This window comes from Pinus tabuliformis, chromosome 7, assembly GCF_031772625.1.
Source record: "Pinus tabuliformis cultivar Carrire ecotype Pingquan chromosome 7, CPIR1, whole genome shotgun sequence".
Classification (NCBI taxonomy): domain Eukaryota; kingdom Viridiplantae; phylum Streptophyta; class Pinopsida; order Pinales; family Pinaceae; genus Pinus; species Pinus tabuliformis.
In genome coordinates, this window is record NC_142293.1 from 1,918,550,001 (window position 1) to 1,918,622,089 (window position 72,089).

The following is a 72,089-nucleotide window of genomic DNA, read 5'->3' on the forward strand; positions in this document are numbered from 1 at the left end:
CAGTTAGATGCAGCGCAACACAAAGAGGAAGTGTTGAAGGCATGCTTGAATTGTCGGTTGGACGAAGCTTATTCGGTGACGGCCTCCGTTGAAGGGAAGCTTTCTAGTCTGCAAGTGACTCAATAGAAGCTTCAGGCTAACAGTTCAGGGCTAGCGACAAACAATTGGTTGAAGAAGTGAAGCAGGCGGCCGCACAGTGCATCGCCAAGCTTGTCGTCATACAGGTTGAGTTGGAAGGTTTCACACCAAGACCCCCATGCCCACAGAGTGACTCAAGGGCGAGTCACCATGTTTGTGTTGGGGGCCTATTGGGAACAGGTTCCCCCAAGGGAAGTTTTAGGGTTAAAAGCCCATCTTTTGGGACAATTTTGTAATAAAATTGTAAATTTTATGCATTTTGTGGTCACGGAGTGCGAAGGTGTCAAGAGTCATAAAGGGTTGTTTGCCCTTATTATGTAAAGTGTCAAGTCGGCTGTAAAGATCTACCTATGGTCCGCAAACCATGGGATTATATAAAAAAATCTAAATAAGCTCTAGGCATTTAGAAAAGAAAAAAGAAGGCATTGGGTTTTGGTAGAGAATTCTAAGTGTTTTTGGGTCTTAGCATAGGTAGTGGCTCTGCAGCTGAGTGCGTAGAGGCCTAGGGTGGAAGTCCTCAGTTGAGTGCGCAGACTCCTACAACTGTGTGCGTAGGGTGGATATAGTCTGTATTAAACGAGAAGATATTAATAAAGAGAAGTATTCTGACGTTACTGTGTATTTAGTCTCTATTAATGCATCTGATTATATTGCATTTTGGGTTTAATTTGTAATGTTTATTTGATGTGAAAATGTATGTAATTATATCTGTTAATTGAACACAAGTAAGGATATTAGTTTACGCGGTGCTAAATGTGAGTGATTAGTAAGATAAGTAAAATACTTGAGATAACTTTGGAACCTATACAATACATTGTCATTGTTGCGCGAAAATACCTGAACCACGGGTTAGGGCTGCACAAAGGTCAATCGTACACCTTCACAGAGGTACTGAAGGGTGGAATAAAGGGTAGATTGATAGATCCCTAAGGCTTAGTGACCTATGCAAAAGTAGGGGCAGTGGGTATAAACTGAAATCACAACCATCTCAGGGTGCAGAAACTTGGTTCCAGCATCCCCCCATACTACTTTGAGTGAGACTTCAGTTCACACTCCGCGGGCTGATGCCGAAAGGGCCAGTAGTGTAGGGATTTGTTTGGCTGACTAACACTAAACCTAGGTCAGGGCCAATAAATTCAAAAAGAGAATATTTTTAACATCTCAATATTCCCTTGCTCAGGGTTTCGATCTTCAGATTTGATCATGGTTCTATTTTAGTCAGCCCTCCGCTGCTCATCCTGGTCCCCTTAGAAAGTGAATGAGAATTTAAATAATATCATGGGAAGATAGTTTAAGGAAGGTGTTGTTTGGCCAATGGTCAAATATGGAAATTCATTTGAGGAGGGTCGGGGCTTAAATCCCCACCCACCCATACAAATAATTTTTTTTGTTACATACATTGGCGCACATGTATTTTAGACCTAGTGGTTACCATGTAGACCATCTGTCATAAATTTTAATTGGTGCATTTGTTGACTAAGACATTGGCGGTTTCAACACTTAACATTTTTGATAATATGGTTAAGTTTTTATGGAGTAGTAACCATTACAATTATTAACATTTATTGTGGGGCTAGACCACATGACATGGGAGGGTTCAAACCCTGGCAGCTTCATCATACCTTGTGATTTTCGTTGGGTAGTGGTCTTTATTTGGAGTTGGTCATTACAGGTGGTTCAACATTATGTTGTGATATATATGTTTGAATCATGGTATAACAGGGTTTGGTGGGTCGATCTAGGGTGGCCTGTTCACCCAACACTAATTTTTTGTTTCAATATATATAACGGTTGGCAGGGGTTGTGGGGGTGGCGGCTTGCCACCCAATTTGTAATTTTTTTTTCTATTTTATTAAAAATAATAGTTCAAATTTTCTCACCAAAAAATAAGGGTCACTGGACAAATTGAGGCAACAAATTCAACTGTTCCGATGGCAGGATTCTGTGCACTGAGATGTTGCCAAATTTTTTCATCTTTAAGAATGCCACTTGGTCAAGTTTGAACTGCACTTTGACCATCTATAAATAGAGCATACAAACTCAGATTTGATTGACATTCACACCATTGGAATCAGGGTGATGAGCACCACAATCTAGTACTGGTTTCACTTCAGTATTAGGTCTTTTAGTTTTTGAGCTTTTGCTAAGCCACTGTTGGATTTTGAGCATGTCTAGAGCTACCTAGATCATTCCTCCCCATTGATGAGATTTTCTTCCTCCAAAAGCATGAACATAACCTATAACTATTATGTTACATTGTCTACACCACAAGTGTCCTAACATGTCACACTTCCTTCTCCTTCACCCTTTTCCTTTGGAACCATAATTGATGAACCAACACCTCCATCATTTGCAAACCTATATTACAATCTTTCCAAGTTACATGCTCAATTACATGAACAATCATGACCTAATTATCCCCATACTTTACAAGATTTTATAAGTCACACTCTTTGGTAAAGTTTACATCATAATAGAAACAAATACCCCATCTATCGATAGAAGTCCATAACATCATTGTTGCTTTAATAAGCAACGGAAAACACATTATCACTTTTACATCTATATAGAAACACATGATTTACAAAACAGTGGCCATGAAAAGCTACCATATCTAGTAAAACCATCTTTTACTCAATAAAGTGGACCACCATGAATGTGGCAAATTCACTTGTCAAACATCTTTTCCAACTAGTTCCTGCACGGGCACTTTGTTTTTGAGACACTGCTCTCAATGGAGCCTCCAACATGTGGCTCTTTGATGACCACCTCTGTTGCAATGACTGCAAGAAGTATTCTTCCTCCACACCTGCTTAACCTTCTTCCTTCCCTGAAGTGGAGAAGGCCTTTCATGCCTCATCTTCCTTCTTGCTACCATTCTCTTCCAGCACTCAACAAACACATGGTTATGTAAACCACAAAAACCACACGATTTTCGAGTCCATGATTTTCATTCATAATTAACAACATGCTTGTAATCAAAATGAACTCTAGAGTACTGAGACTTGTTATACCTCTATTCACTGTCTTTGGTGTGATTCTGGCAATGAGAGCTTGCCTTATCTCTCCCTTTAAGATGTTCATTGCCATGGTAGAATGGTGATGTGTTCCCATCATCCTCTTTCCTCGACAGTTTCAACAATTCCTTGGAAGCTGCTAACACCTTTGAGCACTCGTCTTCAATGTATCCCAAACCTACAAAATGAGGTCTTTGTACAGCCTTGAATGGTTGAGATATTCCTTGTCCACTAAAATGAAGTCGTCCTCCCTTATACCCATTCTTGGGAAGGATTCTCATGCTAGTTCATGAAATGGGTACCTCCATGTTTCTAATAGAAATAGTGTCATGTGAACAAGAAAAGAAACTACGATCAAAGTTTTTACCTCAGCTGTCGATTCTGAAAAAGGTGATGATGAATACACTAAGACTATGTTGCACTTCAATTTTTCCAAGTCCTCTCTGGTGGCTCGTAGCTGAGGATGCAATCTCTTCTTCTCCTCTTGTTCTTCTTGTATAAGTCTCCTCAATTCAACATTCTCTTCTTGAAGGTTCTGATTGATTTCCTCATTTGTATGATGAGAAGATGATGAAGAAGATGAATGTAGACTCGAGGAGGTAGATGGCGCATCATCCTCGGATCTTTCTTTCTCCCATTCCTCTCTTTCCATCTTCTCCTTATAAGTTTCATACATTATGTCTACCATTTTTGACATCTTGTAGAAGGCCTCATACATATCTCTATCATCCTTCATTTTATTTCTTGTTGTGTGTTCAATTGTTCACGCTCGCAATTCACATCAATAAGAAGATCGCTCTGATACCAAACTTGATCTGGATCTCTTCATCTATTAGAATTAACCAAGATCTTTTACTTATATGATGTTAGGAAAATTGCATTCAAAAGAACATGAAAAGCCACATGTGCATGTTGTAAATAAGATGAAACATAATGATGACCCTCAAATCAATAACACAAAAACATTGATAACGAAGTTCACCTAGCGTGGGTTACATCTCCGGGCCCTGGTTTCAAGAGTGATGAAGTCACTTCATTGAATGTTGTAAAATGATGATGATGTACATGGCATATTATTTGTCATTACAAGGATGAATACCCTCAACCAGAGTGGCATGTCTCTCCATGAGATGTTCTCCTTATAGGAACTCTCACTCAAATGGGCACTCCTTCAACAGGACAAGCTAATAAAATCTCACAAGATGTGGCATACAAGTATCCCTCAAAATAATGGTAATGAGGGATCTCAACAACAAAATATCATCATACCAAATTAGAATTAAAACATGCCATACCTGCATCATTTACCTCCACTCTCGGAGATGGCCAGAAAATTCAAAGCTCAGTTTCTGAAACAGGCACTACCGCTGAATTTGTGGCATGAAATCGTGTCAAACTACTATAAAATTGGGCGCTTTTTTACACCATCTAATTCTAGGCCCTCGGGCATCTTGAAGATTCCCGCAAAGATTTATTTCAGAATATGGCCAAAAAATCCACTACTCTGATGAAAATTCTGAGCACGCCATTGTGCTCCCTATGAGATTCTGTGAAAAATGACTATAAAGTTGGAATCATTCTGCCTCGGTCAAAAATCAGCCTCCAAGGGAATCTTTTAGATTTCACAAGATTCTCCAAAGATTCCTTGTTGCTAGACACCTAAATTTATGTTGCTTAGATGGGAATTCTAACCACAAACATGTAAAAATAACAATAAGCATGACAAATTTTGACACTGACACCTTTCGCCCTCAAGAGAATATTTTCAACATCTCAAGATACCCTCGCTTAGGGTTCTTCTCATTATATTCCTTCATGGTTTTGTTTTGGTCCGCCCTCTACCATTCCTCTTGGTCCGTTGCACAAATGAATGAGTTTTTAAATAATATGGTGGCCGGATAGTTCAAGGGAGGGTTCGTTGGCCTAATGGTCAAGTTTGGGGATTCGTTGGAGTAGGGTCGGGGGTCAAATCCCCACCCACCCATACAAATAATTATGTTTGTTATATACGTTCAGCACATATGTATTTTAGACCTGGCCGTTACCACATAGACTAGAGGTGACAACTTTTAATTGGCGTGTTGGTTGACTAAGTTGGTGGTTTCAACGCTTAACATTTTTGGCATGACGATTAAGGTTTGATGGAGTGGTAACCGTTACAATGGTTCTGGCACATTTAGCATTGGCGTTTTATGGTTTTTTGTTAACTTTTATTGTAGTGCCACCTATTGGGGGCTTTCCCACATGGGTAAGGTAGGTTCAAACCCCATCGATCCCATCATCCCTTGCGATTTCCACTAGTCAATGATCTTTCTTTGGAGTTGGCCATTACATGCGGTTCAACATTATGTTGTGATATATGTGTTTGAATGGTGGTCTTACAGGGTTGGGCGGGTCCATCAACGGTGGTTCGCCTACCAAACACTCATTTTTTTCAATAAATATAATGGTTGGCGAGGGTGGCAGCCCACCACCCCTATTTGTAATTTTTTTTGTTTTATTAAGAACAATAGTTCAAAATTTCCCATTGAAAAATGAGGGTCATTGGAAAAATTAAGTAGTAAAAAAATTCAAATGTTCCAATGGCTATATTTTGTGCATCAAGATAGTGCCAAATTGTTGCCTCGTTAATGTTTCCAGTTGGAAAAGTTTGAACCGAACTTTGACTAGCTATAATTTGACATACAAACTCAAATTTGAGTGTCATTCACACCGTTGGAATCATGGTGACGAGACTACAATTTGGTCTTGGTTGCATTCTAATATGAGGACTTTTATTTTTTGAGCTTTGGCTAAGCCACTACTAGATTTTGAGCATGTCTAGAGCCACCTAGATAATGTAGTGACTTTTTTAATTAAAGGAAGTTGAAGATCAATGTGTTAGTGGAGGAAGAACCAGGAAGAATCTTGAGTTTACTTTAAAAAAAGATTGTTTTGGAGCCATCGGCCCTATCCCTTAGTCATATGGAAAGCATAGTTAATATAGGTGGATATTGGTGGCCAACCACCTATTGCACCTAGACATCCAGTCGGTTTCATTTGTTTCCTTGTTTATTTCATCATATACTATTTTTAGTAGTTTTTCAGGTCTCAAACTTCTGGAGCAATTTTGACCTTCTAAATTGGATTTTTTTTTGGTACACCCATAGAATTAGACCCATAGAATTATATAGGGGCTTGTAGTAAAATCTATAGTACTTGGAGAGACCTTTCCAACAAGGTATCGTACATGCCAAATGGAGATAATATGACCAAGTTATGACCCCAAGAAGTTGGGTGGCTAACTAACCCCAACAGATCCCACAAACTCTTGGTGTTACATCTCACAGGGTTAGGGTTTTAGTTGGTTTGGGTTTTCTCATTTTTTCAATAATAAATAGGCCCTTGAGCCTCATTGTAACAGAGTTCAAAGGCATTTAGCTACCATATTTATTCTCAGAGATTAGCTATCATCGCTCGAGCTAGTCTTATTTCCATTCTATTTGTAAGAATATTTTAGTATTTGATATTAATGAAATGAAGTGTTATTTCTACTGCATCTGTATATTTATGGTTATGTGTAATTTGTTGCATTCTTGTTTAAATCCAGATTAGTGGTATCAGAGTAGTAAACTCTTTCTCTGTTTTTTTTCCATGTCCCCAACGAGGTCAGGATATAAGGAGTTAGGGCTTGAACTAGTTGAACCTTTGCAAGAGAAGCCTTGCAAATCCTAATGGCCTCTAGTCCAGGTGGCTCGAGACACATGGAGAAGTCCTAGAGATCTTAGAAAGGGTCAAAATTTAAAGTGGTCAGATTTCTCCAAAAGAAGCAAGATATCGAAGTGCTCATTTCCCTTATTCCTATGGTGTGAATGACACTCAAATACGAGCTTGTATGTAGGAAATAGAGCCACTCAAAGTGGGGTTGTGGGCTAGGTTTAAGTGTCCTACAAATTCACCATCAACCACCATGGAAACTTAGCTCCCGAGAATGGGTGAAATTGTTGCCTCTTTAATTTGTCTAATAGCCCTTATATTATACAAAATCTGAAAGGGATCTATTATTAAAAAAAATATAAATGAGGTGGTGGGCCATGACCCCTGTCTCCCCCCCTCCAAAAATATGTGTTTAAAAACAAATTTTAATTGAAATGGGCCAACAGGGCATGACCCCCATTGGGACAACCTGCATATCACAACATTAACATTATATGTAATTATATGGAGGTGGGTGGGCCACCTCCAATAGACCCGGCCCATGCCCCCACCATTATGCCACATCTATGAATGGCTAGACAATACCCAATACAAAATGGTTATCACATCAATGCAAACCATGCCCCATTTAATGCATATAAAAAACCACACCATGTGTTAACGAATGTTTATAACCATCCCCAAAATGGTAACACACCAAAAATTAACCGTGTTCCATTGTGAGAAGGTTAGGATTTAATCCCTCGACCTTACCTCCAACAGTTTCCCGAGTTACGACTACACCAAACCACTCCATGTGGTAAAGCCTGCCCAACAGATTATATATAACCCTTCAAAACCATTCGACAGGGAAGGGAACGGGGAATGAAGAGTGGAATGGAGAAACGGATGAGTAGTGGAACCATGACACAATCCATAGAGGCAGAACCATGATGGCATGCTTTTGGAGACATAATTTTTGTAAAGAATATTAAGATGCTAAAAAGATTCCTTGGGAGGTAAAAATTCATTTTGTGATAATGTAACCAACATTATAGTCATTTTTCTCATATTTTCACAGGGAACGCAATGGAAAGATTGGATTCTCCTTTTGAGCAGCGAATTTGTTGATTCCTTACAGAGGAAAATCTTCGAGAATCTTGAGGGAATCCTTTAAATTCCTTGGAGGCTGAAATTTCTCAGATCCAGAATGCAGCGAGCTTTATACTCATTCTTCTCAGAATTTCACAAGGATATCTCAATGGCGTGATTTGTTTGTTGATTTGAGTTGCAGATCTCCAGTAAACCTAGAGGAGGGAATCTTTGGAGAATCGCAAGGGAATCTAAAAGATTCCTACAGGCCCAGATTTTGCTGGTGTTTGAATTCGACAAATGGATAGTCGATTTTATACCTCTTGATGACACAAATTTAGTGGTGTAGTCATTTTTTGCTATTGAACCTTCTATTTTTTGGCCATTTTCCAGACTGGAGTGACTGTCTTAGATTTTAGAGTGTGGACAGTCGATCTTATGCCATGCGGCGCCAAAATTTCGATGGTGCATTTAGATCTAGCAACTATGTATTCTATTCGTCAGTTAGCATCAGAATTGAAGTATATGAATTTTTGTTGTCATGTACTTCTTTGATCATTTGTTGTGATATGTACTATGTTGTTTTGATTCCTGCTTGATGTATGATGCAAAATATTTGTGTCTATTTCATGTGAGATGTATTCATCATGGATTTTTATGTATGTTTTTATTGATATCCCTTTGTTTCGATGATGGAGGGATACTCATTGTCATCATGGGTGTTTTGGTTGAGATCCCTTTGATGCCATGATGGCGGGATACTCATTGTCACCACGCGTAAGATTATGTCATGCTGATAGGAGGTCTATTGTGAGTGATAATTCTTGTAGCGGAATGTCTCGTGGAGAGACTTTGCCACTCATGTAGAGGGCACATGTCCTTGTACATAATTGATGTACATCTTCACCATTTCCAGCACTAAATGAAGTGGCCAACACCATCTTGACACCAGGCCCAAAGATGTAGTCCACAATAGAAAAACTCTGTTATCAATGTATCTTGTTTGTGATTTGTTGATCATCATTATGTTTCCATTTGCTTAAGCATGAATATATGTTCATTTAAGGTCTGTTAAAATGAAATTCTAACTAGATCATGAAAGAAAAAATATCTTGGTTAAATCTAGAAGTTGAGTCAACTCAGATCAAGTTTGGTATCAGAGCGGTCTTCGCATGGATGTGAATTGTGAGCGTAAACAATGGAACGTAAAGCAATGGAGGATGACAAAGCGATGTACGAGACCATGCTCAGAGTGTCCGAAAATATAGACATAATGTATGAAGCTCTACAAGAAGAGACAGAGGAAAGGAAATGATTGCAGCTTCAGTTGGGAGCCACGGAAGAGGCCTTGGAAGAACTGAAGTAAAACAACTAGAGTCTTGAAGAAGATAACGTTGAATTGAAGATGCTTCTACAAGAAGAGAAAGAGGAGAAACAGAGGTTGCTACGACAGCTGCAAGATAAGGATGAGTCCTTGGAAAAGCTGCAACATGACCCATATGAGGTAAAAAGTAATTCTCTGACTTCATGTAGTGTCCTGATGATGATTTTGTTGTTTTTGAAAATCATACCATAGGAATTGGCTCCAAAATATTGAGGAAAATTGGGTATGAAGGAAAAGGCTTGGGCATTAATGGCCAAGGCATTGTTAACCCCATCAAAGTAGAGGAATTATCCCATCAGACAGGACTTGGGTATGTTGGGAAGGAAGTTGGGGAATGTGCCAAGACAGTTAGTGAACCACCAACAACATATGATGAGAAAACCTCATAAGTTCTTTCCAAATCTACAATGGAGGTGGAATATGTTGATTTCCCTTTAGTTTCATCTTCACATAGTATAATATATGTTGGAAGTGTGGAGATACCAATTATAGGGACAAATTTGAGGCTCCTTACCAGGATGAGATACAAGGAGGAAGAAGAATTTGGTGTTAATAGCCAAGGCATAACTCATCCATTGGAGGTTGTGCAAAGAGCTTGATTTACAGGCTTGAGATAAACTGAAGGAGAATGCTCGAAGGTGTCAGATGTTGTCAAGACATTGTTGAAAACGTCGAGGAAAGAGAATGATGGGAATGCATCACCATCATCCCATGGCAGTGCACATTGCAGGGGAAGAGCTAAGGCAAGCTCTCTTTGCCATAATTACACCAGAGACAACAAGGAAATGTATAACACGTCTCAAAATTCGAATGTTCATTTCAATTAAAATTATGTTGTTAATGATGAACATAAAACATGGCATCGAAAAACATGCACTTTTTATGGTTTACATAACAATATATTTGTTCAACGCTTGAAGAGAATGGCATAACAAAAAAGGATGAGGCATGAAAGAACTTCTCCACAACAAGGGAATAAGCATGTTAAGAAGATACAAATGAAGAGGACTTCTTGTAGTCATTGTAACAGAAGTGGTCATCAAAAGGCCACATGTTGGAGGCTCCATCTAGAGCAGTGTGGCAAGGACAAAGCATACAAGCATGAACCAAATGAAACGGTTGTTCGACCAGCAAATGCGCCACAAGGAAACGACTCATTCACTTCGATAAGTGAGAAATGGTTCTTCTAGGTGTGATAGAATGTCATGGTCTTATTTTTGCCAATCATGTGTTGCATTTTAAACTGTAAAAGTGATGATGTGTTTTCCATCACTTGTTAACAAAACAATAGTGTTTTGCTTATTTTTGTAAATCATGTGTTGCAGTGATGATGTGTTTTCCATCACTTGTTGAAGCAACAATGATATGTTGGCATTGTTTTGATAGTTGGGGCATTGTTTCCATTTTGATGTAAACTTGACCACCGAGTATGTGTTATAAACTCATGGCAAGTATGGGATGCTTGTGTCATTAGTTGTTCATGTGACTTAAGCATGTAGTTTGCAAAACAATGTACTACAGGTTTGCAGAGGTTGCAAGTATTAGCTCATGTCTTATGGCTCTGAAGGACAAAGGTGAAGGAGAAGGAATGATGAATTATAAGACACTCTTAAGTGAAGACAAGGTACAAAGAAGTTTCATATTATTTTCATGCTTTTGGAGGACCAAAAGCTCCTCAGTGGAGAGGATTAATCCAGGTGGCTCTAGACACATGTAGAAGTCCTAGAGGACTAAGAAAGAGCCAAAATTTAAAGTGGTCAAATTGCTCCCAAACTAGCACCAAATCGAAGTGCTCGTCGCCCTTCTTCCAACAATGTGAACAACACTCAAATTTGAGCTCATATGGAGGAAATAGAGCCAATCAAAGTTGCGGTGAAAGTTGGGTTGTGGGTCAGGTTTAAGTGTCCTACAAATTCATCGTCAACTGACATGGAAACATAGCTCCCGAGAGCGGGTGAAATTGTTGCCTCTTTAATTTGTCTAATAACCCTTATATTAGACAAAATTGGAAATGGGACCTATTACTAAAAAAAATGAAGTGGTGAGGCATGATCCTCACCACCCCCCCCAAACTATGTGTTAATTTCTTTTTTAATTAAAATGGGCTCATAGGCCAGGACCCCCATTGGCCCAACCCACATATCACAACATTAACATTATATGTAATTATATGGCAATGGGCAGGCCACCTTCAGTGGACCCGACCCTCTCCCCCACCATTATGCCACATCTATGAACACCATGGGTGGCAGGGCTTGAACCCGCTTGACCAAACTAGCCGGTCCACCTTCTGGGCTCCCACACAAAAATCACACCATAACGCCATTACACAACACCCAATACAAAATGATTAGCACATCAATGCAAATCGCACCCCATTTAACGCGTATAACAAACACTTCATGTGTTAACGAATGGTTATAACCATTTGCAAAATGGAAAGGTGCCAAAAATTAACTGTGCGCCATTTTGAGAGGGTCGGGATTTGATCCCCCAACCTTCCCTCCAATAGTTTCCTCGGTTACCACTACACCAAACCACTCCATGTGGTAACGTCTACCCAACAAATTATATATAACCTCGACGGGGAGGGGAATGGGAATGGAGAGTGGAATAGAGAAATGGATGAGCGCTGAAACCATGACATATTTTATATAGGTGGAACCATGATGGCATGCTTTCCAGACAATTTTTTTGCAGAGAATCTTAAGATGCTAAAAAGATTCCTTAGGAGGTAAAATTTCATTTTGTCAGAATGTAATCAAGTTCACTATAATTTTTATCAAATTTTCGTAGGGAATACAATGGCGAGGTTGGATTCACCTTTTGAGTAGTGGATTTGTATATTTCCAGCAAAGGAGAATCTTCAAGAATCTTGAGGGAATCTTCTAGATTCTTGGAGGCTAAAATTTATCAGATCTAGAATGAAACCAACTTTATACTTATTCTTCTCAAAATTTCACAAGGATATTAATGGCGAGTTCAGTTTTCTAATTTGAGTTGCAAATCTCCAGTCAACCCAGAGGAGGGAATATTTGGAGAATCACGAGGGAATCTAAAAGATTCCTACAGGCCAAGGTTTTTCAGATGTCAGAATTCAACTAATGGATATTCAATTTTACACCTCTCAACAATACAAATTCAATGGTGCAGTAAGTTTTTATAGCTGAGCCTTCTATGTTTTTTCCATTTTCCAGATTGGAGTGACGATGTCAGATTTCAGAGTGTGGACAGTCGATCTTATGCCATGTGACACCACAATTTTGATGGTTCATTCAAATCCAACGGCTGACTATTCTATTCGTCAGTCAACATTAGAGTTTAGGTATATGAAGTTTTGTTGTCATTTACTTCTTTGATCATTTTCTATCAGATTACTATGTTGTTTCAATTCCTACTTGATGTATGATGCAAAATATTTATGTCTATTTCATGTGAGATGTATTCATCATGGATTTTTATGTATGTTTTGATTGAGATCCCTTTGTTGCCATGATTGAGGGATACTCATTGTCACCATGGGTGTTTTGGTTGGCATCCCTTTGATGCCATGATGGTGAGATACTCATTGTCACCATGCATAAGATTATGTTATGTTGATAAGAGGTCTATTGTGAGTGATAGTTCCTATATCGAAACGTCTCATGGAGATACTTTGCCACTAATGTAGAGGGCACATGTCCTTGTATGAAAGAAAACATAGTCCATGTAAATCTTCACCATTTCCAGCACTAAATGAATCAGCCAACACCATCTTGACACCATACCCGGAAATGTAGTCCACACTTTACGAACTCCGTTATCAATGTCTCTTATTTATGATTTTCTAATCATCATTATGTTTCCATTTTCTTAAGCATGCATATATGTTCATTTATGCTTTGTTAAAATGCAATGCTAAATACATCACGAAAGCAAAATATCTTGGTTAAATCTAGAAGTTGAGTCAACTCGGATCAAGTTTGGTATCAGAGCGATCTTCGTGTGGATGTGAATTGCGAGTGTAAACAATGGAACATGTAACAATGGAGGATGAAAAAGTGATGTATGAGACCATTCTCATAGTTTCCAAAAGGATGGACATAATGTATGAAGCTCTACAAAAAGAGACAAAGGAAAAGAAAAAATTGTAGCTTCAGTTACGAGCCATAGAAGAGGCCCTGGAAGAACTGAAGCACAACAACCAAAGTCTTCAAGCAGATAACGTTGAATTGAAGATGCTTCTACAAGAAGATAAAGAGGAGAAACATAGGTTGTTATGAAAACTACAAGCTAAGGACGAGGCCTTGGAAAATCTACAGCGTGACCCATGTGAGGTAAAAAGTAATTCTCTGACTTCATGTATGTGTCTTAATGATGATTTCGTTGTTTTTGAAAATCATACCACAGGAATTGGTTCCAAAATGTCGAGAAAAATGGGGTATGAAGGAAATGGCTTAGGCATTAATGGACAAGGAATTGTCAACCCCATCAAAGTAGAGGAATTACCCTGTCAAACAAGGCTTGGGTATGTCGGGAAGGAAGTTGGGGAATGTGCCAATACAGCTAGCAAACCAAAAACAATAGATAATGAGAAACCCTCATAAGTTCTTTCCAAATCGATAGTGGAGGTAAGAGATGCTGATTTCCCTTCAGTTTCATCTTCACATAGTATAATTTCTATTAGAAATTTGGAGATACCAATTACAAGGACAAGCTTGATGCTCCTTACCAGGATGAGATACAAGGAGGAAGAAGAACCTGCTGTTAATAGCCAAGGCATAACTCATCCATTGGAGGTTGTGAAAGGACATCGATTTACAGGCTTGAGATACACTGAAGAAGAATGCTTGAAGGTGTTAGATGCTTCAGAAAATTGTTGAAATTTTCATGGAAAGAGAATGATGGGAACACATCACCATCATCCCATGGCAGTATCCATTACAGGGGAAGAGCTAAGGAAAGCTCTCATCACCATAATTAGACCAGAGACAACAAGGAAAGGTATAACACGTCTCAATATTTGAATGTTCCTTTCAATTACAATCATGTTGTTAATGATGAACATAAAACATGGCATCAAAAATCTGGTGTTGGTTCATTTCGATCCTTTCAAAATCCTTTTCGAAGAAGCCCTTGATGACAGAGGAATGCGATGATGGAAAACTTTGCCCAAATCCTTCAGCAGCTACCCAAGGGCAACCCATCTACTTCCAACAGTTGCTCTGGAAGCACCACACCCTTTAAGGTACAAGTTAACTTTAACATTCCCATATTTCAGGGTTAGATAAATGTGGACACAGTAGATAAATGGTTAAATCTACTAGAAGGGTATTTTTTTATTCATAAGTTTTCTAGATGGAAAATATTAATTTTTCTATTCTCAAAGTCACACCCCACATCAAGGACTGTTGGAAAACCTACTGTGAGTAGAGAGATGAAAGTATGCCCTCACTATTTTCGGTTTCACTCACTTGGATTCATTCCAGGATGCCATCAAGGAGAAGTACTACCCTGTCGGGAGCTATGATGATAAATAAATAAATTGGACCATGCTGTGACAAGGAAGGGACCAGGATGTGCTGTAGTTTACCAATTTTTTCATACCCTTTACATGAAGTTGGGTATCAAGGATTCTGAGAAACATTTGGTACTCAATTACCAGAACTGCCTACACAAGTACATCTAGGATGAGATGGAGTTCCTCAACATCTCCTCACTTGGCACGATGTACCAATACATTGTTAATATCGAGAATAAGCTTAAATAGAAAAAGTGAGACTTTGGATCTACAAATCTGAAGCAAGGGAAAGGCACCCCCAAACTGCAAAGAAAAGTGCAAAGCCGAGGTGAGGCAAACCGGGATAACCCGTCGAAGCCATAAGCAAAGAACAACACTATGAAGGAAAAGAAGGATACAGGAAAGTTGTGTCAGAACTCAACAAGGGGAATGACAAAGGGAAGAAGGTCATTAATGCGGAGCCCATTGCCACTGTGGCCACCACCAAGATCCAGAAGATTTATCCTGAAGATCAAGAAGAGGTGAAGCTCCTATTTCACTCACAGATGTGGGTGAAGGGTTCTCCATTGTAGTTCATTGTCGACAGCAAGAGCCAAAAGAACCTCATTTCAGCAGAGGTCATGAAGCGGCTGACCCTACCAACTACAACACATCCACAACCATATACCATCAGGTGGCTTCATGAAGGATGAGATCTCTGCGTCAACCAGCAGTGTCACATTCATTACAACGTCAAGCCCTTCACAGATGAGGTATTGTGTGATATCGCCCCTCTTAAAGTTTGTGATGTATTATTAGGACAACCATACTTATGGAAATAGCATGTTGTATATGAGTCTAGACCTCACTCTTTTGTTATTTCTTTAGGTACTAAGTTATACAGGATACTAGAGGTAGTTCCACCTACCGCCATCTCTTTGATATTTGCTAACCAATGTAGTATGGTCATCTCTGAGACTGGGAAATTTATTTTCTTTCTAATTCACTCTCAAAGTAAGGGCAAGGTTGTAGCCACATCCATGGGCGCTGGGATAGGTTCCTCCAAGCAGCAGAAGTAGGTGGATACAGTCATGGAAGAATACAGGGACATCTTCTTCTCACCCATAGGGGTACCCTTGTATTGTCAGGTCAAGGATTCAATCAATCTGACTCCCAGAGCACCTCTACCCAATGGGCTGATATATAGTTACTCCATTATGGAAAATGAAGAGATCGAGCAGAAAATCTAGGAGTTTCTGCAAAAAGGGCACACCCGACCAAGTTCCTCACCTTATGGGAGCCCGATTGTACTTGTATAGAATAAGGATGGAAGGCTCTGCTTTGATTATCGAGGACTGAACAAAATCATTGTTAAGAATAGGCATTCAATCCCACAGATTAATGACATACTGGATTGACTCAAGGGGGCCAAGTATTAAGCAAGATCGATCTGAAGTCTGGTTATCACTAGGTTCCAACAGAGCCCACCGATGTATGGAATACCACCTTTAAATCCAAGGAAGGCATTTTTGAATGGTTGGTTATGCCCTTTGGGTTGAAAAATGCCCCTGCTATTTTTATGAGGCTAATGGACAACATCTTGCGATCCTTCACTAACTCGTTGGTGGTGGTTTATCTAGACGACACCCTCATCTTCAATAAGAGTTGGTAAGAACATTTGCAAGATATTCGACAGGTCCTTCAAACCCTTAGGCATCACAAAATGTGTTCCAACTTGTAGAAATGCACCTTTGGCCTAAGTTAGGTCCAATACTTGGGACACATCATAGATGAGCATGGCATGCATGCGGACCCAATCAAGATCCAAGTCATTTGGGATTGGCCAGCTCCAACCACTCTAACAGAGCTTCACATTATTTTGGTCCTTGAAAATTTCTATCGGAGGTTCATGTTGGGATTCTCCCATATCACTTGGCCTTTGAGTCAGATTACTAAACAAGGGGCAAAAGCAAAGTTTTCTGGGTCCAAGTCCCAACATAAGGTGTTCATTGAGTTGAAGCACCACCTCTTCTCTACACCAGTACTCACACTTCCAAACCTGCAACAACCATTTGAAATCAAGACAAACACCTCAGACTATGCGATTGGTGCAGTCCTCACCCAGCACAGGAATGCAATGGCCTATCATAGTGAGACATTTTCCAATACAATTAAGAAGTACCCCACCTATGATAAAGAGATTTATTCCATCGTGCAATCTTGCTGACAACGGAAGCACTGCATTCTAGGGAAGGAGATGCTCATCCACACCAATCACTGACCTCTGCAGTTTATATAGACACAGGGGAAGTTGTAGAACGATCGCCGTCAAAAGTGGTCTACATATATGTAACAATTACCCTTGAACATTAAATACAAAAAGAGAAGCACCAAACATGTTGCAGACTGCCTTAGCCAACCCCCAATTATAGCACTGACTACTGTTCTCAACTCTTGTGGTCATGATACCTCTAGATGGCCGCAACTATTCAAAAATGATCCAGAGTTCGCCTAAACATACCAGATGCTAGTAGCTGGCAAGAAGTTCTTGATTTCCACCTTTAGGACACATTATTATACTCCCAAGGCCACCTTTTTGTTCCTTCAAATGAGCGTGCCAAGCTGATTTGGAAGGCGCACTATAGTCAGGTCGCATGACACTTTGGTGTGGAGAAAATTGTTGCTATACTACAAAAAAACTTTTATTGGCCCAAACTCTCACTAGATGTTGGGAAATATATTAGATCCTGCACTGCCTGTGCCATCGCCAAGCCAACCATCAAGAAGCAAGGCATGTACACTCCTCTACCTACTCCCATCCAAACATCGGAATCCATCTCCATAAACTATCTGTCTCACCTCCCTTCTACCATGCATGGTAATGACTATGTATTTGTGGTCGTGTATAGATTTTCTAAGATGGCTACATTGGCGGCCTACAAGAAGAGTATCACATCAGAGGACACTACCAAACTCTTCTTTGACTAAGTATGGATACATTTTGGGATCCCGTAGACCATTATATCAAATTAGGATAGTAGGTTCCTAACCATAGTATGGTAAAGCCTCTGGACACTATTATACACCAAGCTCACCAAATTGACTACCTTCCATCCCTAGACTGATGGCCAGACAGAGGTTGTCAATAGGATGATACTGTACATACTCCACATGTACAACTACAAGCATCCTCAAACCTAGGATGAGAGTATTCCATATGTGCAACATAGTTATAATAGAGCTCTTCATAGCTTAATTGGTCGCAGCCCCTTTCAAGTGGGTATAGGATTCCGGTCATTGTGTCTGATTGATGTTTCCATGCCTCATGCGACTATGTAGATATAATCCAAACATGTATTGTGTGACGCTGATAAAGTGACTAGATTTGTTGATTGCATCCAACACATCCACCAGCAGGTTCACAACATCCTGGAGAAGTCAAATGCCAAGTACTAGCAACGACATGACCAACATCGAGTGCCACACAAGTTTCAGGTGGGTGACAAATTTTGGTTTCATTTGTAGAAAGAATGCCTTACCGGAGCCCATCGAAAGCTCAGAACACTCTGATATGGTCCTTACACCATTACCAAGGTTGTGGGAGATAATTCTTTTGAGCTCAACATTCCCCCATTCCTTGGCCTGCACCCAGTGTTCAACGTGGACCACCTTCAACCATACTTCCCACCATTTTTGGACACATAAGACATTACATAACAACTCACACCAACAAAGTTAAACCCAAACTACATGGAACATGCCACAACTGATCGAATTATGGACACAGATGTCAAGAACACTCACCAACGACAGATCCAACAATATCAGGTTGTCAAAGGTGGCCAATTCTTGCACCAATCCAAGTGGCTCCCCAAAGACTAGGTTCAATAGAAATTTCCTCACCTCATGGAGGCTCTGCACACAATGGCAACCATTCCTTCCTAAGGGGGGAGGAATGATCCAGGTGGATATTGGTGGCCGAATACCTATTCCACCTAGAACTCTAGTCGTTTTTATTTGTTTCCTTGTTTATTTCAGTATTTGCTATTTTTAGCATTTTTCCGGGTCTCGAACTTTCGAAGTAGCTTTGACCCCTGAAACGACGTTATTTTAAGGTTTGCTGCATGTCCAAAGTCATTGGGAGGGGTTTGTGGAAAAACATGTAGTACTTGGAGAGACCTTTCCAACAAGGTATCATACACGCCAAATGGATATAATATGACCAAGTTATGACCTTGGGAAGTTGGCTGCCCAACTAACCCCAACGGGGCCCACAAACTCTTGGCGTTACATCTCTTGGGGTTATGGTTTTGGTTGTTTAGGGTTTTCTCATGTTTTTCAATAATATATAGGCCCTTGAGCTTCATTGTAACATAGTTCAAAGGCGTGTAGCTACCACATTTCTTCTCATAGATAAGATACCAATGCCCGAGCTAACCTTATTTGCATTTTGTTTGTAAGCATATTTCAGTATTTGATATTATTTTTGTTGCATCTCTGTATTTATGGTTATATGTATAGCTTGTTGCGTTCCTATTTAAATTCATATCAACAATGGAAAAGGTTGATATACCATGGCCCCTCATGATGGATTGTTAGATGATGACCTTATGTCTATTTACTAGGCTTGTGAGCTAATGAAATTGGTGTATTGGAGTAATTGGAGTATCAAAGCAATAGAATATTTGAGGGATAACATCATGATGATGTTATATGATGATGTGGTGATGCCATGTGTAGGAAATGTGTAACCCAAGATTGACTCTATTGAGTATGCCATTCGTACAAATATGAGTGAGTGATCCTAATCTTGGGGGGAGGCCCCCAAGATGTAAAAAATTGAAATGGATCTTGGGGGGCGAGGCCCCCAAGATACGAAAAATGAAAATGCTAGAAGAAAAGAGGAGAACACACAAAAATAAAACCACAAAGAAACTTTTCTATTAAAACAAATAATAACGGTAAATGCTACATTGTGGTGGACAATCTCTCCTTTTACAGAATGTGACTTGTTACTTATAGCCCTTTTTCATTACAATACCACAGGTAAATTCCATGGGTGAGTAAATACCATGGGTGAATGAGTACCATGAGTGGATGTCACAATACCATGGACAAATACCATGGGTGAATGAATATCATGGGTTGATCCGAATTTAAATAGGAACGCAACAAATTACAAAGATAACCATAAAGAAAAAGATGCAGCGAAAATAATACTTCATTTCATTAATGTAAAATACTGAAATATGCTTACAGAGAAAATGGAAATAAACAGCTAGGGCGATGGTAGCTTATCTCTGAGAAGAGATGTGGTGGCTACATGCCTCTCAACTATGTTAAAATGAGGCTCGAGGCCTATTTATTGTTAAGAAATAATGGAAAAGCCTAAACATCCAAAAACCTAACCCTAGAAGATGAAACACCAAACTGTGGGCCCCATTTGGGTAAATTGGTACATCAACTTCCCGGGGTCATAACTTTGGCATACGATCTCCGTTTGACGCGTACAATATCTCGTTAGAAACATCTATCCAAGAAATACAACTTTGGGAAGAGAAATATCAGTCCATGGACCCATGTTGCTCCTAGTTTTCCCAAAAAAATGTCGTTTAGGGCCTCAAAATAGTTCCGGAAGTTTAGGACCCGAAAAACTGCTAAAAATAGTAAACTGTGCTACAATTAAGGAAACTGAAAAGTTGAAAGAAACAATGGTGGCTGGCCATCAATATCCACCTGGATCATTCCTCCCCCCTTAGGAAGCAATGGTCCCCATTGCACTGAGTTCCTCCATGAGATGAGGAAACTTTTGCTAAACTTGGTCCCTCGTGAGCCACTTGCCCTGGTGAAGGAGTTGGCCTGCTTTAACAACTCGATACAGTTGGATGTTCTGTTGGCGAGTGTGCTTGATCTGTGTGTCCATGATCCGATCAGTTTCAACTTGTTCCATGCAATCTGGATTTAACTCTCTGGGTGTGAGCTGTTCTATAATGCCAGATGTGTCTAGTAATGGTGAAAGTATGGCCGAAGGTAGTCCACATTAAACACTGGGTGCAGGGCAAGGAATGGGGGAATGTTGAGCTCAAATGCATTGTCTCCCATAACCTTGGTAATGGTGTAAGGACCATATCGGAGTGGTCTGAGTTTCCGCTAAGCTCCGGTAAGGTGTTCCTTTTGCAAATGCAACAAGAATTTGTCACCCACATGAAGCTTGTGTGGCACCCGATGTTGATCATATCACTGCTTGTACTTGGCATTTGATTTCTCCAGAATTTCATGGACTTGCTGGTGAATATGTTGGATGTGCTCAATGAAGTTATTTGCCTTATCTATTTCGGACTGGACATGAGCCGAATCTGCATGAGTAGCTGCAAATGGCATGGCCACATCAATGGGACATAGTGGCTGGAATCCCAAGCCCACCTAAAAAGGGCCATGGCCAGTCGAGTTGTGGAGAGCCCAATTGTAGATGTGCTGAACATAGGGGAGGCTCTCATCCCATGTGCATAGATTCTTTGAGTTGTACATGCGTAGAATGTGTACAATCATCTTGTTGACAACCTCTGTCTAGCCATCAATTTGAGGATGGAAGGTTGTGGACTTAGTGAGTTTGGTGACCAACACTGACCAGAGACTGGGCCAAAATGTACTGAGGAACTTGTTGTCCTGATCTAATATGATAGACTGTGGGATACCAAAGTGTACCCACACGCATTCAAAGAAGAGTTTAGCAGTGGCTTCTCTTGTGATATTCTTCTTGCAGGCCGCCATAATGGCCATCTTTGAGAACCTGTCAACAACCACAAAACCACAGTTGTTTCCATGCTTAGTGGAAGGAAATCCTGACATGTAATCCATGGAGATGGATTCCCAAGGTTGACTAGGGGTAGGAAGAGGGATATAGAGGCCTTGCTTCTTGACTATCGGTTTGGCAATGGTGCAGGCAGTGCATGATCTGATGTACTTCCTCACATCCTATTGAAGATTCCACCAATAGAAATACTTCTGCAGTACTGCCACCATTTTCTCAACCCCGAAATGCCTAACAGCCCGATTGTAGTGTGCTTCCCAAATCATCCTGGCACACTCACTTGAAGAAACACAAAGGTGACCCACGTGGCATAACAAGGCATCCTGGAGGTGAAAATCTGGAACATGTTGACCCTCCAAGAGTGTATGGTATGTGTGGCCAAATTCTGGGTCGCTTTTGTAGAGAAGTGGCCAATCAAAAGTCTCGTGCCCATAAGAGATGAGCACGGTGGTTAATGATGTGATCGGTGGTCGACTGAGGCAATCTGCAACATTATTGGTGCTGCCCTTCTTACACTTGATATTCAAATGGAACTATTGCAGGTATGTGGACCACCTCTGATGGTGATCATTCTGCAATCTCCCTTGGGTTTGTATGAACTGGAGGGGTCGGTGGTCTGTGTCGATGACCATTTCCTTCCCCAAAATGTAATGTTTCCATTGTCAGCAGGCCTGCACAATGAAATACATCACTTTGTCGTAAGTGGGATACCTCCGAACTGTGTATGAAAGTGTCTCACTATGATATGCCACTGGATGCCCATGTTGAATAAGGACTGCCCCAATAGCATAGTCAGAGGTATCTATCTTGAGCTCAAATGGTTGTTGCAAGTCTGGCAACATGAGCACTGGTGTTGAACAGAGGCGATCTTTCAACTCTGTGAATCCCTTCTGTTGACATTCAGACCAAAAGAATTTTTCTTTCGCTCCTCCCTTGGTGACTTGACTCACGGGCCAAGTGATATGAGAAAATCCCAACACGAACCTGCAGTAGAAGTTGGCAAGACCTAGAAAGCTGCAGAGCTCCATTAGAGTGGTTGGAGAGGGCCAATCCCGACTGACTTGGATCTTGGTTGGATCGACATGCAACCCCTATTCATCAATAACATATCCCAGATACTGAACCTGGGTCATGCCAAAAGTGCCTTTCTCCAAATTGGCACATAACTTGTGTTGCCGCAGTGTTTGGAGAACCTGTCGGATGTGGTGGAGGTGCTCTTCCCAACTCTAGTTGAAGATCAGGATGTCATCCAAGTATACCACTACAAATGAGTTGGTGAATGGCCACAAGATGTCATCCATTAGCCTCATGAAGGTTGCAGGAGCATTCGTCTATCCTAAAGGCATAACCAACCATTCCAAAAGGCCCTCCTTGGCTTTGAAGGTAGTCTTCCACACATCTGAGGGTTCGATTGGTACCTGGTGATAGATCCTGACTTCAAATCGATCTTGCTGAAATATTTTGCACCCTTCAGTTGGTCAAGGGGGTCATCAATCCATGGGATCGGGTACCTATTATGGACAGTGATCTTGTTCAGCGCCCAATAGTCAATATAGAGTCTCCAAGTCCCATCCTTCTTCTGTACCAACATGATTGCGCTCCCATAGGGCGATGAACTCGGACGGATGTGACCTTTCTATAGCAGCCCCTGAATTTCCCTCTTGATTTCATCGTTCTCCAGAACGGAGCATCTATAGATTGGTCCATTGGGCAGCGGCACACCTGGGGTCAGATGATGGACTGCTTGACCTGACAGTGTAGAGGAACCCCTGCAGGGGAGGTGAAGATGTCCTCGTACTCCTCCACGACCTTGTTCATCTGTAGTTGTCGTACGGAGGGGCCCTGTCTAGAGGTCGTGGCCACCATCTTCTTCTTTCCTTGAGGGCATATCATCAAGATAAAAAAATTCTCGATTTTGGAAATGAGCTTACTACATTGTTTTGCAGTAACCAAAGAGATAGCGGTAGGTGGTGCTACCTCTAGTATCTTGTACAACTTATTTCCCAAAGTAATAATAACAGCACGGGGCCTTGATTCATACACAGCATGTCGCTTCCACAAATATGGTTGTCCTAATAATACATCACAAACTTCAAGGGGAGCAATGTCACACAATTCCTCATCCATGAAGGGCTTGATGTTGTATGGAAGGCGACACTACTGGCTCACGCGAAGATCTTGTCCTTGGTGAAGCCACCCGATGGTGTATGGTTGTGGATGTGCTGTGGTCAGTAAGCCTAGCCGCTTCACAACCTCTGCCAAAATGAGGTTCTTTTGGCTCCTACTATCGACAATGAACTATAGCGGGGATCCCTTTACCCACATCTGGTAGTGGAAGAGATGCTCCTCCTCCTCTGGATCTTCAGGTTCCTCCTTCTGGATCTTCGTGGTGGCAACGGTGGCGTTGGGCTCCACATCGATAATCTGCTTCCCTTTGTCATTCCCCTTGTTGAGTTCTGACTCAGAGTCGGAACATGCATCTGATTCTAAAACCTTTAGCTCAACCACCAGTGACTGCTTGGCCCGACACTCACTTGTGTTGTAAGTGGAGCTCTTATCGAACTCACACCATTTTCCCGTTTCCTTTTTCGGCTTCGCAGCACTGTTCTTTGCTTGCAGCATTAGCGGGTTGTCTTAAGCCAACCTGCCTTGGCTTTGTACTTTGTTTTGTAGTTTGGGGGCACCTTTTCCTTGCTTTGGATTCGCAGATGCAAAGTCTCGCTTCTTCTATTCAAACTTTTTCTCGACCTTGACGGCATATTGGTATGCTGTGTCAAGCGAGGAGATGTTGATGAATTCTATTTCTTCCTGGATGTACTTATGCAGGTAGCTATGGTATTTGAGTATCAAATGCTACTCTGAATCCTTGATACCCAACTTTGTGCGAAGGGTATGGAAAATATTGGTAAACTCCGACATGTCTTGGTCCCTTCCCTGCCGCAAAGTGGTCCACTTTATGTATTGATCCTCATAGCTTCCAACAGGGTAGTACTACTCCTTGATGGCATCCCGGAATGAATTCTAGGTGGGTGAGCTGAAAATAGTGAGCCATTACTTTCATCCTTTTGCTCCCAGTAATGGGGGGCTGCTTTGGGAAGAGCGAAAATAGTCTTTTCCCGACTAGAAAAATCGTGAACAGAAAAATAACCCTCTAAGAGATTTAACCATTTATCGAGGGCATTTGCGTATATCTAACCCTCAAATATGGGGATTTCAAAATTAACTTGTACCTTAAACAGTGTGGCGTTTCCAGAGTAGCTGTGGGAAGCTGATGCGTCACCCTTGGGTAGCCGCTGAAAGATCTGGGAAAAGTTGTCCATCATCATGTTCCTTTGTCGCTCGAGGGCTTCTTCGAGCAAGATTTTGATAGGATCTCCTGCCCCTTCATCTTTCTTTTCATCCACCATGGGAGGCCGTCAAGTTTTGTGTGGCAAAGGTTCGACCAATTCAAGCCCTAACTCCTTATATCCCGACCTCGTTGGGGACACGCAAAGAAAAACAGAGAAAAAAAACAAACCGCTCTGATACCACTGATCCAGATTTAAACAGGAATGCAACAAATTACAAATATAACCATAAAGACAAAGATGCAGTGGAAATAATACTTCATTTCATTAATGTAAAATACTGAGATATGCTTACAGACAGAAAATGGAAATAAATAGCTAGGGTGATGGTAGCTTATCTCTAAGAAGAGATGTGGTGGCTACATGCCTCTAAACTGTGTTACAATGAGGCTCGAAGGCCTATTTATTATTGAGAAACAATGGAAAAGCCTAAACATCCAAAACCTAACCCTAGAAGATGAAACACCAAACCGTGGCACTCGTTTGGGTAAATTGGTACATCAACTTCCTGGGTTGTAACTTTGGCATATGATCTCCGTTTGACGTGTACAATATCTCATTAGAAATATCTATCCGAGAACTACAACTTTGGGAAGAGCAACTTCGGTCCATGGACCCACGTTGCTCCCAGTTTTCCCAAAAAAATTCATTTAAGGCCTCAAAACAGCTCCGGAAGTTCAGGACCCGAAAAACTGCTAAAAATAGTAAACTATGCTACAATTAAGGAAATCGAAAAGTTGACAAAAACAATGGTGGGGGTCCAAGTGGACTTGGTTGGTGGCCACCAATATCCACCTGGATCATGGGTGGATGTCACTTAAAAGACCATGGGTAGATGAATACCATGAGTGGATGCCACTTACAATACCATGGGTAAATTCCATAGGTGGATGAATAACATGGGTGGATTTCATTTTCCACTCAGATCATTCCTCCCTCCTTAAGAAGCAATGGTCCCCATTGCGTGAATTTCCCTTCTGAGAAGCCTGTGTTGAATATGAAAAGCCACTAATTGTGATGAACAAATATTCGAGGATAAAGATACCATGTAGACCAACTGTGATATTGACAGTGTGTGACCTAGAAAATGGACTTCGATGAAGTGTGGGTTTGTGGATGATCGATAACCATGACAAACGACGATACGAGGATAGAGACACCCTGTAATGCTTATGACCAACTGTGATACTGACAGTGTGCAGTCTAGCAAATGGACTTCAAAGAAGTGTGGATTTGTAGATGAACCATAACCATGAGAAACAAAGATCCAATGATAGATTTACCCTGTAATGCTTGTGACCAACTGTGATACTAACAATGTGTGGCCTAGCAAATGGACTTCGATGCCAAGGATTTTGCGCAGTTAACCCATAACTGTGATGTTGATTGTTGATGAAGTAGCAGATGCCTACATAGCCTAGGGTGGGACGGCATGTCTCCAAAGGGAACCAACTCTAAATGTTGTTCCATATTTAAAATAGACATAACTCAGTTAATATAAACTAGAATAAACCAGGATATTTATTATAACCTATTTTTGGTAATAAAATTATTGTTCTACATCTTCTCATGTATTTCAAATCCCTATTTGGGCACTCTGAAAAGTCAAATTCATGTTGCAACTATTCCATTATCATAAAAGTTTTGAAAAAATAGTTGATTTTAAATTAGCGATATCTCCCTCGTCTGAACTCCGATTTGACCAATTGGTTTTTTGAAATTGGATGATTTTGAAGAGGAGCTCAGATATGTAATGATGTTTATGAAATTATGCACAAAAACTGCAAAAATGATAGGAGATCCACTGTTCATGAATCGCCGTCAAAAAAATTTATGCAACAGAGTTGAATTTAAATCAACGATATATCCCTCGTTCGGACTTTGATTCGGACAATTTTTGTTTTTAATTTGGGTATTTTTTCACAAGGACTCAAAACATGTTATTTTTTCTCTAAATGTTTCAGCAAAAATTTCAGATGTGATCTCCAAACTCTCTACCCAAAAAAAATCCTGCAAAAAAATGGAGAAAATGAAAATTCTTCCCGCTTTTCCTAGGAAAGTGCTTTGTGGAGGTCGTAGCATGTGCATGAAGATTGTTGAATATTTCTGCAAAACTTTGAAACTGAAATATGATTCAAACCCTCATTCCCAAGGAGTTGTAACCTGAATATGATACCACTGATGTGGATCTTTGGGGGGGGCTCCCAAGATCTAAAAGATTGAAATGGCTCTTGGGGGGAGAGGCCCCCAAGAACTGACAAACTAAAATGCTAGAAGCCCTTAAGGGGTAAGCTTCAAAAGGGAATAACTTTGTGCTTGGAGCTCAGAATGAGATGAAATTTATATCATTGGAAACGTTTTGATGAGCAAAAGATGACGGTGGTATCAAAATTGTGATTTGACTTAATAAAAGAAAGAGAAAATTCGACAAGTCCATACTCATAATACAACTTAAAAATCATATCTAAATTATTCCCTCCAACCCTAATAAGGTATTAGGCGGTTAGGTGTGTTACAAAAATATACTGCAAATATTGTCTTTCTCTACCACATCTATTCATTAGTTCAAAACCATTAGAATATACCCCTTAGGTTTTGGAAACAAAAAATACGATAGAACACATTGTAAAGGCTCAACACCATGGAGATTAAACAATGCACCATCAAACAAACAAGATATGACCCACTACAAATTAGTTAAAAATATAAACATTTTCCAGAAATCATAGAGGTTCACCAAAGACTAGATAATATATGATGCACCACACGCAAAATAAAATTTATTACATAGGTTCACCACATACCAAATAATATGATACATGACACCATAGACCAAATAGCTTTTATTAAAATTGTTTAGTCTTTCAACATGTAAGGGGCTCTACATTTATAAAGTCTAAACCTTGTTTTCATTATAATGGTCTTACAACATCATATACTTTATTTGAAATTTAAAGTGATATGAATTATTTATTACTTTTCAATAACATTTGACATTAAAAGTGAAAATCAAGAATTCTCCATGGCCCAAAAGAGTGTATGAAACTCCCCACGAGTAATGCAAGAAAGGTGTCCTCTATATGAATTCTATTGCACTCTCTGCTTAAGCGAATCATGCAGACAAAACCCTGATCGTGGGAGCATTGGCTTCTTCATCTGTGACCACCATGATGGCATTGGGTTCAGTGCATATGTCAATGATTGCCTTTGACAACCCAACAATGCTCTACTCATTACACTAATAATGATGAGTGTCCCCACCATGTTCACCATTGCTGCTTATCGTGAAGCCAACATTGAGATATGTGATGCAGCCGCAGAGAGAATGTTGGATGCCAGCCACCAGGCCTTCGTAAAGAGCAGTATTGTTGGTTAGTGTGAAGAAATCAATAACATATGCACTGAACTTCTCCACAGCATGGCTGGTTATAGATAAAGGAAGCCAACTCTTCCATGAATCCATATGTTTATGTTATCATTTCTTTTATGTGAACAGACGGCTGAGCGTCTGTAGGATTTTGAGAATATCTCATAATTCGGTGGTGGAGAGCCGTTCAGGGATATTCTTGGCATTTATAATTAACATAAATTCAACACGAACTTTCTACACAATTTTGAAATAAAGTCGTGTTATTAATGTGTAACTCTAGGCAAGCTACAGTGGTCATGGGCAAAGCTATCAAAGTAGGGAAGGCCATTGATAAAAATACATCTCTTGTGAATTAAAATTTCTTAAATATTTCACTAAATATTTAAAATAATAATTAAGAATTAAAATTTATAGAACCAAAAATATTTTATTATAATATTTATTATGATTTTATTATAATAGTAAAATGAATTATTTTATTCAATTAAAATAAAAAATATGATAATTTCATTTTATTATACAATTATATAAATTGAATGCCTATTATATACAAATATGTATCAAATCGTAATAAGCATCAAAGCACTTATTTGATGATAATTTCAAATATAGATATTATTTAGTATTATGTAATGACCCTAGATCTATCTTAACCCTGAATTTATCAAGTGTCGAGAGGAATGAAATCTCTCAAGTTGCAAATAACTTTTTTGAGTTTAAAACTTGAGGAAAGATTTGCACCTCTAGAGATTTGATCTCTCTAGAGGCTTGATAGATCTAGGGTTAAGATGATCTAGGTTGGTTATATGATACTATATAATATCTATATTTGTATCTATGTGTCTCTTTCTTATTCCCTCCTTCTATCTCACCCCCAGACATACACTCTCTCTCTCCATATCTATCTGTATTTGTCCCTCACTTCCTCTTCCTCCCTCTCTCTCTCGCCCTTCTCTCTCTCTCTCTCTCTCTCTCTCTCTCTCTCTATTTATCCCTTATCACTCCCTCTCTCTTCACATTTTTCCTATGTGTCTTTTTTCTTCCCTCCCTCTCTCTCTCTTTCTTTCTATTGAGCACTCTCTCTCTCTTCCTTCCTCTTTGTGCCATTCTATCTTCCCTCTAACTCTTTCACTATCTCTATCCCTCTCTCCTTCTCTCTACCCCCTGCACCTATGTCTCCCTCTCTCTCTCTTTTCCTCTTCTCTCTTTATCTCTCTCCTCTTCTCTTCTCTCTCTTCCCTCCTCTCTCACGCATTCTCTCTCCATATCTCCCTTCTCACTCCCTCTCTTTCTCTATCTCTATCTCACTATGTCTTTGTTCTTTCTTCCCTGTCTCTCCCTCTCTTCTCTCTCTCCCCTCCTCTTTCTCTTCCTTCCTCTCTCCCACCTCCATCTCTCTCTATATTTCTCTTTTTCTTTTTTCCATATAGCTTTGTCACTATCTCTCTCTCTCCCTCTGTCTCCCCCCCTCTCTCCTAAATTAGATTCCATGATATTGTGTTTAAGAAAGTATCTAAATTATAAAAAACCCAGGTAGTTGTATACTACTAAACCTATATTTTGGATCAATCTTGTCAAAGAAAATACAACAATGAAAAACTTAAAACAACCATGCTTGCTTGCTCTCCTCGCTTGGATGCTTAGTTAAAATGGATCTATGCTCATTCTTAATAATATTATTCATATTATATATATTTCACATATTTATATCTAAAAGTATTCTCATTTTTACTTTGAAACTCTAAATTAATTTCTATGGGGATCCTTTCGTTTACCCATGGTATTGTAAAAAAGCCTATGTACATGTTAATAATAACCATGGTAAAGTGGGGGCGAATATCCATGATTAAGAATTCTGTCATATTGTTATAAAATATTTTGATTGTGAAATAAGTTATGGTTTTCAGGCATGTGGTATTGATAAGCCATGGTATTTGCCCATGGTATGGTAACAAAGCATGTTCAGAAGTTAATAACAAAATCAATCAAAATCTACCAAATTGATTTTAACTTTAACTTTTGATTATTATTTGAGTCCACCTTAAAATGTTTACGTTATTTTTAAATTTTTATTTATTACTTTAAATTTTTTTATTACTTTTAATGCTTTATATTATTTTTTTATTTAACTAATGTATAAATTTTAAATGTTAAACATTTACACTTACATCTACAAACCATAAGTCATTTCATGACACTTATTAGTCCCTGCCCGGACTATAGCGTTCGATCGAACGTTTGACCGCCTATTAATCCATCCGTTGACCGTTTTTTTTTATGTTTTCTTGTGTTTTAACCAAAGTTTAATCGTAGCAATTTTGTTCACTTAAATTTTATCCAAAGTTTTAACTCTGAAAGCGCATTGTACCTCTTATTGCAGGCTTCACGTGGCCCGATGCAAGAAAATTGTGGCAATACTATTTTAACCAAAGTTCTGTCATTTTATATACCATGTCATTTTATATACCATTTCCAATTTGTATTTTATCCAAAGTCTGGAAAATTATGGTGACAAACATGAAACTTAGGTGCATGCAAAGTTTATTATATAGCTGTCACCTCTCACGCAGCTGGCTACCACTGTCTGCCACCGTCTGCCACCTCTCAAGTAGCTCGCTACCACATTAAGGTACCTTCCTAATTTCTGAAGGAAAGGTGATTCTGTAAGCCAAATTGATCGACACAATTTCCATTGCTTATCTCTAGTTTCCACCGTCTTCAATCAAAACTTCATGCTCGAAATGAGTTTCCTTCCTTCCCACTTTCCCTCATCTCCATTTCCAGGATCTGCCCGAGAAATTAAGTAAACGACCGCAATATTTAACTGTAACTTGGAAGAATTCCCGCTTCTGCGACTATCTTGGTCCCAGCCACTTTCCGGGTTGTTTCGATCTGTTCCGTGAGCGCACTTGGCTTTAGGAAGCTTCATATGTGCCGGCTTTAGGTAAATTTGGTTGAATAAATCAACTCTTCGGTTTCAGATTGAGGAAACTTAGTTTTACACGCAAAAAACTCGCTATATTATCTTGTTATTTTAGTTGTAGAGGAAAGTTCCAGTTTACATCGCAAGGAAAGGAACCGTTGATATTTAAAGGAATTGTGAAAAATTTACTATGTTAGAGCGAGGAGTCATTCTTTTGTGAGCTTTTAAACTTTTCCGAACTGGTCTTATTCAAAATAGTGCTGATCGGACTTTCTTGTTTTCTGTTTTTAAAGTCTGAATGAAATTATATACATATGATAAAATTGTAAAGTTTGCGAAAAAAAATGTTGTTTGTGGGTCTTCCATGCCCTCCATGCCGTCAAATTTGAAGTTCATTGTAAGTTTCCTGAATTTTTCAAGATGGTAAACGTTTTCGGCGAGGGATTATTTTATGTTGTTTCCGAGCTCCTGTTGTCTTAGCCCTTTGTGAAGTGTATATCTGATGTAAATTGCATTATAGCGTGGATTCTTGATTTTGAAAGAGACTTTCTAAGGCATTGAACCGGGAATCATAACAGGAGCTTCACTGCAACTCCGCTTACTTTGTATATCAGTGGAAGGGTTTGGACGGAGAAAGTTCTCTTCCGCTGCCTTCAGAGCGTAATATTCTAGAAGGTAGGCTCTCAGAAGTTGCCTCGGTGGAATTTTCAATCTTGAGCAGGGTTATGTGCTTCTGTTTTGAGCGGATTTGCCTTCTGTGTATTTTTAAATATCGGAAATCCGAGGATTTGTTACAAAACATCATCCTGAACGCACGAGGCCTCTTGCATCGAGTGTTAATGGGATTTGCATGTTATCTGTAAATGTGCTGAGTTGTACTTACAACCTGGTATATATCACCGCATTTTGTTTTCCTAATTTTGTTTCTTTTTCATTGGTATGAGATCGGCGAGAAATGGTGGGATTTTCTGTTATCGATTTGTTTTTAGTAGCAAGGCCGGGTTTTGCAGCAAACTTTTGTCCTTTACTTCCGAAGCTTGATCCACTTCTTATTATATATATATATATATATATATATGTTTAAAAGCTACAATGTTTAGCTTGGCAAGTCTTAAAGATATTTTTTCTTCACAAGATCAAAAAGTTTCAAATAAGTTGTATTTAATTTAGTTAATGAACATGTCTAAAAACTATTTCTCCAGGAACCGTTTTCTTTATGTTGCAATTTTAATGTCAATATTCTAATTTATTATGTTGGTAATCCTTTTATAATGTTGCCATTTTTCAGATCCAATTTCCTGGGATTCTGTTTATGTTTTCTGAGGCAAGTTTATCTTCAATTCATTAGAGTTTGTGGAGAATATTATGTGCCATACCTGCGAAACCTTGCAAAAACTCAAAATCTAGGCAATGGGAGGCAGACATTCAAAAAGTATTCGCCCGAGGCGTTACAGTTCTTCTTCGTATGGCCCTTCACCAGCATGGGATTCTTCATCCTATGGTCCTTCACCAGCAGTTCCATCGGAAACTTATGCACAACCAGCACAACCAGCGACTAAACAGAAGTTGCAAAGGAGATACTCCCGAATCGCTGACAATTACAATTCACTTGATGAGGTATTCTTACTCTCCTCGGTTTTTGCATACCATATATGTTGTTAAAAATTAAGTGTTTACTACTTTGCACTTTGGTTTTTGGATGCCATACATGTTAAAAATTAAGGGTTTACTATGCATTTTCAGGATGGGTTGTTGTCATTTCTTTGTGATGGATTTGAAGTCATATGGTTTTTTCTTATTATTAATTAGATATGTGCCTTAGATTATATAACTTATTCGTTTCACCGGTTTTCATATTTCTTAAAGCTTAGTAAACATTTAAATCCAGTGGAATACTTAATTTGAATTGAAAAATAATGCTCATTGTTGAGATCATATTCAGTAGTATTAATTCAAGACAATTAAGTAATTTATTTAGGTCAACAAACAACGCAACAATTTTGGTCAAAGGTTTAGTCAGATTGTAATGCTCTAAAGAACTGGCTTTGCATGGGTTTCGATGTACCTGATTATGATATTTGAGTAATTAGCTTGTATTATCGCATGTATTTCAGTGTGAATTGGCTTGATAAGTTATGGTTATAAGCGCTATGGGGAGAATTCTCTGATTTGTTTCTATTTTTATCTTTTTTGTAGGTGACTGCAGCTCTTGCACAAGCTGGCCTCGAATCTTCCAATTTGATTGTAGGGATTGACTTCACTAAGAGCAATGAGTGGACAGGTAAGTTCTATTATCCATGATCCTGAAGTTTTTAATGTCATAATTTTCATGCAAGTTAAAATTTTAAAATAGCCAATCTGCCTCTATCTAAATGTGGCCCGCTATGTTTATTTGCTCAAGAACTGTTAGTGTGTTTCTGTAGGCAGCTCATATATATTGAATACAACTTCAATCAGTTTTTTAGTTTAAGTTGATAATTCTGCAGGCTTTTTACTTTTCAATCCAAATCAAATTAAAGTCACCACTTCAACATTTTGTTATGGATTTTAGGTGCAAGGTCTTTTAATCGCCGAAGCTTGCACCACATTGGAGACACTCCAAACCCTTATGAACAAGCGATTTCGATAATTGGGAGGACCTTATCTGTATTTGACGAAGACAACTTGATCCCTTGTTTTGGTTTTGGGGATGGCAAGTTTTGATCTCTATTTCGATTGAAAATCTTGTTTGAATTTGGCTCAATTTATTTTTCTTATGTTGGTTAACATGAATTCATAACATATGCAGCAATATGGTTATTGCTAATAACGTGTTGTTTCTTTCACAGCTTTGACACATGATCAAAGTGTGTTTAGTTTCTATCCAGATGATAGGTTATGCAATGGATTTGAAGAAGCGTTGAGATGCTACAGGGAGATAGTCCCACATCTTCGACTGGCTGGTTGGTTAATGAAACTTTGACATTCCACCTGAAGATATGAAGATTAATTACCTTTAGCATTATAAGCCTTAAGCTAGGAAAGAGTGTCTGACTGGTTTACTTGATATGTGTATATGTTGCGTATGTCCTGTGTTTTCTTATACATTTCTTGTATGTTCTTTTCTTATTTAGGGCCAACATCTTTTGCCCCAATTATTGAAGCAGCAATCCGTATTGTGGAACAGAGTGGTGGGCAGTACCATGTTCTCTTGATAATTGCAGATGGACAGGTTGCAAATCTTCTCTATATGGATTGGTTATTAAAATGAATTGTTAGTTTTGATGAAGGGACTGCCTTGTCTGTTGTCTGTTTAGTCAAAATTTTTAGCATTTCTTGATTTATTTATACCACATACCTTGAGAGCAATGGGTGTTATTATTGTTTTACAGGCATTGTTGTTGCATCTGTACAGTGAGCAAAGTTTTGATCCTTATTTTGAATCTTAATGAGAGTCTTCAAGTCCTCTTAGGCACAATTTTTTTTTATGGTCATTAGTATTGTTTTGGTTCTAAACATAAACTTTTGTGAATTGTCATTATGGCCTTTGTTGTTGTGTAAAGTTTTACATTTTCATCGTTGGTTGGATCTATACAAACTAGCAATCTTCAATTCCTCTTCGGTACAAGATTTCTGCACTATTTATAATATATATATTGAGCATGGTTGTTCATGTTGTTTGTGCATTAAGTGTGGTTTTCCTTAATCATGAATCATGATCATAACCTTCCTTGATGCTGCACAGTTTGTTGTTTTTTTTATCATGACAAAAAGTAGAATCTTCAAATCCTCTTGGGCACAAGCTTTCTGCACTTGATCATAATATGGCTGATAATTTTGTGTAGGTAACAAGAAGTGTTGACACTGACAATGGAAAACTGAGTACACAAGAACAGAATACAGTCAATGCAATAGTGGAAGCCAGGTAATCGTATTGATAAAATAGTGTAGTGTCATTGTTTAATTTGGAAGTTCACAATATTTAACATTGAACATATCGCTTTTGTTGCAGTGAATATCCACTGTCAATTGTCTTAGTTGGAGTGGGAGATGGGCCTTGGGACATGATGCGGCAGTTTGATGATAATATTCCAGCTCGAGCATTTGACAACTTCCAGGTTATCTGACATGTTTTTTTTTAAAAAATGGAGAGAAATGTTGTGTAATTTGTACTTCTGTACTTGCATTAATTTGCCAGCTTAATTTGTAATTTTTCTTTTGGTTTTGCAGTTTGTGAACTTTACAGAGATTATGTCAAAGAATGTTGCTCAATCTAGGAAGGAGACTGAGTTTGCCCTTGCATCACTTATGGAAATACCATCTCAGTACAAGGCCACACTGGATCTTCAAATACTGGGGTAGCTTGAATTTTCTTGACATCATTTTCTCCATCTAGATTATAATAGTGAGACTTCTTTAGAGAAAAATTGGTGTCAGTTCTTTTTCTTATCCGCTGATGCCAAGATATGGATAGTTATTGCTGTTTGCTCTTTGTAAGAATTGTTCAAGTATAATTGACAAATCCCACTATACTCTATTTGTTTAAGACTAGAAAATTTGGATGGTTTTTCATAGTAATAGCCCTGGTTCAGAACAACCTGCTACAACTAAGAGTGCATAATGGGATCTTTAAGGTTCATTTCCAGTCGATATGCTACTCTTGAAAACCTCTTTAAAACCTCTATTCCCAACTCAATATATAAAGCTTTCTCTGAGTAACCCCAAGGTTCCTATGCACTCTGACCATAGAATCCATCCATCATATTGTGTAATTACCTCAAATAATTCTTGCAACTTTGCCCTATAGGCTAAGATCTCACTATCCTAGTTCTAACTTGCTTTAATTTAACCACTACCAATGGGCTTGCAAAGAAGTGATAGGCGCAGGAACAAAAGCCATCTCCACAGCTGTTTTCACTATAGTTATATTTACAGATTGTTACAAGATTCCAAAATGGGGAAACCTGTGGAATGCGTGTGTGTCTAAGGACCGTTTTTCTTGAGTTAACTCAACGGTTGCTTCTATTGACCTCTGTATTGATTTGTATGGTTCAATATCCCCACTATACCCTTCATTTCTTCTCTTTCACCATCTGTTTGAAATCCCGATTGATTGAAACTCAACGAACAAACGCAAATTTGTGGGTTGATATTGCAGTCTCTGCTGATAGAGGGCCGAGGAAAATACAACTGCTCGGTAGAGAACAGTAAAACTTGGAATGCTACCAGCAGCCAATGTTCGCCCTACATTGAAACCTGGAAAGACATACCGCCTGCGGCTCGCCGGCGTAGCTTCTTTATCGGCCCTCAATTTTTTGATTGAGGTCAAATAACACATTCACAGATCCTAGATTGTTTAATCTTAACTAATGTCTAAATTGAAGATCTCACTATCACAAGCTAATCTCAAGTTATTGTGTTTTCAATTTCCGAATTTAATCCTGTACAAACTGGTCGGTCAGACATTAGCGGGCTGATTCTTACCTTTCTTGAAATGAAACGATGTTATCTGTGTTGTCCGGCATCGGCTGTTTTTTACTTTTCCTAAAATGAAATGATATTAACAGTGTAGTTGCCGCAGGAACAAATAGATTTAACAAAGATGCTTTTAATCAACGTTTCTATTGAATTATGCATTTAATTCAGCAATGAATTTTATTATAAAATACAAGTTAGTAATATTAACTTTTTATATGCATTTAATTCAGCAATGAATTTTATTAAAATACAAGTTAGTAATATTAATTTTTTAAATAATAGGTTGACAGGATATTTATTACTCAATAACACTTGGAAATTTGGAGTTAAGAAATTATTTTAAAATTTTCTATTATTTGAAATAATTTTTCCCTTTCACAAATATATTTTAAACTAATTAAAACTAATCAAATCAATATTATATTTCTAAAATCTTCAAATAATTTAATTTGTAATTTTGAAATATTTACCGCAACGCCCAGCTTTACCCGAAGCAACAACAAGAGAAAGAAACAAGGAAAGATCTGTGAGGGTTGCCATGCTGTGCAATTTCCACTCTCCATTATGAAATATACGAACTGTTGTACTGCCAAACCATACTTTGAATCTCTTTATAACATGTTTATGAGTGTTGTTCAGACTTTGAATGCTATTCATCTGCTTTCATACAAAAAAATCTATTTTTGCATGTCCCGGCTCTCTTTCTGGCTCAAATATCTCACCCAGAAGATAATTCTGCAATGAGGAACTATCGCAATTGTCGTACATTTTTCCTCTGCCTTCTATATATTTTTCCTCACTCGAAAATCAACACTTGTTCAACCACATTTCCGTCATGCATTGTAATTCTCTGTATTTAGCCACGTCTCTGAACTGTCCCAGTTGTCATACATTTTTCCTCGAGTTACCATACACATTTTTTCTTACTCGAGAATCGACACTTCTTCAACCACGTTTCCGTCATGCACAATGATTCTCTGTCTTTAGCCACATCTCCCTAAAATATTGCAATTATTTAAAAGATTATTATATTTTACACAAGCTTATGAGATTTGACTTCCTAATGTAATGTTTAGAATCTAAGTTGGAAATCAATGTGCTTAACTGAGTTGGAAATCGCTTAATCACTGCTTGTATCTATAACTAATTGATTCTACCTCCGCATTTCCAACCCTATTAGAACTAGAACACAAGGAACAACGGACCTGCAGATGGTTACACTTTTTAAAAAAACATTTGGTTCCATCTCTATTTCGTGGGTTAAATATTTAAATCATATGAGAGAAAGCGAGTAAGCATAAATCATATAATGTTTAAACCATAAGTTTGGCAATGCGCCTGATGAACATAATATTTATTGTATAATAATAATGTCACGACAAGCTTAAGCCTTAAAGTACGATTTTTCTTCTGCTTATACAATCGACAAATGACACCAACGACAAACAGTTAAGAAAGGTGAAACAACAGCTTGCTTGTTCTGAAACTGCTGGTTCTAGGCTTCTTTTCTACATGTCTTGATTATTCTATGTCTTGCTTATTCTAAGAGTTTGCATTGTGGTTGTGGCAGACCCCAACAGGGACTACCGCCACGGCAGTGGCTCTCTTGTTTACATAACACTTTCTTTTAAGTAATGAATTTAATGAAACTAGAAAAAAAACCATAACTATTTTGGAAATAACTCTTAGTTTTTGATTTGTGTATCCTAAAAATATTCTAGAATATTTTATTCAAGTTAAATCCCTACCATCCTCCTAATAATTATGGATAACTAAATTGAAATTTTGAAAGCCTTAGTCCAAAATAGATATACTTATTATCATAATAATAAACTAATAAAAAACAAAGTAAATATTATTATAAAGTCTTGATATTTTTATTAGAAATATATATCTATATATCTATCTATCAATAATAATAATAATAATAATAATAATAATAATAATAATAATAATAACAACAACATAAACATATATAGTAATATATATTTTGAGCACCTAGTTATAGGGTAATTAGTCCAAAATTCATGAGGGTTCAACATCATAAGTATAACAAAGCTATCTAAGAGAGCACTACAGAAACAAAATCTGAAAACAAGTATGAAGAATTAAGCATCAGATGAATCTATCATAATTTTGAAGGAGCATGCAACCTTATTTTGCATTAAAAATGAAGCTTTACGGGGGCAATCCTTTCCTCAATCCTCTCTAAATGGTATTTAGGGTTGTATTGATAGCCTTTAACGTCTTCCAAGACAAAAAAATGTCTTATATGTCTTTGTTCTATTGAGATTCTACAAAGTAAAGTCCCCATCTTCCAATAAATGGCTAGAGATTCATAATAGTCCATCTACCAAGTTCCTAGAGGGATCAAATCTCTTTTCTCTATAAAAGAGATTTGCAACTCAAGGAATTTGATCCCTCTTGGTGCTTGGTATATATGGAGTTAATGTCATCTAAGCTGGTTTAATTATTAATTACGAATATAAATATAATTATTAATTTTATATTTTATATATTTTTTGTTTTATTGTTAGGTTTGCAACTCAAGAAATTTGATCCCTCTTAGGGCTTGGTAGATATGGAGTTAAGATGAATATAATATGGTTTAGTTATTAATTATAAATATAAATATAATTATTAATTATTAGTTTTATATTTTTTTAGTTTTATTTTTATTTTATTTGCACTTATTCAAAATGTTGAACATTACAATGTATCTATTGTACTGGTATCAAATATTTGCATAGGAGTTAAGTTTACATATGAACCTTAAATATAAAGAATTTTTTTAATAATATATGGATTAGGTGAGAGGAAAACTTCTATAAAATAGAATATTCTAGCATTATATTTTACTCAATATGTATTACTACTCTGCAACTTAAATATTACATTTTAAGTAATATTTCCATAAAAGCGTTTTACAGGTTACATGATTCAACACTATTATCTTCTATAGCTAATTATGTATCTAAATATAACATCAAATTAAGATGAATCTAGGCTAGCTTAATTTCCCTCTTATCTATGATATATTCCACATAAATTCCATGCATCAATACCATGGGTCATTTTCATTTTTTTATTATTAATTTTTATAGAGCTATTTTAATTTTATTTTATTTACAACTAATTAATATGTTTACATTATATTACATTACATTAAATTACACATCTCTATCATATTTTACTTTTATTTTTACTAAGTCAAAACCTTTACATTAATGTTATACATCCCAACATACCCAATAAAAATGAATAATTTTATTAAAAAAAAAAAAATATTATATTATATTGTAAAATAAAAATATTAAATTAAAAATCTAAAATCCACCAATTTTAAATTAATTATTTTACTTTAATTATTTCACATTTTTTACCAACAAAATTTCATTCGTATGTATGGTCAAATGAAACCAATTCCACGTAGCTTGATATTTTACTTATACATAATAATACATTATAACCCATATTACCATCAGAACTACCATTTACTAATATCACATTAAAAAAAATATCCTCATTATATTGCAAAATAACTAACCACGAGAGATTGTTTGCAAGAATGTTAATAATTCTTCACATATCATTATATTTATGTGATATCTGTAAGTAGATATTTATTTGAGCGCATACCATTTATGAATTACTAGCATTTACTAATATTACATTAAAAAATATCTTAATTATATTGCAAAATAATTAACTACGAGAGATTGTCAACAAGAATGTATATCATTATATTTATCTAATATCTGTAAGTAGATATTTATTTGAGCGCATACCATTTATGAATTAGTGCCAAACTTGTACAAAAAACCACTTGATTCCAGGGTAACAAATGTCATTTACTAACTTATTTATGAATTACAATTGCATCTTTCCATAATTAAACTTTGCCATAGTTTAATTTATGCTATAGTTTAATGAGACTGTTTGTTTTGTTCTGAAAGTCATGGAAATTCCGGTCATATTTTGATATAAGGATTTTTATAAATATAAGTTACAGTTGTTAAACTTCAAAATTTTAGGTGTTATAAATGTTTTTGATGATTCTGAATCTATTTCCACCATAAAAAAACATGATTCAAACACTGTCTCTACAAGATTTTTTGATTTTTTTTATGCGGATTTTGGCCACTTTTCGCTGAATCTATTTCTACCATAAAAGCATGATTCAAACACGGCCTCTACAAAATTTTATGATTTTTTTTACCCAGATTCCGACCACTTTTAATCGTCCAAACAATTCCATTGCCTCACTCCTTAAAATTTGCTTACTATATTGTTATCCTCTCAAGGTTTACCAACCACGCTCCAAGTTAATAAATGCCATTTACTAACCTATTTATGAATTACAGCTACACCTTCGCATAATTAAACTTTGCTTACTATATTGTCATTCACTCAAGGTTTACCAAGAGCATTAGGTATTCTAAATTGTCATTATGAAATACAACTTATGAAATGTATTAACATGGGTTGTATGGCTCTCAAATCCCAAGGGACCCCTCCAGGTGTGGACACTGTAACTCAACCAGCTAGTGATGATCCTGCGGCTAGATCACAAGATTTTGATCCGACGCTTGTAATATTTCCACCAAGGTTTAGGGTAACGGTTTTGGTGGGACGACTGTCAACGATGGTCATTTTCTTTCACTGGAGGATGAAGGTTGCGCCGCAACCCATTTCTGAGTAACAATTCTCTACAATAGAATGGATTTCAAGAAGGTTTCCAACCTTACACTTGAAAGACCTTAATTCCTACCTTGGCCTACATTTTCTGAAAATTTCTGAGGCCATTCTTTCCCTAGCATTAAATCCTCACTGTTCTCAGCTTAGTCCTTGCAGTGTCAAAATATTCAGTTATTTTCCTAACTCCTCTCGGGTAATTGGTGATTCTTCATATTACTGAAGGTGGATAACGTTCTTCTCGCCTAGCTTGGTTGGAGTACGTTCAAAATCTGCTCAGCCTTGCAGTTTTCACTGTTCAGTAAATCAAGTAAAGGGTCTTCTACGCATTCAATTTTCAAAAAGGTTATCTTATGTTTTGTTTGGGACCCTAACAGATGGTGATTCTCTTATGTAGGCCGAACAATTCCATATAAGTTTCCTTTACCAGCAGAATGAAGGAACTTGCTCGTATGAACAACCCTTCCACTCTAGGTTGGAATTTGTAGTTATCTGAAGTCCCTCTTTTGTTTTTGGTACGTTTTTCCCTCTTGGGCATGTTTGGAGATTTACCAGCCCTCAAGGAAGTTTTCTTCCTGGTTATTCAATAATTGTTCTTTTTTTCTTACATGTTAAGGTTTTGGTACCTCAGTATTTAAGCCCTCAGAGGAATGAGCCACGACCTTCCTCGAATCGAGTCATCTTTACAGATACATTCATATGGTGTGCACAATGCATCACACATATGGTGTACACAATGCATCACACGATCTTACTATTGATTGTTAAGAGGTGGTTATAGGAGAGGGATTCCCTCAGATTTCAAATTCCCTATTTTTATAGAGCATATTTGATATAATTTTGTAACATTGTTTAATTTCCTCAAAATCATATGGAAGTCCTTATCATCATTTCCTTTTTCTTTCAACAACACTTATGCTACATTATAAATCGTTCTCCCTATTTAATGCTCCTACTGGTTTCCATACATTTTTTTAATGAAGTACTCAACCCAAGAATCCCTTTGGCTCTAGTTTCCAGTGTTTTTAATCTTCTTGCAATTTAGTTACAGGAAGACGATCTCTTTAATTAAGTTCCTTGTTACTTAATTAGCCATTGACTAGATGACCCCTCTCGAGGGTTTTGACATATTTGGCTTGGATGGGATATGTCTATCTTTGCTAGTTTCTGTTTAATGGAAAAAAATGTTTTAAAGGAAAGTTGTTCTTGTTCATTTTACTTATTTTTACATTCATTGTTCTGCCATGTTTCCTAGAAATAATATTTTCCCTCTTTCTTGCAGGTAGCCTATGATATTCCATCTATTACATTTATTGTTCTCAATTCAATTATGATTGTGAATTGCTTTGTGTTCCAATGCTATGGAATTACATGCTTGCTAGTTGGTATGGTTTTGGTTTTCCCAGTTATGCACATAATTTAGCCACTAATTATTCATGGGGTTTTCTATTCCCTACCTTCCTCAAGGTTACTTAGTTCTTTATTAATTGAATTTAAGTAGAAAGATTTAGAATCAACCTAGATTAAATGGGAAATTTGGCAGAATTTCCTTCTCCAAAACCCCCTCACTGTTGTCTTCCTAGATAAATTTTATTTCGACCACACACCCTTTTATTTATGAACTATACTTCTTGACAACATAGTAAATTTTCCTTCTTATATGTATAGTCTTTGCTCTAATTTATGCAAATATTATCTAGACTATCTATAATAAATGTACTCTACTAGTTAAACAAAAGTTTTCGTAACTAGTATTACTTCAATAATTCTAACAACATGATACTAATTCTTATCTACAATATGCATTCTAGTCACAATTTCATCAGTAATACTAATAGTAAGGAATTAATACTTATATGAAATGTGCACAACTAACTAAGAAGACGAAATAAGAATGGGATTGTTCCTCCCTTCCAATGGAACTAGAAATTACATCTGAGTTCCCCACCTATCTTTTCCTCTTGCTATACAGTTGATACATGACAACCTTTCCAAACTAATTATTTCTTAGAACTCTATACCTACCTAGTCCAATTTGGAATATCAGATCTCCCAAAATCTGATTAGAGGGTCTCCACTAGTTCCAACCATCTCAGGAAAACTCTTGCGGAAAAATAATGCTCAATCTCTCTTTCTTAAGCGGTTCTGCCTCCCCTTGGTGGCGAACCCCTACCTTGACCCTCCTGATATCTTTTATCTCTAGGGTTCAGGAAAGAAAGGAGATAACTGCCTCAACTGTATGGAAGTTATCAAACTTAGTTCATGAGTCCTAATTCGTCCTCCTTCTTGATCTCAACAATTTTATTTTATTAGAAAAATTAACTTAACAATTAACAACAGTTGTTAACAAGTCTTTTCTTAATCAATTGTTTGTCATAACTAGAATCAAAAGTAAATAGCAAAAGTAACTATAAATATTACCCCCAGATTTCAGGGTGTTACATCTTTCCCTCTTAGTGCAGAACACCGTCCTCTATGTTCAGTCATGTTCTTGAAACAAATTTGGATATGTTTGTCGCATGAAATCCTTGTCTTCTCAGGTGGCCTCTTCTGAGTTAAAGTGTTTCCATTGCACTTTAATTTGGGTAATGACTCGCTTCGACAATGTTGTTTCTCTACCAGCGCTTCTCCATCTGGATTGACCTGGTCATAACATGATTCACATTAATTATCTTTACCGATAAACTTAAAATGACATATGCATACATACAAAATAACCTTATTGGGTTACCTCTATGTCCTTTCAGTCAATGATATGCCTGGGGTCATATATGTATTTTTTTAATAATGACACATGGAACACATTATGAACTCTCATATGGTTGGGCAATGCCAGTTGGTATGCAACTGGCCCTATTCTTTCCAATACTTGGAAGGGTCCACAAAACTGGGGTGCTAGTTTTTCACAACTTCCCCATTTTATGGTATTTTCCTTGGTCTAATCTGCACATACACGTGGTCCCCAATCTGAAATTCTGTAAGAGTTTTCCTTTTATCATCATACGTTTTTTGTCGATCCTAGGAAACCTTCAAATTTTGGTGAACTTTTCTTACAGTTTTCTCCATTTCCGCTAACATGTCAGGTCCCAATATTAATTTATCTCTAGGGCTACTCCAGTTATAGGGTGTTCTACAATGTTTCCCATATAATACATCAAAATGGCTCATCTTCAGGGATTCATGATAATTGTTACTATAAGCGAACTCAACCAGGTGTAGGTACTCTTCCCACTTGGTAGGTTGTTGCATTACATACATCCGTAGCATATCCTCAAGTTCTTGATTTATGTGTTCCGTTTCTCCATCGATTTGCGGATGGTAAGGAATACTAAACTAGATTTGAGTACCCAGGCCTATAAATAGAGCTCTCCAAAATACGATGGTAAACTTCACGTCTCGATCCAAGATTATCACTTTTGACATACTGTGCAATCTGACTATTTTCGTCATAAAAATGTTAGTAATTTGAACAGTTTGATAGGTAGATTTTACAGGAATAAAATGGGTTGACTTACTCAATTTATCCACAACCACCATAATAGACTCATTTTGTTTCTTTGATTTAAGTAAAACAATTATAAAATCCATTGTTATAGTATCCTATTTCCACTCGGGAATGGGTAGCTTAGTGAATTAATCTTGCTAGATGCTGATGTTCGGATTTTACATGCTAGCATTTAAGAAATTTAGATAAGTATTGAGCAATATCTTTCCTCATACCCAGCCAAACATATCATTTCCTAATTGCTGAAAACAATTTCTGATAACCAATATGAGCTACATAGGGGCTTCAGTGAAACTCAACCAGTAAGATTTTCTTAATTACCATCTGGTTAGGTAAATAAACCCTTCCCTTGTAGCTCAATAAATTATTGTTATTAATGTTGTAATCTCCCATTTTTCCATCATTTAGAATTTGTTTTGTTTCTTTCAATAAGAACCTGCATTTTGGGTCCTTTTATGTAGCCTCTCTTATCTAATCGGAACAATTTGTCTACACTTGACTGTAGGAAATTTCTTATACACGATGTCGTTTTCTACTCAATGCATCAACAACACGATTTTCCTTACTTTTCAGGTGTTTGTTATCAAAATCAAACTCGCTTGGAAAAGATGTCCACTTGGCTTGTGGTGCATTTATGTTGGGTTGTTTGAAGAAACTTGTTAAACTACTATGATCAGTTAACAAAAAGAACCTTTTTCCTAACATGTAGTGTTGCCATATATTAAGAGAATGGACCACTATTGTTAGTTCCATATCATATGGAGAGTATTTATATTCATAATTTTTTAATTTACGATATTCGTGTGCTACCACCCTACCTTCTTGCATCAGCACTCCCCCGACTCCTTCCTTACATGCATCTATGCAAATAGTAAATTCCTTCTCAGGATCAACAATTTTTAACACTGGGGTTGTTGTTAATAAGTGCTTGAAATGATCAAAGCTTTCTTGATAGTCCACTGAAAACTTAAACAACTTCCCATTCCTCTGTAGAGAAATTATCGGGTAGGAAATTCAGGAAAAACCCTCAATAAAGTGTTGATAATAACCAGTCAATCCCATAAATGATCAAATGTCTGCCACTAAGTTGCAGGAAATGTTGGAGAAGGGTCCGTTTCCAGCCGAAAATGAAACAAAAACAAGGAAACTCATATCGTATAGCCTGGAAAGTCATTTCTAGCTATACTGGCCCGTTTCTCGAGGAGGAAACGTGGCCAGTACAACCGGAAACGAATTTCTAGACCGTACAACGGAGTTTCATCTTCTAACTTGAATTTTTCTTATATTTTGTTTTTATTTTTTCACTTCTAATTTTTTATTAGGTGACTAAAATATCTTATGGATGCTTCTAGATGCCTCTCAAGCTATAAAAAAGAGGATTTTTGTAAGTGGGGTAGCCTAATGTTCAAGCCTATGCCTCTAGTGTTGATATGCTATTTATGGTAATGTTAAATTCTTAAAGTAAAAGTGACATTCTCCATTATTTTTCATTTTCATCCTTTTACTTTTGAACATTACCATGAAATGACTTAAGATGTTTGAGAGTGGTTTCACCCTCATTGGATTTCATATGGAGAAATTAGGATTTTATATCTCACTCAAAATCCAGCAGACTTATCTGTTTTTCAGGATTTCGGGATTGTGGGGATTGCAATGTTTCCATTGGATTTTGTCATGTACTAGGGTATGGAACTTGTATTTAATCAAGAGAACCAACACCTCTTTGCAGGGGAGACTCCCAATAATCAAGAGCATGTAGGGTACTAGGGTATGGAATTTGCATTTAATCAAAAGAGCTAAGGTCATTCGACTATCTAGGAGGAGACTTCCAATCAAGCACGAGACAAGAAATTAGAAATTTCTCATGGCTGATTTTGAATATTGCTATTTTCTTTATGTGATCATTCATGAGTAAATGTGATGTAAATTTAGAGACTTATAGTTTATGCATTGACAATTGACAATTTAATCATAATGTAATAAATTAGAATTCATCATATATGCTTTATGATTGCACATTATTTCCTAAATGTCCTAATATATATATATATATATATATATATATTAGGACATTTAGGAAATAATGTGCAATCATAAAGCATATATGATGAATTCTAATTTATTACATTATGATATATATATTACGTTTCCCTATTTCCAAAATTTGGGGGGGTCACGTTTCGTACCCGTGCCCGTTTTGGAAACTCTTACCCATTTCCCCATTTCGTGCAACTTAGGTCTGCCACATTTTTTGGGACGGGCCATTGCATAATAGCGCTGATCATTTCTGGATCTACAATTATGCCTTCAATATAAATAACATGTCCCAAATACCAAATTTGGTCCTTATAGAAATCACATCTACTAAATTTCACATAGAGCTTATTCTCCCTTAATGTGTGCAATACTATCCGCAGAATCTCTTCATATTCCTCCATAATTTTTTGAATAAATTAATATGTTTTCAATAAAAATCAAAACCAATTTATCTAAATAAGGATGGAAGATTCCATGCATTAAGTTCATGAAAGTTGCACGAGCATTAGTGAGGTCAAAAGGTAAAACAACAAATTCATAGTGACTGTAGTGGGTTATGAAGGTTGTTTTGCAAATATCCTCATCTGATGATAACCTGACCTCAAGTCAATTTTAGAGAACACTGTGGCCCCCTTGACTTGATCAAACAAATCATTGATTCTTGGTAGCATGTATCTATTTTTAACAGTTAATTTATTCAACTATCGATAGTCAATACATAATCTCAAGGTACTGCCATTCTTTCTTACAAACAACACTGAGCTCGCCATGGTGACACACTCGGATGAATGTATCCTTTTTCAAGTAGTTCGTACAACTGCATCTTAAGTTTAGTTAATTCCAGAATATTCATTTGATAAGGCGTTTTTGAAACTAGAGTAGCTCCTGGAATTAATTCTATGGGAAAATCAATATCCATTTTTCGAGGTAAACAGAGAATTTCTTCCAGAAAGACATCAACGTACTCCTGAACTGCTGGTATGTTTTCCATTGTACTTAATTTATCTTTGTAATTGTTGCAACCCACCTGCATCGCATAAATATGACAACCCTTTCGGAGGCATTTTCTTAATAGGTTAGCGGTCATGGGTCACAACTTAATATTCCTCTTTATACCCTGAATCTCCTACCTGACACCTCTTTCGATGAGGAAGCTAATAGTTTTATCTCCGAAATTTACAAGAGACCAGTGGCTCTCTAACTAATCCATACCAATTAATACATCGTAGGATCCTAGGGGTAAAACATTTAGAGTCACTTTAATCTGTTGTCCTGCAATTTTGACAGGACAATCCTCTACTTTAGCAGTGACTTCCCTTCTCGCTCTTGTGGCTAGTTGTACCATCCATGGGCTGCTGAATTTAATGGTTTGTATACTAGATAGGTCTACAACTTTTAGACTCATGTAAATCAAACTTGCTCCTAGGTCTATCAAAATAGAAATAGAACAATCAACAATCCTACCTTCAAATTCCACCATTTTGGGTTGATATTTGGCCTGGTGATCATATAAAGTTGCATTAATCCTTGCAATGCTCCTTGCCACGTCACCCACTGTAGAAGTCTCTTGAATATGTGATGTTGTATCTGCACGAGCCCGATGGGGAAAGTTATTATAGTAGTGGGGTTCTTAATAGTGCCAAATTTGTAAGGGAGGCTTTTGTATTTGTATAGATTCAGGTTTACTGGGTGCTTCACCCTGTCTTTTTTCAATCGGTATTTTTTATTTTTGCTGACTTTTCCCAGGGCTGTTACTTTGCTTCTTCAAAAAAGTGTTTTTTCCACCAGCCACCTTCATGTTCCTACTCGAGAAATCTTTCTTTTCCTTCTTTTTCATCCAATTCTTGTCACTTTCCCCCCTTGACTTCATGTGCTGATAAGAAAATAGAGCTTTGTGGATAGCTTCATCCATAGTCCTCGAGTTGTCAAATTCCAACTTTTCTTTTATAAATGTAGGGAGGATGCTAACTAATCTTTTCACTTTTGCCTTCTCACCGTGAATGTATTGAACATGCCTTAGTAGAGATGTAAACTTTGTTATATATTTATCTATAGACTACTACCCAAGTTTCAAATCATGGAATTATTTTTCTTTTTCATTGTAGAACCTTTCTATTAAGTAGTTACCCTTGAAATTCTTATGAAAATTTTCCCATGTGGTATATTTTTCATCAATATTTCTCACATTATTTAGCTCTTCCCACCATAAGGTGGCCTTACTTTGCAACTGATAAACAGCCAGCCTCGATTTTACATTATCATCATACTCATAAATTTGAAAGTACTCGTTCATATTGATCAACAAAGCTTCTGTAGACTCTTCCATTTCCCCATTAAACAGAGATGGTTTAATTTTTTTGAATTCTCCCTATAATTCTGTCTTTTGCCTCTTGGTTCCCTTTATGCCAGAAGCATTCTCAGATCCATCTTCATGCTCAATTCGATCTCCCTCGGTCTCTTGGTGATTTTATTCTTGAGCATGTACTTTAGTTTTGTTCCCTCCATCAAGGCTAAGTGTGGGGTCTCTATGATTTTGTCTATCAGAGAGACTTTTTTGGATTATTTCCTATTCCAACCTCATCAACTCATTATCAGCACACAGATTAGCCATCTCTATATGCAACTATTGCACATTCTCGAACATTACAATGTTGGAATTGTTAGTCTCTCCAGCTAGCTAGACACACATCTCTATGTTTTCTTGAGAAATAGTACGGACCCTGAAACCACTGAGGGTCTTCCATGAGAAGGAATTTCAGCTCCTCTCCTCATGGTTCCTTAGTTATCGGTCACTGTGGAACAATTACAGTTTGTCATATTTAGGTGCCCAATCAGGTCATAACGTTGCAACCTGTGCTCTGACACCATTTGTAATGCATAATACCATCACAACTATCATTTACCAATATTACATAGAAAAACAAATATTTATTATATCGCAGAATAACTAACCATGAGACTATTATTAACAAGAATGTTCATAATTATTCACATATCATTATATTTATGTAATATCTACAGGTAGATATTTATTTGAGCACATACCATTTATGAATTATTGGCCAACTCGTATAGATAACCACTTTACTCGAGGTTAATAAATGTCATTTACTAACTTTTTATGAATTATAACCGCACCTTCGCATAATTAAACTTTTCTTACTATATTGTTATTCACTCAAGGTTTACCAACCGTGTTGCGTATTCTAAATTGTCATTATGAAATACAACTTATGAAATGCATTAACATGGGTTGGATGGATTTCAAATCCTGAGAGACCGCTCCAGGTGTGGACACTCTCCATCAACCACTTGGATATGATCCTCTGGCCAGAACACAAGATTTGATATGACGACTGTAATCTTTCCACCAAGGTTTAGGGTAACGGTTTTTCTAGGACGGCTGTCGACAGTGATCATTTGCTTTCCCCAAAGGATGGAGGTTGCTCTGTAACCCATTTCTTAGTACTAGTTCTCTACAATATAATGGCCTTCAAATAGGTTTCCAACTTACCCTTGAAAGAAATTACTACCTACCCTGGCTTGGATTTTTTGAAAAATTTTGAGGCCATTCTTTCCCTAGCATTAAGGCCTCACTGTTCTCAGCTCAGTTCTTACAATGTATAAATATTCAGTTATTTTCCTAACTCCTCTCAGGTAATTGGTGGTTGTTGATATTACCAAAGGCGAATAATGTTCTTCTCGTCTAGTTGGTTTGAATTACATTCTGAATCTGCTCAGTCTTCCTATTTTTAGCAAATCAGGAAAAGGGTCTTCTCCTACCCATTCAACTTTCAGAAAGGTTATCTTATGTTTTGTTTGGGACCCTAACAGATGGTGGTTCTCCTTGTGCAGGCAGAGTGATGCCATAACAGTTTCCCTTACTAGAGAAATGAAGGAACATGCTCATATGAACAACCCTTCTGCTCCAGATTGTCATCTACAGTTATCTAAAGTCCATCTTTTGGTTTTGGAATTTTTTTCCCTCTTGGTCATGTTTGGGGATTTACCATCCCTCAAAGAGGGTTTCTTCCTGGTTATTCAATATTTTTTCTTTTTTTGGCATGTTAAGTTTTTTGTACCTTGGTATTTATTCCCTCAGAGGAATGAGACACAACCTTACTCCAGCTAATTCATCTTTGGGGACACAACCATACATTGTGCACAGTGCATCATATGATCTTACTGTTGATCGTTAAGAGGTGAATACAAGAGAGGGCTTCCCTCTGATTTCAACTTCCTATTTTATAGAGCATATTTGATATAATTTTGTAATGCTGTTTAATTTCCTCAGAATCGTATGGAAGTCTTTACAATCAACTGTTTAATTTCCTCAAAATTGTATTGAAGTCCTTATAGTCATTTCCTTTTTGTTTTGAAAGAACTTATGCTACATTATAAATAATTTTTCCTATTTAATGCTACTGTTAATTTTCATACTTTTTTAAATGAAGTACTCGACCCCAAAAGCCCTTTGGCTCTGGTTTCCAGTGTTTAATCCACCTGCAAATTTAGTTACAAAGAAAATGGTCCCTTTATTTAAGTTCCTTGTTACTTTATTTTCCATTGACAAGCTGACCCCTCTCGAGGGTTTCAACAGCTTTGGCTTGGCTCAAATATACAATGTCTAATCTTTTCTAGTTTATTTTTAATGGAAAAACTATTTAAAAGGAAAGTTGTCCTTATTCATTTTACTTATTTGTCCATTCATTGTTCTACCATGTCTCCCAGAAATAATGTTTTCCCTCTTTCTTTCATGTAGCCTATGAAATACTAGCTATTACATTTACTGTTTTCGATTCAATTATGATTGTGAATTGCTTTGTATTCCAAGGTTGTGGAATTAGATGCTTTCTAGTTGCTATGGTTTTTGTTTTCTAGGTTATGCACAAAATTTAGCAAGTGATTATTCACCAAGTTTTCTATTCCCTTCCTTCCTCAAGGTTACTCAGTTCTTTATTAATTGAATTTAAGTAGCAAGATTTAGAATTGACCTAGATTAAATGGGAAGTTAGGCATAATTTCCTTCTCTAAAACTCCCTCACTATTATCTTCCTAGATAAATTTAATTTTGGCCACACACCCATTTATTTCTAAACTACACTTCCCAACAACAGAGTAAATTTTCAGTCTTATATGTACAGTCTCCGCTCTAATTTCTGCAAACATTATCTACACTATCTATAATAAATGTACTCTATCAGTTAAACAGAAGTTTCAATAAATACTATTACTTGGATAACTCTAACAACATGATACTAATGCTTATCTGCAATGTCCACACTAGTCACAATTTCATCAATATTACTAACATCAAGGAATTACTAATTATTTGAAATGTGCACAACCACCCAAGAAGACGGAATAAGAATGGGACTACTCCTCCCTTCCAATGGAACTGGGAATTATGTCTGAGTTCCCCATATATTTTCCTCTTCCTGTACAATTGATACCTCGTAGCCTTTCCAAGATACCTCTTTTTGAGACCTCTAGGCCTGCCTGGTCCACTCTATAATATGAGATCCCCCAAAATATGATCGGAAGGTCTCCATTAGTTCTATTGTCACTCATTGCTTCATAAGGTTATCAGTTGCCCAAAGTACAGAAAAGTAGTGAATCTTGAAGCCATTTCCCAAGCAACAAAATATCTCAAGGTCAATTTGTACCCTCTCCACTGCATAGTGCTCGTGATAAGATTTCCAACGATATATAGAAGTCCATATATGGATTTCTAGATCAGAAGTTAGAGTAGTTTGAAGATGGGGGTTCTATTGCATTAAAATGAAACAAGAGCACATTCTAGGACCTGAGGCACAAAAAATCCGGCATTCCCGCAATATCACAGTCCCACAGTCCTACAATCCTACATCCCGTAGGTCCCACAGTACTGCAGCCTTGTAGTCCCACAGTCTCACATTCCCGTGATCCCGCAATCCTACAATGGGAAATTCTTAAGGAATTATGGGGGGTGAAACACACCGATAGTGCAAATCGCCGATAGTTTGGGCCCTCACTGTTAAATTGTCGGGGAAGTTCAAATCATTTAAAAAAGGAAATGCATGCAAAACAAGAATGAGAAAACCCCTTTCTCTCTCTTCCAAGGGGCCACATGGCACAATCCCATTGCCCTGTATGTATGACATGATAGCTAACATCATTAATGATGAGGTAGTATGGTAGTGACATGGTAGTACGAGTGACACATGGAATTCAGATTTGGCATTTTCAGCGGTCCAATAGGGGTATTTCTAGGTGACAAATATCACCACTCATAGGGTGATACGTTGCAGCGATGACATCACCCCTGGAGGTCAAAAATCGGCAATCGCACACAAAAAAATTCATTCTTTCAATGAAGTTCCTCCCCGTCCCGTGATTCCTATATGTGGGAACTCCCCAGACGTGAAATATTATACACTAGAGTTATAGGGATGTGAGGGTCGTCCCTTTCAAAAGTCGCATGCTCATTCGTCACTCTATCCTGTAGATCGGTGATCGCAAGTGTCAATAGGAAAAGGCGGAAGGTAAAGTGCTATCAAGTTCCAGGAAGCAAAATTCCAAGTAATAAAGGAGAAAAGCCCATGGGATGGGAGCTTGAATGCCTTAGCGCTTGAGGGCTAATCCCATGGTCATAACCCCCAGCCGTATGATAAGAAAAGTGAAAAGGGGATAAACCAAAAGGGGTTGAGGGGGATCATAGTCTGCAAATTCGTAATATTTCAAAGGAAAAATCCTTAATAACAATGAGGCCCCAATAGTACAATATAGGGCATTGAAGGCATATGGGTTGGTAGTTGAAGTAGTGAATGAAGTATGGCATGACACTAGATCAGTATGGGGGGAACTCATGAAGACTTAATGGCTTGACATGGAGCCTCACTCCTCTATAGAACAAAGGACCACCGAGATAGGCACTTGCAACGACCCACTGCCTATTCCACAGAAATAGTCATCCACACAGTAAAGGAAAAAATGACAGAAAACAGCTCCGTAGCAGAAGAATGCATCATAGCATGGAAGTGGCTTGACTAGAGGCCATTCACAGGGACAACAAAAGGGAAACTTCCTCCATCGTCCTCCAATTTTCTTTTTAGTTTTGAAATTTCCATTTATTTCCAAGAAGCGAGCGAATCCCAATTGTAATTGTTTTGGGCAACAACGCCTTACATGGGCCAAGACAGCTAGTCTAGTAGACAGCTAGAGCTCTGTCTTATATATTTCGTAAACTATAATTCCAAATCCCCCTCTTTTTATAAAAATGGGGAAGAAACACTTTAATAGGCGTTGGCTGGTTCTAGAATTTTTTACCTGCAAGGTCTAAATTCTGAGATGCCATTTTGGATGAATTTGTTTTTCATGGGGGCTTCACTGATATCGTGTTCAATGTATGGACTAGTTATTTGGACCCTTTTAGATAAATGGAATTTCCCCTATTGATTCCAATCATGATCGATGTGTCATATGTTTTCCATTATGTAACCTCATTTCATAAGTTGGTTTTCCTCCGTTGAAATAATGTAATAGATTTTTGGTTTCTCCTTGGTTCATGGATTTACCCTAGCTGCTAAATATAGAACAATGCATGTGTGTATTATAGATTTACTTGTGTTGTTTAAAAGGCTACATTACTTATAGTAACTATATATTTACTTGTGTTATTAGATTAGCATGTAGTATCTATACGTCACAACCTTTCTCACATTGTTTGGTGATAGAGGTACCCACGTCATAGGCATGAAACCTCAATAAGTACTCCACTTTTTCTATCACTCCACCTCATCCCTCTTCCATTTTTCTATTGGAAAATATTTGCTTAGGATTATGTTTTGTTTACATCACTATAAATCGAATTCCATATTTCTACTGGAACATTGTCGCTTAGGATTCTGTTCGTTATATCCCTATGCATCTACTTCCCTCCTTCCTTTCCTCCTCTTCGCCATTTCTACGACTTCAGTTTTAAGTTGTCTAATTTTTGTTTGTCAGACACCAGAAGAAGAGGCCATTTCTCTTTGATATTTCCCCAAATACACCCCCATCATTTGGATCCATGTGTTGGTCTGAAAATACCTCAATGAAGGCTTATTGAGCCAAGCCCATCCTATTACCTTTTTACGTGACAATTGGAGTGGTGAAACTGGCTCACAGATTATTTCTTAAGCACTCCTCTCTTTAATATGTCCTAAGCATTGGTATACAATCAACCCAGATGTTGTCTCTAGGAGGATTTCTATCACCCTTGCAACACTTGTGTTGTTGGTGTGATTTGAAGTGACAACATCTTTCTGGCGCCGTTGTCAGGGAATGGATTAAAATATTTTTCCTTGGGTACGACAAAATTTTACATTCCCTGTGTTAGGTGAGAAGTGGAATTGTGTCTTGAAGATCTCTCACGTTGGTTACTCCATTGTTTCATTCTATGGTAAACATCTTAGCAACTCCAGTGTCCATTCCTCTAGTTCATCATCCTAGATTTTCAGCAGCCCAATACTTACTCTGATGCTACAACAATAGATAATTTCCCTACTTTTGAAACTAAAATCACTCATATAGGGAGGTTTCCGAGATGGCCCTTCCTGCATTCCTGGCCAACCAATTTTCCCCACTGGATTTCTCTTCTATTGTTGGTTATCCCAATCATGTCCCTGCATTTCATGTGTGGAATGCCTATTTGCCTAGATTCAGTGGGAACAAAGAGAGAAGGCCTGACCAACACCTCAAATATTTTTATGAATGCTTGGAGCAATAAGGTATTTATCTTGAAGATGTACAAATGAAGTTGTTCAAGTTGTCTTTAGAAAAGGATGCTAGAGTTTGGTTTAAAACAATACCTCGTGGCAACATATCTTCATTGAAATGTTTTCTGGCAACATTCTACCAAGATTTCTAAAGATTTTACCCACGAATGCTTTATTTCAAGATTGTTGCATGCATTTTAATGATGAAGACATTCCTGAAGTCGAAGACCCTGCTGAAGATGTTTGTGGATCTCCGCTCCATGAAAAAATCCACTAGCATCAAGAAGCATCACCAAATGAGTCAGAAAGAAAAGAAGGAAATATCATCGAGCTACCAACAAGCCCTTAGGGTCTGATTCGGCTGAATTTGATGTTCCTCCTTCCTATGATGAACACGAATCTAGTGAAGAGTCAAGTGTTGCAGAGCCACAACCCCAGTCATGGGAAGTTGCACAAGGAGAGGAGGCCTACCAGGAGGTTAATAAAGAGGCTCCAGTTTACAATGCACACCCTTCACATGGAGAGAAAGATCAAAAACCTCCTCCCATTTATGATGCATACTATTCAGAGGAGGATGAGATGGTCGCGGAGGTCCAGAAGGATATGTTTACCAGCAAGTGGGGAGAAAGCTCCCAACAACAGGTTTTTCAAGGAGAACCCAAAGCTGAAAGACCACGCAGAGTTTGTTACTATCTGTCACAGAAAGATTACTACCAGGAATTCTTAGCAGACCCTCTAGTTTATGACTCTTACAGTTCAGAAGCTGAAGATTCCATTGCATATTTCCAAGAGGGTTGGCCCTTTGAAGAATGGGTAGTAAAAGATTAGCAACAAGATTTTCTTGAAAGACCTAAGGTTGAGGAGCTGGTAAGTAATTGTGGTTGCCCTGACCAAGAGGATATTCGTTAGTAGACTGCTCATGAAAAAGAGGCAGCTGCAAACATTCCTTGTCCATTCCATGACCCTGTGACTAAGTACATGGGCATATTCCTAAGCCAGCAACATGGTTATGTCTAGAGCATGCATCAAGCTTTTCATTTGCTTATTTTTCATGGTGCTTACTTATTTTAAGTTTTATCTTCCAGTAGTGTGAAGGCATAAGGTCTAGTACTCAAGTGCTAGCCTAGCTCCATTGCAGGGTTGAAATCACTTAGGTGAATTGAGCCATGTGCATAAGTAGTAATGTACATAAATTAGCTCACTAGGTAGCATTTAATTTCTAGTTGTTAGAATTTTTATTTCTGCATTTTAGTTTGAGGTGGAAGTGGCTCCCTGCAATCAAAGTTTCATGGAGATTTTATGTAAGTTCATATTTTTCTAACTCCATGCCTAATGGTGAAGGATATTGTTCTTCTCCTTCTCAATGCTTTGCCAGCAAAGCACTGTTCCAAGTTGGAGCCAATGTTGTCACTGTTATGAAACCAGCTCAAGAAAAGATAGAAAAGATAGATCAACGCCTTAGAATTCAGCCTCTTCGAGGGGGCAACCTCCTTTACATTACATAAATGAACAATTCTTGGATGATACAAATGACAAAACCTCCTTTCTATATATAGGAGTCTAAGGAGTCACAATATAATCCAGCCGACCTAACAATAATAATATAAAGCCACAAAAATAACAATATAGGGATTCTAAGGGGCACAGAAATAACAATATGGGGGTAATAGGGGCACAACAATAGAAATAAGGGGTATAACTACAATAGTAATGGGGTAATTACTAGTATTATAGGGACCCAACATGCCCCTCTCCTTCAAAAAAGTGTTGTCCTCAATGCTTGAGCAGTTCTGGATACTTCTGCATAAAATTCTCATCCTCCCATGTGGAATCTTCAGCGGATAAGTTCTTCCACTTGATAAGATACTCTGAAATTGATCGATTTCGTAGCTGTCGAGTTCTTGTTTCTATGACTGCTTCTGGTTCCAATATAATTTTTCCTTCCTCGTCAAGTTCTGGCAATATTGTTTGAACTGGGAGCTTGTCGCCTATAACCTTCTTTAAACATGAAACATGGAAAACTGGGTGCAATCGAGAAGCTGCAGGAAGCTCCAATTTGTATGCCATAGTACCAATCTTTTCCAACACCTTGTACGGACCATAATACTTTGGTGATAATTTATTATCCTTCTTAGCTTGCTTTAGGGACATTTGCTTATATGGTTGTAGCCGTAGGAATACCCAATCACCTACATCAAAACTTCTTTCACTGCGATGTTGATCTGCCTGTTGTTTCATTCTATTTTGTGCCAACACGAGGTTATCCTTTAAGAGTTGGAGGACTTGTTGTTGATGTTCGATGTGATGTTCCACTGCCTGAACCTTAGAATTTTCTCTTAAATATGATGTGATTGATGGTGGTTGATACCCATAAAGTGCCATAAATGGGGTCATTTTTGTTGCTGTATGGAAGGAAGTGTTATACCACCATTCAGCCAGAGGCAACCATTTGACCCATTGTGTCTGTTTATCAGATACAAAGCAACGAAGATATCCTTCCAAACATTTGTTTACTATCTCAGTTTGCCCATCAGATTGAGGATGATAAGATGAGCTATGAGCTAACTGAGTACCAAGACAAGAAAATAATTCTGTCCAAAAATTTCCAGTGAAAATGGGATCTCTGTCACTTACAATAATCTTTGGGTTTCCATGTAGCTTTTGAACTGTTTCCATAAATGCAGTAGAAACTGTACTGGCTTTAAATGGATGTGATAATGCACAAAAGTGTGCATACTTGGTAAGTCTGTCAACTACCACCATGATGACACTCTTTCCCTCAGACTTGGGTAAACCTGTGATAAAATCCATTGAAACCTCCTCCCAACGTTGGCTTGGAATGGATAAAGGTTGTAATAGACCCGGTGTCTTAATTGTTTCAACTTTATTTTGTTGGCAAACCAAACATTCCGCCACAAACTTTTGAATATCTGATTTAAGGCCATCCCAAAAAAATTCCTTCTTAACCCTGTGGTAAGTTTTTAAAAATCCTGAGTGCCCTCCTAAGGGAGAAGTGTGCAATTCCATAAGAATCTTTTGTTTTAGCTGGGAATTCTTACAGAGGTATAAGCGATCTTTGTACCATAACGAATCATTTTTCCAGCTAAATGTATCAGAAGTACTGGAATCTTGTTGTAGCTTTCGAATAAGTGCCCACACTTCTTCGTCATTCTTCCATTCCTCCTTTGCTTCGTTTATCCAATCTGGTTGGATAATAGAAATGGCACACAACAATGCTTCCACATCCTCATCCTTTCTTGAGAGTGCATCTGCCACCACATTTTGCTTCCCTTTTTTGTAGATGATTTCAAAGTCATAACCCAACATCTTTGTGACCCACTTTTGTTGCTCTTCAGAGGATAATCTTTGTTCTAAAAAGTATTTAAGGCTATCATGATCCGTTTTTACCTTGAAGTGTCTTCCCATTAGGTAGGGTCGCCATTTCTTAAGTGCATGGAGTATTGCCAACATTTCCTTCTCATAAATAGCTTTGCTTAAAAACTTTCCCTTGATTGGACGACTTTCAAAAGCAATGGGTCTTTCATCTTGCATTAGAACAGCACCAATTCCATTTCCTGAAGCATCACATTCCACAATAAAGGTTTTTGTGAAGTCCGGTGTAGCTAAGACCGGTGCTTGGCACATTGCCTCTTTAAGATGTTTAAAGGCCTTTGTTGCTTCCGGAGTCCATGAAAATGAATCTTTCTTCAATAATGTTGTTAGAGGTGCTGCTATTCTCCCATAATTCTTAACAAACTTGCGATAATACCCTGTCAACCCAAGAAATCCTCGCAGATGCTTTATGGATGTGGGGATTTTCCATTCCTTAATGGCTTTAATTTTGCTAGGGTCTACCTTAACTCCTTCATGAGATACAATATGACCCAAATATTCCACCTCCTGGACTCCAAAGAAACATTTGGATCTTTTTGCATATAATTGTTTCTCCTCCAATAGTTGTAGCACCTTGTCAACATGTTCAACATGATCCTTCCAAGACTTGCTGTAGATTAGTATATCATCAAAAAATACTAACACAAATTTTCTAAGGAATGGTTTGAAAATTGAATTCATCAAACCTTGAAATGTTGAAGGTGCATTGGTAAGGCCAAAAGGCATGACCAAAAATTCATAATGACCCTCATGAGTTCTAAATGTTGTTTTCGGAATGTCTTCAATCTTCATTCTGATTTGATGATATCCCGAACGAAGATCCAACTTGGTGAAGTAAATTGATCCATGCAATTCATCCAGTAATTCATCAATGACAGGAATGGGGAACTTATCTTTAATAGTGAGCTTGTTGAGCTCCCTATAATCTGGACACATGCGCCATGATCCATCCTTCTTGTGCACCAATACTACTGGAGCTGAGAAAGAACTTTGACTCGGTTGAATTATACCAGCCTCTAGCATTTCTGCAACCATACGTTCAATTTCACTTTTTTGGACATATGGATATCTGTACGGCCTGATGTTTGGAGGAACACTTCCTGGAATCAGATGAATAGCATGATCATGATCACGCATAGGTGGGAGACCTTTGGGAGTCTCAAATACCTTGGAATGATTGTCCAGGACTTTTTGGAGATCTGGAGAAATAGATGATTCCAATGTGGAAACATCTAGCGAACATAATTGTGCAATTACACCTCTTTGCTCCTTTTTTAGAAGCTTTGTCATGCCATTAGAGCTGATTATCTTTCCTGGTTTCCCTGCAATACCCCTTAATTCAACTTCCTTTCCTTCCACAGAAAATTTCATGAAAAGTTCTTGAAAATTAAAAGCTATTGTACCCAAGGATTGTAGCCATTGGACTCCTAGTACAACATCAACACCTCCCATTGGAATGGAAAGCATTGGGCTAGTCAATACATATTCTCCCATGGATAGCTTGATATTATGGCACTTTCCAGAACAATTTATTGTTCCTCCATTTGCAATCATCACTTGACACTCTGGTGCTGGATATAGGAAGCAATTCAATTCTTTTGCTACCCTACAATGAATAAAATTGTGGGTGCTTCCTGAATCAATCAACACTATTACCTTTTTCTTCTTGATTTGTCCTTCTATCTTGATGGTTTGAGGAGTGGTAATTCCCGCCAATGCATTACAAGATATGGTCGGATTTATTTTTTCTTCATCTAGGCTTTGTTCCTGGAATATATCCTCTTCTTTTGACCTTTCTTGCTCCTTTTCTTCTTCCTCTTCACAATCTATGTAGAATAATTTCTTCTCAGCACACTTATGACCCTTTGTGTATTTGCTATCACAATTGTAACAAAGCCCTTTTGCTCTTTTTTCTTCCAATTGTTGTGGTGTCAACCTTGTAGGTTGTGGAAGACTATGGGCAACAACACTTCCGTCTTTATAGTTGTGAATGGTATGCTTCCTAGTTGCCATAATTTTGCTTTCCATTTTTCTTGCTAACCTGAATGCCTTCTCTAATGAATCAGGTTCCCAAAGGCGCACATCATGTTGGATATTATCCTTTAAAGACCCTATGAACACATCAATCCTATGCTCCTCTGGAATATCTTTTACCCTTATGTTCAATTTTTGGAACTCCTCAATGTGCTCCATTATTGAACCCTTTTGTTTGAGACTTATCAATTGGCTAAAAAAAGTGTTGCTTTTCTCATAATGTGCTATCAATTCTTCCGTAAAAATTGCCCAAGTGATAAATTGTTTACGAGAACAAAGCCATTGATACCATACAAACTGATTTGGTTCCAAATATAAAGTTGCCATACGTACCTTTTGTGTGTTTTGCACATTATTGAGATCGAAGAATTGCTCCATCTGTAATATCCATGTGGCGGGATCCTTGCCATCAAACTTCCTCATATCGATTTTTGGAACATGGTGAGTCTTCGATCCAACATTAGAGTCTATGGAATCATGATTAACATTTCTTTTGTTCTCATCATGAGTTTCCTTTAGTACTCTTTCACCCTTAGTGACCATTTCTTGTAGCAACTTATTCATATTTATCTTCAATTCTTCCATCTTATCATCCATGCCATCAATTTTAGCGTCCATGCCATTCACCTTAGCTTCCATGCCCTTTATCTTAGATTCCACGCCATTTATCTTAGCATCTGTTAGCTTTTGTGAGCGTGACATTTGTTGCACTTGTTCTTGTAATTTTGATATATCATGTAGCATTTCTTCCTCTTCTTCATGAGTCATGCTAGAGCTTTCAGGTTCCTTACTAGGTGTTTGCATTTTCTTTCCTCGGGGCATCAGTTACCGATAATAATGCTTTACTATGCCCTTTGAATTCCTTCAAACCAAGCTTATGCAAAAATTAAAAAAAAACTACACACCTTTTTTTTACTTTGTAGAAGCCTGATATTGAATCTGATGTATCTCTGTATTTTTGAATCATCCAGTTCTGAAATTGTGACCTATAGTAGCCTTCTATGTCCTCTTTCCAATGCCACTAGTCTGATCCAAATTGGATTCTCCAAGAAAGAGTTATGCACAATCTCCCGCAGTGACCTTCTTATGAAATTTCAATCCGATGCTCAGAAAGAAAGTTATGACGATTTTCCCCAGGTCACCTGTTTTGAGTGTAATTCAGGAGTCTACAAAAAGACCAACTTCCTTAGATCATATCTCCGAAAATATCGCGCAAAAAGCTCTGAAGTTCGGACCCAAGGTTTAGCGCGATTTCTTCTCAAATGGGTTTTGTTTGCGACTTCTGAAACGTCACAGAAAAAAAGTTATAGTGAAAATGCCACGATGACCTGTTTGGAGCAGCGAAACCCTAGAATCCAAAGCTCTTATACCAAATGTTATGAAACCAGCTCAAGAAAAGATAGAAAAGATAGTTCAACGCCTTAGAATTCAGCCTCTTCGAGGGGGCAACCTCCTTTACTTTACATAAATGAACAATTCTTGGATGATACAAATGACAAAACCTCCTTTCTATATATAGGAGTCTAAGGAGTCACAATATAATCCAGCCGACCTAACAATAATAATATAAAGCCACAAGAATAACAATATAGGGATTCTAAGGGGCACAGAAATAACAATATGGGGGTAATAGGGGCACAACAATATAAATAAGGGGTATAACTACAATAGTAATGGGGTAATTACTAGTATTATAGGGACCCAACAGTCACTCACTTCTTCATAAGGTTATCAGTTGCCCAAAGTACAGAAACAATGATAAATTTTGAACCCATTTCCTGAGCCATAGAAGCTCTCAAGGTCCATTCAGACCCTCTCCACTGCATAGTGTTCGTGATAATCTTTCCAATGATATGTAAACGTCCAAAAATGGACTTCTAGATCAGAAGTTAGAGAAATTTGAAGATGGGGGTTTTGTTGCCTTGAAATGAAAGAGGAGCACATTGGAGGGCCCCGAGCATAGAAAATCCTACATTCTCGTGATATCGCAGTCTTGTAGTCCCGCAATCCCGCATCCCGCAGGTCCTGTAGTACCATGATCCCCCAGTCTCGCAATGGGCCATCCTTATGGAATTAAGGGGGGTGAAACACACCAATAGTGAAAATCGCTAATAATTTGGGCCCTTAGTGTTAAATCGTTGGGGAAGGCCGAAATCATTTAACAAAATAAATGCATGAAAAAATTGGAACGGGCAACCCCCTTTCTCTCTCTTCTAAGGGGCCACATGGCGCAATCCCATTGGCCCATATGTATGACATGAAGACTGATGTCACCAATGATGAGGCAGTACAGTAGTGACATGGTAGTATGGGTGACACGTGGCATGCCAATTCTGTGTTTTTAGTGGTCTTATAGCGGCATTTCTCGGTGGCATGTGTCACCACTCACAGAGTCACACGTGGCAGTGATGACATCACCTGCCCGCAAATTGGCAATCGATGATTGCGCACAACAAAATTCATTCTTCCGCCAAAGTTACTTCCCGGCCCGCGATTGCGATATGTTGGAACTCCCTGGATAAAATATTTTATACACTGAAGTTATAGAGATGTCATGTCTGTCCATTTCAAAAGTCGCACGCTCAGTCATCGCTCTATCCCGCAGATCGACAATTACAAGTGTCAAGGGGAAAGGCTAAAGGTAAAGTGCTATCAAGTGCTAGGATGGGGGATTCCAAGAAATAAAGGAAAAAGGTCCCCGGGACCAGAGCTTGAAGGCCTTAGTACCCGAGGGCTAAGCCCGATGTCATAACCCCCAGTCATGTGATAAGAAAAGCGGAAACCAAAAGGGGCTGAGGGGGATCATAGCTCGCCAATTCATAATATTTCAAAGGAAAAAGCCCCGATTACAGCGAGGCCCCAATAGTACAATACAAGGCATTGAAGGCATATGGGTCAGTAGCTGAAGAAGTCAATGAAGTCTGGCACGACAGTAAATAAGTATGGGGGGAACTCAGAAAGACTTAATGGCTCGACATGGAGCCTCACTCCTCTACACAACAAAGGACTTCCAGGATAGGCACTTGCAGCGACCCACTCCTATTCCACAGAACTGGTCGTCCACGCAGTAAAAGTAGAAATGATAGAAAATGGCTTCATAGTAGAGGAACTCATCACAACATGGAAGTGGCTTGACCAGAGGAAATTCTTAGGGGCAGTAGAAGGGACACTTCCTCCATCATCTTCCAATTTTCTTTTTAGTTCTGCAATTTCCATTTATTTCCAAGAAGGGATGAAATCCCAATTGTAATCGTTTTTGGCAACAACACCTTACATGGGATGAGACAGCTAGTCTAGCAAACAATTAGAGCTTTGGCTTAGATATTTTCTGAACTATAATTCCAAATCCCCCTCTTCTTATAAAAAGAGGGAAGCAAAACTTTAACAGGTGTTGGCTAGTTCCAAAAATTTTTACCCGTAAGGTCTGAATTCTGAGATGCCATTTTGGTTCAATTTGTTTTTTGTGGTGGCTTCACTGATATCGTGTTGAATGTATGGACTAGTTATTTGGACCCTTTAAGATAAAATGAATTTCCCTGTTGATTCCGAGGATGATTAATGTGTAGTATGTTTTCCCTTCTGTAACCTCATTTCATAAGTTGTTTTTCCTTCTCTAAAATAGTGTAATGAGATTGTTGGTTTCTCCTTGGTTCATGAATTTACCCTGGCTGCTAAATAGAGAACAATTCCTGTGTGTATTAGATATTTAATTGTGTTATTAGATTAGCCTGTAGTACCTGTATGTGCAAAGCCTTTCTCACACTGTTTGGTGATAGAGGTACCCACATCATAGTCATCAAACATCAATAAGTACTATATTGTTTTTATCACTCCACCTCCTCCCTTTTCCATAGTTCTATTGGAAAATCTTTTCTTAAGATTATGTGTTGTTTACAGCCCTACACATCAAATTCCATAGTTTTTCTAGAACATTACTACTCAGGATTTATGTTTCTTACAACCTTATGCATCTACTTCCCTCCTTCCTTTCCTCCTCTCCACCATTTCTACAACTTCAGTTTTAAGCTGTCTCATTGTTGTGAGTCAACCACCATAACAAGAGGCCATTTCTCTTTGAGATTGCCCAAAATATACCCCCAGCATTTGGATCCATGTGTTGGCTTGAAACTACCTTAGTGAAGGATTGTTGAACCAAGCCCATCCTATTACCTTTTTACGTGTCAATTGGAGTGTTGAAAACCCCTGATAGATAATGTCTTAAGCACTCCTCTCTTTAAGATGTCCTAGGCACTCATCTACAATCAACCTAGAGGATATCTCTAGGTGGATTTCTATCTCCCTTGTAGCACTTATGTTGCTGGTTTGATTTGAAGTGACAAAAAGTTCCAACCAACTCAGGACAACTCTCCCGACAACATAATGCTCAATTTCTCTTTCTTAGGTGGTTCTGCCTCCCACTAGTGGCTAACCCCTACCCTATCCCTCCTGAGATCTTTTATCTCTAGGGTTCAGGAAATAAAGGAGATCGTTGGCTCAAGTGTATGGAAGTTATGAAACTTAGTTCATGAGTCCTCATCCATCTTCCTTCTTCTCAACAAATTTATTTTATTAGAAAAATTAACTTAACAATTAACATCAGTTGTTAACAAGTCTTTTCTTAATCAATTGTTTGTCATAACTAGAATCAAAAGTAAATAGCTACAGTAACTATAAATATTACCACCAGATTTGAGGTTGTTACATATATTAATTTTTAATTACGGCTTACATTGACATTAAATTAAATTTGTTGAATGTTAAATGTTAAACATTTAAGCTTGACATCTACCCCACACTAGGTTGTATAGATTCTCTAGGAAAAAATACCAGGATCACATAGTTATGCCAAATTTCTCTATGAAGATTTTACTCTTCCTCAAGTCACCTACCATAAAAATAATATACCAGCATTTCTCCATATATTCATGGTTACAAAAATTCACAAAACATAATGCTAATCCAAATCCGACATAGAAAAAACTAACACCTAAATACATAGTAAAAACGTAAGCCCTCTTCATTATACTGAACCAAAATGAATAGACACAAAGAAAGATTCAAAGAGAGAAATCAATGTGAAATTGTTTGCACTTGAACGTGACAAGTCTTGCAGACCCTCGCTATCATATTTTCATAAAATATATCCCTCAACCAGAGAAAAAATAACATCAATTATATCCATATTATTTTCAAATAAATATAACAATTACTTCTAAAATCCTCGTTATCAGATTCTCATAAAATATGTCCCTCAACACGACCAAAAATAACATCAATTATATCCCTATTATTTTAAAATAAATATAAAATTTATTTTAAAAAATAACCACATGGAAAAAAATAATTAACAAATAAAAGCATTCTTTAAAAAAAAATAATTAACAAATAAAAGCATTCTTTAAAAAATAATTGTTTTTCGGGTAAGTTCCCCCGAGCTACAACGAAGAAGCTAGAAGAGATTACTATTATTCCTATTCCATTCCTGATTAGTAGAAATAACTTATAGAGCTTAGCGTAAGTGGTGTTGGGTATACGAACAAAGTCCCACATTGATTAGAAGTGGTAGAAGTGGGAAGGATCATGGGTATATAAGGATGAACAAATATCTCCATTGGTATGAGGCCTTTTGGGGTAAAGCCCAAAAACAAATCCATGAGGGCTTAGGCCCAAAGTGGACAATATCATACCATTGTGGAGATATGTGGTGTCCAGAGTCCCAACAAGTGGTATCAGAGCCAAGTTCGAGGTTACCCAAGTGGATGAATCCTCGGAATGCCGAACAAAGATGGTGAGCCCCCGTAAGCCTGTGGATGAGCTCGGTTAAACAGGCGGTGTGCTCCGGATTCTTCATGGACGTGTCTTGTTCTCCAACACGGTGAAGAGGAGTTGACCTGGGATGGAGCAAGCTCTCGAGACAGGTGGTGCTACCATGTAAGGCATGTGCTTCCAACGCATTGGAGCAGAGAATCATGGTTGGTAGAGAGGGCATCCTGGTTGGTATAGAGGGGAGAATCCTGTGGATGGTTTGAGGGGAGGCTCGATGGTCCTTTGTTCGAGGGGAGGATTGTTGGGTATACGAACAAAGTCCCACATTGATTAGAAGTGGAAGAAGTGGGAAGGATCATGGGTATATAAGGATGAAAAAATATCTCCATTGGTATGAGGCCTTTTGGGGTAAAGCCCAAAAACAAATCCATGAGAGCTTAGGCCCAAAGTGGACAATATCATACCATTGTGGAGATATGTGGTGTCCAGAGTCCTTACAAGTGGAAGCTACTATGATGCCCCTAAGCTGCAATGAAGAAGCTAGAGGTTGTCTCCATTATTTGAAAGAAAGAGTAAAAGCCAGTGGAAAATCTTACGCGTTGGCATAGACATCCTTCTTTTATTTCTGGTGTTGGGTTCCATTCTAGACTTTCTAGGTCTAACCATATTCTATCCAAACTTTATTTCCTAACAGTTTCGACCAGCTCTCAGTTTCTAGGATCACTGATTCAACCAACTTCTTGTGGTTTGATCCAGCCCTTGGTTCTTGGACTAGCAAGCAGCGAGATTCCCATATGAAAAAGCTACCAAGCAGTTAAGGTGATTCCTTCTAATCAGACTGGGGGAAGTCAACAGTGATGTAGGCTTATGCAGTGGGTTCATCATATTGGCAAAGGCTCTGTTCTGAAATCCAAGTCAAAGTCATAGTGATACTAAAGAAGCATCTGTTAGCAAGTGTGATTCAAGGCCTATGAATGTTATATAGAATCAGTTCCAAATTGATCTAGAGAGTCTCATATAGAGATGTATTGATGTAGAGATTGAGAGTTTAGAGTTTAGAGATGTATCGAGTATAGATATGTAGATCTTGAGATTCAAGATATAGAGATCGGGGGGATTTATCTAGCTGTTTATATCTGTATCTCTTTATATGTCTATTTCTATTGGTATAGAAAAATATATATTATTTTATTGATATGTATATATTTCTTAGAGATGGATTTAACAGAACATCTATATTTCATTTCATTTCCTACAATAACTAAAGGTAAAAGGTTGATTCCTTCCCTGTCCCTTCTACACGCCAGTCTGGCCTCCCTCCTGATCCTCTATCCATCGAGGTTTATCTATATGATATGACTGGTTTAGAGAAGCTTTAGCTCAGAAGAGTTCCAGCTCTTAGCTTTAGCTGCATAGTACTAGCTCCATATAAAAACTCTATAAAAAATTGGTGTTGTGGAGTTAGGAGGGAAGTTGGGAACATGGGTTCTATCGATATCAATCAAATCTTGGATCAATCTAGCAAGCAAAAAGAACATAAGTAATAGCATGTGTCCACATAAAGAGAATATCTAAAAGCTTGTGTAATATATTTCATTATACCACAATTCTTGGCTTTATTTCTTAGGCAACTGGCTCATTCCTTCCTGACTCACTCTCTCCTCCTCTGAACTGGCCATCCATTAATCAGATCAATCACTTCTAAGCGAGATTGTAAAAAAGGGTAAAAGAATCAGGTGAAAAGTAAAAGGCTAAGGCTTATTTTGATAAGTTTGAAGCTTCTTCCTCTCCCTGTGGTCGAGTCATGCTCATGCATCCCTCTCCTTCCTAATCTCCCGGTTGAATAATAACGGTGGGCAGAATCCTAACGACAGAAGAAAGACTCTTGATTTTCATAATATACCAATCCTCCATCTCATAAATGCAGTGAGACTGGGAATGGATCGGTTGCCTATGACCCAGTGGATATACAACTAGCTATAACCAGCTATGAAAACCAGCAATAAGCAATGACACCTGTAAAAATAATGTCAAAATTAAATTAAAAAATAAAATCATTCTTTATAAATAAAAACTAAATATTAAATCAAAATAATATACGTGATTGATTATTCATAAATGTAATTGAAAGTGCTGATTTTCTTGAGTTATTAAAGGTTTGTCCCACTAGAAAGCAGTTTGCCTAACTAGTGGTTTCTTAGTTAAAATTTTTAATGTTTACCTACATTTTCTTAAATAAGAGAAATTTACATATTTTATGTTTTTATTACAATGAAATAATATAATTTTATAGTTATTTCCAGTATTATTGTGTTTTTGTTAGCATATGGCACTCTATGCTAGAAAACGAGTTAGGGTGACTTATTGTGTGTTTCATTTTATATATATATATATATATATATATATATATATATATATATATATATATATATATATATATATATTACTGAAAATCAAATCGCTATTGAGAGAATGCAATAATGAATGTGTAGTAATAGGGTTTCTAAAATTTTATTTTATTTTACTAATTTACTAAATAATAATGCACATCATAAAATCAGTAAATCTGAACATACATTAACATCAAAGAGTCAACATATAAAAGCCATGACACAACAACATAATCATGCACAAGAGACACAATGTTTTCTGCTAGAAACTCCAAAGGGAAAAAATCCACCATGTTGTTGCACTACTCTGAATCTTATATTGATTATTCAAATCTCTATTATATATTTTATCTAGCAACCACCCGTAAGGAGTCACCGCCCCCTTAAATAATTTATTTGTCCACCACTAGAAACGAGGCACTAACCTTGTAACAATTTAGCTTAACGCCACCAGTAAGGAGCCACTATCCCTATCTAGGAAGCCCACCACTTGTCAGAGGCCTCAACCTCCTCAATCTGTCATGGCCAATCTTTCATTCATTTTCATAGTAGACCCCACTCATGAAAGAATCTCTCTTTGGAACACAATCTCTACTCAATAAATTAGCAACAACTTATCTCCATAGAAAAATTACTCCCTTGATCACACAATCCAACCATAAACTTTAGTGTAAAGAAAATAAATACATAACATCTACAATGATGGAATCAACCTCTCCAACTTCACATAAACTGTGGTCACTACTGCCTGTATATAACACTTTGATCCATGTTCTTCATTTTTGCTACCACTATCACTAATCTTCTTTCAAATCATTGATTTTCTACAAGTGTTCATTCTATCTCTTCATTTTCTTGTATGAACCATTGATGAGGACCTGCACAAGAATCTCATATTTGTTTCTAATATTCAGTGGGTTTCTCATTATTCCTTTCTCAATGTCCTTTTAATGGCTCACATTCACAATACATCCAACCACAACTCCTCAAGGAATTCTCCTATAAGTAATTTTATTCTTGACTATATCCATAATCATCTTCATTGAATGAGAGATATTTTTCAACTTGAAGCATATTCTAGATGAAGAACAACCTTCCTTAACTTTATTGAGCAAATACCATGTGAAAAATCCATAGAAATTGCCCATGGAATCAAGTAGAGTGCACACATAATTCTGGAAAAACCACCTACAGGTTGTAACACAACTTCTACACTTAGGAACTATGTTATGATGTAGGTGATAATCTCTATGGGGTGTGTTATAACGGTTTGTGTCTACCTATTAACTACATTACCTCATACAAGCATCTCTTCTTCCACCTAACTTGCATCTCAGCATCATGACATTGATGTGCCACCTTGATACATTGTAACAACCTTAGAGGATCATACATTACACCAATACAAGGCATAGAAATCATAATTACAAGGTAGATAGTGCTAAGCAATGGTTGACATCAATGGAAACACTACAATGCCAACAAGATTCCCCTTTGACATTGATGTCAACCTGTACCGGATCTTCCCTCATGAACTTGATCTCTGAAGATAAGATCAATATTCTATCGCCTTTTGACATCAATGGAAATGATCAACACCAACACTAACAATGTGGGTGATGAGAGAAGTACTCCCCCTAAAATGCTTAACACCATGTTGACTATAAAGTTGATACAAATTGATCTTCTGATAATAATTGTTGTCTCTCCTTCAAGATAACCATGTGAAACAATGATTTCAACTACCAAATATGTCTTTATTCGACATCATGCATACTATCATGTGACCATGCTCCCCCTAAACATGTAATGGGGCTGCAATCATACTCTCTTTATTGTTGTAGCAACACCTTTTCTTCTATGGAATAAGCCTCCTTGCCACGTGAAAGAGACTACATCATCTGAATCAAAGACTCCACTAAACATCATGAATATATGATATGTAATGAGGCAACTCTCATATCTATCTCAAAGCATTTTTGTCTCATGATTACACAACCAACATGACCCAATGATAAAAACAACAAAGTTACAAGGATTTATCTCACATTCTAAAGTGCATAAATGGTTGAAAAAAAATTATCCACTATAATACATGCCAAACACCATGGATCACCTCTATGCATGACTGATATAAGACTAAGACAATCTCATTCGTAAGCCCATTTATGGTTGTCACAAGTGCTACTCAAATCCATACAAGAGTTCTCCCTTCAATGCATGCCTAATATAATAATATAATGCAAGTACATAGATAATATGAGAAGCAATATGCGATCTACATAGCAATGATATGATCACAACACATAACACATGATAATACATGTCAGACTCTCATATCCTCTGTCAGAGTCTAAGATCTCAGAATCAACAATTTACAAAATTTCATCTACAAATACATGGCAATGCACAGCGGCCTAGCAGCAACACATAAATGTGATATAATGAAGGATCTTTGCAACATGAAAATCCTCATAGAAAAAATAATAATGATCAGAGACATAAAACACCAATAAACACTAGATATTAGCCCTTTGTAGCAAAAAAGATGGTTGTAAAACAACAACCATACTAACCATAAACCTCTGCAAGATAATGTGAACTAGTAAAGAAAACATGGATATAATGACACAGTGGTAGTAGAACTACATATCACTTTAGTAATCCTCATCATCAATATAGGCATTATACATAAATTGGGCTCAATGACATGGAACCATACTCTTGTAATGTAATCTCTAGCTCTAGAAAACAAATCAGGAAGCAACAAGAACATCTCTAATAGAAAACGAGTCAATACATCAACATACTCTTGATGCATGATCTCTAATAACAACA

General features: G+C 37.6%; 1 protein-coding gene across 1 annotated transcript; it reads left to right on the top strand.

Annotated features, from left to right (window-relative positions):
- The first annotated feature begins 31,013 nt into the window (after positions 1–31,013).
- LOC149256174 (E3 ubiquitin-protein ligase RGLG5-like) lies at positions 31,014–35,592 on the top strand. The gene is made up of 9 exons (XM_089460675.1): positions 31,014–31,257; positions 32,525–32,853; positions 33,433–33,517; positions 33,788–33,928; positions 34,065–34,178; positions 34,350–34,447; positions 35,061–35,140; positions 35,228–35,333; positions 35,446–35,592. The coding sequence occupies exons 2-9, from the start codon at positions 32,647–32,649 to the stop codon at positions 35,575–35,577; spliced, it is 963 nt and encodes a 320-aa protein (XP_089316801.1). The 5' UTR covers positions 31,014–31,257; positions 32,525–32,646; the 3' UTR covers positions 35,578–35,592.
- Positions 35,593–72,089: the final 36,497 nt, after the last annotated feature.

Bases quoted from the DNA above. Each gene is read 5' to 3' on its own strand.
- LOC149256174 (XM_089460675.1), top strand. From the start codon at position 32,647: ATGGGAGGCAGACATTCAAAAAGTATTCGCCCGAGGCGTTACAGTTCT. The intron at 33,929-34,064 runs GCAAGTTTTGAT...TTTCTTTCACAG, and splicing joins TTGTTTTGGTTTTGGGGATG to CTTTGACACATGATCAAAGT. The intron at 35,141-35,227 runs GTAATCGTATTG...CTTTTGTTGCAG, and splicing joins AATGCAATAGTGGAAGCCAG to TGAATATCCACTGTCAATTG.